We start from the raw sequence: 72,089 nt of genomic DNA on the forward strand, positions 1-72,089 counted from the left end.
CCCAGGAGGTTCTTTCTAATTCAATATTCTCCTTACCAACATCTGAATGTGTATGTGGTGGGGGGGGATGGGACACATGCTGGACTTGAGGGCCATTCACAACCTTTGAGATCTGCCTCATGACCATGGAAGGCTGGAGGCTCAATGTAGTCATAAATATTAAGCAAAGGCTTTATTAGTATAAGCTCATGGGTTCTTTGTCAATGTAACTCTCTCAATAACTTAGTAGGAATCTAATCCATTTGCCCTCAGCCAATTCCATGTGCTATAACTACTATAAAAATTCTCTCTAAACTAGTTCCCAGTGTGCTGGTGACTACCTTGAGGGTATATGAAACCATGAGAGGTTTCACAGCCTCAATGTGATCTTCTCTGGGGTTGGGGGTGTAGCTCAGTTGGTAGAGTGCTTGCCTTGCATGCACAAGGCCCTGAGTTCAATTCTCAGCACCAGTGGGGGGAAAAAAAAAGTGTGGTCTTCTCTGATAACTTGCTTTAGTCAAGATGCTTCTCTGAAACTTTGTCATTCAAAGCCTCTTCAAAAAATCTCTACAAGGAGTAGATTTCATTGAGTTTTCAAGGACCTGAATCTCTGGATGCTCTTTATCTTTTCATGTCTGCTTGCAAGCTAGATAATTCTTCCCTGGACTCATTTCTTTCTTCTAATACCTTGCCAATTTGATTAGCTGTTGAAAAGTACATACTCTTACAGTTCTGTTCTCCAGCCTCTTCCCCTAGAGCTGAGAGAGCACAAAGTCTGTCTTCAAGTCATGGGAGATGACAGTACTTTTTAATATTCTACAGAACAGAGGCCACTATCTTTCAGCCTCCTCTGTCAGTCTCTTCAGTGCTTATCATCCAACTGAAAAGGGGCAAATATTTCACATCATTGTTGGAACAGCACTTTGCTCCCAGGGGCAAGTAAGTTAGTAGTCAGAATTTGATCAAGTTCACAGAAACATTTATAGAATTGCAGGAAGGAACAGTTTTAATATGGCATTAGAAATCTGAGGAAATGAAGATTAGGAGGTCACTTACAGCAAATCCTTAAAGCACCAAGGAACAGTCACTAACTGTGAAAGGAACGTTGACAGGCCTGAGCTGGAACCACCCCAGGATCTGACTGTGCCCGTGATGTGCTCTCAGCTGGGGCATCCATCCCTTCCTGCAGTGCCCTCATTGAGGGTCACAGGTGGCTCCTCATCTCGTCCACAAGTTCTTGTTAGTGCTGGCATGGCTGCTTAACACGGCAGCTAAGTCATTTTCTTTCTTAAATTTCATTATGGTACAAACCAAATATGAGATCTACTTTCTGTACAAAATTTTAAGTTCACAACATGGTGTTATTGACTGCAGGTATGATTCTCTAGAGCATATGTCTGGAACTTTCTCATTGCTTAACTGAAACTTTATGCACATTGATTAGCAACACCCACTTCCCCTTTCCCCAGTTCCTGGCAACTATCAATCAATGATTTGATTCTATGCATCTGACTATTTTAAGATGCTTTCTGTAAGTGGATCATAGTATTTGTCTTTCTGTGGCTGTCTTAATATCCTCAAGGTTCATCCATGTCACATTGCAAACTTCCCTGAAATTTTCAAGCCCAATAATACTCTATTGTACACATTGTAATGGTAGGTGGGAGAGGCAGTGCTGGAATGTCTGATGAGTCATTGTTAGGGCCTTGGCTCAATGAAGCAGACAGAAAGGTGAGTAAATAATGGATGTATGTATGTCCTGTTGTTGGATTGTTCCCACATCACGGCAATGAATAGAGCTTCAATAAACATGGGAGTACAGATAGCTCTTTGAGATCTTGACTTCAATTCTTCTGGATAAATACCCCAAAATGAGATTGCTTAGTACTTGGATGGGAGTGCAGCTCTTTCTTTTAATCTCTCTCTGTGTCTAATCTCAGCTGCACTTACTCTAGAGAGTTGACATTAATCTGAACTAGCAGCTTCCTGTTTGAAGAACGAGCAGCACACATAAGCAGCACAGTAGCACATCCTCTCTCTAGGTAACAGCAGGAGGGCCCCTGGCAAATAGTCAGTGTTACATGGGTTACAACTTCAGAAATGGGTAGATGAGAGAGAATAAAAGAAAATTGTGACTTTAATGAAATTAACTGTTTTCTTCATATTCAATATGATTTCTGTTATATTTGGGCTGTTTAGGAGTTCACAGCAATACTATCTCTAGAAAGATTAGCATCTTCTAGGGATGAGGAATTCTAATAGACTAGAGAAAATCTGGGGACCTAGTTGTATCTCTGCTGTGGACTCTTGGAATACTTTATGGAGAATTCTGCCAAAGCAAAATATGATTTTCTTATAAAAACCATTTTTTAAAAAAATTCCAGACAGTAGTATTCCACCAAGGAATGGTGCACAATCTTTGCCTCCCCAAATTTTCAGAAAGTAACAAATTATCTAGTCTTCAATCTGTTGTTCACCATGATGGAAATTTGGTTTGGCTGAAATTTAGTTGTTTCTCAATACAAGTCCTCCTTGTCCATCTCTTATTCTACAAAGCTAAAGCTGTAGATCCTTCTATCCCTGAGGGGGAAAAGGAGCACCATAATCATTTTCTACATGGCCAGAATTTTACTAGGGAAATAAAAGATATGAAATGAATAATGAAACATTGCTGAAAGACCCCTAATGATACTTGACAGCCTTCCAGAAGACAGAAGAACATTATCCAAAACAGAAATGAAAACCAGCAAAAAAGCATGCTGCTCTACCATAATAGCAGTCCAAGTCTCCCAGAAATAAATCTAAATTAACACAAAATTTTTGTTTTCTGATAAGTGTTTTTTTTTTTTTTTCAGAAACAAACAGAAGAAAGAGCTTTTGTTGTTACATTTCACTTTTTAAAAACATGATAATAATTGTCCCTCTTCAAAATGCAAACCAACAAACTTTTAAGCATGAAAATTAGAAAGGGAAGGAGTCTGTACAAGGGATTCCAAAGAATGAAGAGCAGAGTGAAAAAAAGTGAGTTTTTCCCTCTTACCCTATTCCATAATATGAGAGCAGAGCGATACTCAATGAAATTAGTAGGCAGTAAATTTAGATCTAATAATAGGTAATACTTCATTAGCTAGGTTATGGGATTCTCTGCAGCAAGAGGTCATGGGACAAGTCCAGTGACTGGATTTTTAAAAGGACTGAATCATTTTGTGCCCATTAATAACTTCCTGAGTTTGGCAAGCAAAGATAATGAGAAAGGTAATGTGATCACTGGCTTCAGACTACAAACCAGTGACTTCAGTCAGCACCAGAAGGAACTGCTCCCCCTTTATAAAAGACCTAACAATTGAATGAATGTGTCATACACATAAATCTTTCTCTGAATCATGGAGGTTTAAGCCATTACTGGGGAGAAAATTCTAGGTCCAATGTGTCAATATTCAAATGCTTGGAGCATATTATGGGAGTCCACAAACTTGGGACTCACTTATAAATGATATAAAAAATACATTTATTAAACTGTCCAAAAATCAATGGAAATCTCCTTTTCGTTCATCATCTTGCTTCCACAGTAGTGAAAAGAGCAATGGAGTAATAGCTGGAAGTTTTATACAAGTCACTCAGCCAAAAGCTCAGAGATACAATTAGGGTCTTCTATATGAATCAGCATTACCAAGAAACAAATGGGGGACAACAACTGCCTTTTTAGAAATATTTTATGTAAATGCAGATCAGGTAGGCAGCTAAAAGTATTTTGTGAATGTCTACCACATGCAGGACATGGATCATGGGGTGGGAAAGCAGCTGGAGCAAACAGTAGCATAGGCCCTGACCTCAGAAAACAAGAGTAAAGGAGAAGAAACACATTTTTACACACCCCAAAGGGTGTTGGTGTTATTGTTGTTGTTTAGTGTAGTTGTATTAGTGTAGCTGTGGAGAAGCGATTGAACAGTTCCAATTTGCTGCTCACCTTTCCTCTCTGTGGCAGTGACAGGGATGACCATCCTTGTCACCCTGTCTGCAGAACCTGAATTCATCCTGTTAAGCATCAAGACTATACCACCCTCAGGTTGATTCCAAGGTTTGACTGTTGTGAAAACTTCTGAATCCACTCAGAAGCAGGATTGCTGAATCATATAAATAGATAAAGAAATGGGTGTATCTATACAATAGGGTATTATTCAGCCATAAAAAGAGGAAATCCTGCCACTTAACAACATGGATGACTTTCGAGGACATTATGTTGGTAGAAATAATTAGACACTGAAGGACAAACACTACATGATCCCATTTACATGTGGAATCTAAAATAGTCAAACTCAGAGCAGCAGAGAGCAGAACTGTGTTTGTCAAGGACGGGCGAGTGGAGGAAATAGGAAATGTTTGTCAGTGGGTATGAACCTCTGGCTTTAAGATGAAGAAGTTCTGGGGATCTAATGAGCAGCATGATGGCCATAGTTGATGATACTGATACTGTCTGTGTACTTGACATTTGCCAGTACAGCAGATCTTAGGTGTACTCACCCCCCCCCCCCCACAAAACACACACACACACGCACACAGTGGTAACTATATGAGGGGATGAATGTGTTCATCATTTGAGGTAATCATTTCATAAAGTATGTGTTTAATTATTATAGTACACACCCTAAATGTATACAACTTTTATTTCTCAATTAGACCTCCATAAAGCTGGAAGAGAAAAATAACACTATCTTCTGGCTATAAAAGAAATAGGTTTGTTAGAAAGCCAGGTATTCCAAATGCTTCCAGAAGTGGGCATGTACTTGTGTTGATAATCACGTGCCATCTTGTCTCACTGTATATGCAAAAAACAATGAAATAGTGTGCTTTACATCAAAAGTCATTCTTTTTTCACTCATTAAATAGACGAACATTTACGCTGCAGTAAAGCGAACACCTGGGTAGGAGAAGAGGCAGGTTGCAAAAACACAATTGAGACGGACACATTGCTGAAGGCTTTCTATGCCAAGCTGCAGGTTTGGAATTTATCCTATAGGCAAAAGGCGCCAAGGAAGGTTTACAACTGGATGATGCCACTGTTAAATTTAAGTTCTCAAAATATCACTCTGGAGGGGAGGCAGAAAGATTTGTTTAAAGTCTATTTCAGTATCTACAATAACAATGAGGATATGAAATACAGCAGTGTCAGGGAGAGAATAAACAGAAGGTAATGCCTTCAGAAGACTTGAGGAATGGCATCCGCACAATGTTGTGACTCACTGAATATATGAGGGGTCAAAAGAAGAAATTCTTAGAGTAACTCCAAAGGAGCAGATAATACCACGATGTGAGACATGAGAAGATTCTCTAACCTGTTTGTACATCAAAATACCTGAAGAGTTTTATAAAAATACAGATTCTCCTGAACCCACTTTGGAATAGGATGAAATAGCAAAACTGGAGAGAAAGCCAGACCCTCATTTTTCTCGCAAGGCTCCTGGGGAGGTAGCTGTGGACCCAGGACTAAGAAACACTGAGATAGGGAATAGAGGAGAATTTCCTCTTTTGACTAGTTTCCTTTTGAACAGAACACAATGTGCTGCTTGGGGAAGGGAAAGCTCCTAGGAGGAATCAGGCCTCTTCCCTGTTAAGTAACCAGCCCAGGGCATGGCATTACCAGCATCACATGAAAGTGTTTGCTTAACAAAACTCTTAAGGTGCAAGAAATAAAGCCAAGAATCAATAAGTGAGACAGCAACAAATTAAAAAGCTTCTGCAAAGCAAAAAAAAAAAAAAAAAAAAAAGAAAGAAAGAAAGAAAGAAAGAAAAAATTAAAAGCGTGAAGAGAGAGCCTATAGAATGGGAGATCTTTGCCACCTGCTTCTCAGGGGATTAATATCCAGAATACATAAAGAACTCACAAACTTATCACCAAAAACAACCCAATTAATGAATAAACAAAAGAACTGTCACTTCTGAACAGAAGAGCTACAAATGGCCTACAAATATATGAAAAAATGTTCAACATCTCTAGCAATCAGGGAAATGCAAATCAAAACTACAGTCAGATTGGCAATGATCAAGAATACAAATAAATGCTGGAAAGAATGTGGGGGAGAGGTACACTCATACATTGTTGGTGGGACTGTAGACTAGTATAACCACTCTGGAAAGCACTATGGAGATTCCTCAAAATACTAGAAATTGAACCAATAATCTATTACTCAGCTATCCCACTCCTTAGTATTTATCCTGAAGAACTAAAATCAGCATGATATAGCAATACAACCACATCAATATTTATAGTAGCACAATTCACAATAGCCAAGTTATGGAACCAGCCCAGATGCCCTTCAACAGATGAATGGATAAAGAAAATGTGGCATATATACATAATGGGGTTTTAATCATGAAGAATGAAATTATGGCATTTGCTGGTAAATGGATGGAACTGGAGAATATCATGCTAAATGAAATAAGACCCAGAAAGTCAAGGGTTGAATTTTATTTGTCATATATGAAAACTAAACCAATATAATTAAGGGGGGAGGGTCCTATGAATATAGGAGAGAGATCAGTGGAGTAGGGAAAGAAAATCAAGGGAGAGGAAGAATGGAAAAAAGGAGGAACAATAAAAAGAAACTGACCAAAGTACCTTTGTACAGACATGAATATACAGTGAATTTCACCTTTATGTATGTATAATGCAGTGATTTTCAAAAATCTGTACATAAATAGAAGAAATGTTAGTAGAGTAGAGGAAAGGGAACTAGAGAAGCAAGGAGAGAAGGGAAAGAGAAAGTACTGAGGACTGAATTGGAGCAAGTTATAATCCATGTTTGCATAAAAATGTCAGAATGAACCCCAATATTATGTATAACTCTAATGCACTAATAAAAATATATTTGCTTAACTAAAGAATTGAACTGATCAGCAAAGGGCAATCAAAAATTCAGGAGTAGATTTTAGAGTAGAGCATAAACTGAGCCATAACATGTCCTGAAGGGAAGAGGATGGACTTTGTGAACAGCAGGAGATGATCTCAAATTTCAGTTCTATTAGGTACCCACTATGTGTGTTAGAGCAAGTTAGTCTCAGTGAGATTCAGTTTCTTCAACTGTGTAGTGAAAAGAATATCATTGCATATTGAACACTCTTAAAAGAACTAAATTTACGTGTGTGTACGTGTGTGTGTGGGTGTGTATGTGTGACAGCAACTAATAATGCCTATCACCCAGGATTAAGTGGTGAACTCAATAAATAAGAATTGTTCATATACTACTGATATACTGTATCAATAATTTGGTAAATTATTAAAATATTGTAAATATTGATATATTAATCATTATTCTTAAGGATTTGGAAGTAGGTGAGATCTTCTAGGAAAGAGCTATAAGTCAAAGAAGAACGACAATAACAAAACCTTGAAGTTCATGACTAAGTAAAGGGCAGAAAGGAAAAATAACAAATAAAAAAGGTAATGAGAGGAGAACCCAGATAAGAGTTTCAAGAAAAGAGTTACCAAAAATGTAAATGTAATGGAGAAGCCAGTGGGCAGGGCCTGTAAAATGACCTTGAATTTGGCATCTAGTTGGTCATTGGTGACTTTAGCAATGAGGGTAACCTAAGAGTCTTGGACAAAAGACAAGGAAGGAAAAAAGTTGGAAGCAGTTCTGGTTTCACCTTTTACCATTGGTTTGGATTGGTTTTTGCTTCTAAGGTATTTATCTGCCAGGGACCTTGGCCTAAGAATAAGGGCATATCCCCAATATGAGCTTTTTATGGATAAAATAATAAAACAAAACAATAATTGAAATTCAAAAACAAACAAACAAAAAAACCACATAGAAGCAAGGAAACCCCCTCCGCTTGGCCTCACTTTAGAAGCTGGGTGTGGATCTCCCCATCCTTGTCATCTTGCTATTTCCGCCTGCTCCCCAATAGGTTGATTGCTGGATTTGGGGTCACAGCTCCTGAGGGAAATTGAGAGGTTTCAGACTTACATGTTCACAGTTAGTAATACTAAAGCCTCACTAATTACATCCAAAAGAACACATCTCACATCTCCAGTACTGTCACTTCAGAGAAAAGCCATTAAGACCACAGGTAACACTAACAGATGCAGAGACTTTGACAGGGGTCTTGTCACAATTCCCTAAACCTGGAAGACTTATCTGTCCTCTGACTACACACAAATATGTTCTGCCTTTGTAGAGATGGGTGGAAGAAACCACCTAAAGATACTTTTACTGTGTGAATAAAATAAACAGAAATTCAGATGAACACACACTCAAAATGTCTGGCACTTGATTCAAACCAGCAATCCCTTTGCTGTAACTAAGGGCTCCTTCCACAATGCCTCCCCCATCCTTCCTGCTCAGAGGTGGACTGCTCTGAAAGTGTCTGCTTCATTGCAATTTGCCTTTTTAATTTCCCATTGGCTCAGGATTTTCCTGTAACTTATACAGCTGATAAATGAATCAATTTATATTTGATAATGATTACTATCAAGTTAATTGGTTAGTTCTTCCAGGGAACATGTTTAAAGTAAATGAGGTTGCTGGTTGCACAGAGGCTTGGGAGAATCTTATCATAGGACTTTCAAGGAATTTACCACATGAGGTACAAAGCCTGGGCAGGAAGACTTGGCATATTACAGAGGCATGGACGGATGGAGTCTCTTGTTGCTATTTAGAGATAAGCACATAAATATTAAGAACACTTTGTTAGAACATTATTAGCATTCTGCCACAAATTTAAGAAATAGAAGATAAAATAAAATTTGACCAGTTCTTACTAATCTGCAAAATCTTTTCATTCCTGAGAGAAAGTAAAGAAAGGATTACTGCAGCAGGGTCTTATCAACTCCCTCATGTTTTCTATTTGTTCTTATCAATCTCATGAGAGAGAAAAAAGGGCAAGAATCTGAAACCAAAGAATGCTGGATATAATTTTGCAAAATATTGAGACATTTCTTCAGCATTTTTAATTTTCTCAGACATCCTTGGAATTTTTTTTTTCCTGGTAGTTGAAACATTTTTAGGGAAAATGCATACAGAAGTAGACAGATACCAGAAATGAAAAGGCAGCATGAAAACCAAAATTCTAAATAATGAATTAAAATGCAAACAACAGAAGACTTTGAAGGGATCACATGACCTGGGTCAAGAATGCTCACAAAATAGCCACAGCCCTGCTAAACTAATTGTGAGATGGTGTTTTGCTTTGTGTTTAATGAAGTCGCCCGATGATGTTAAAACATTAAAATGAGCATTTTAAGATATTCATTTTTAATACAATCAGTGATCCATTTGTGTAGGACCTTCCCCGCCACCAGAGAGCTTTAAAAGTTTAGATGGTGCATCACAGAGCCAACTAGCTAGAAAGGTCACCCTCCTGCTTTCCCAGCCCTCTTTAATATTCACTGCTTGGACTTTTATTTTATTTAGGAACTCATATTTTGCCAAATGATTTATTCCTCAGAAATTTTACCCTAATTACTCTCACAAATTCATTTTCCTGAACCTTCAGGGTTTTTGCAAATAGACATATAGATAGCAGTTTAATATCACAGCAATCTGTTAAAAAGTGAACTTTCCTTTTTTTCTGTATGACACAAAGGAAGCAATTTTATTTTAAGAAAATTGGAAACAATACCTGCATTAGGATACACTCCAAGGACAGGGGATGCACACCTTCCTCCCCACTGTCCTTCATACCAGGCACTGTGTACAGGCTGACAGAGCAAAGCTGGTCAGTGTGGTTAGTCTACTTAAATTGAGGCTGAAATTGTCACCCTACTAATTAATAATCCACTAATTCATGAAGTCATTTTAAAATCAAAAGGAGTTTGGAGGTGAAAAATGTTTTGAAAAGCAAAAAGCTTGCAACAACTAATCCCAAAAGGGCAAGAATATATTTTTAAGAAAAGTAAAATATTTACCAAAGAGCAAGTGATTGCACTCACACTCACACATATAACATGTACCAACTGTGTGTGTGTGTATGTGTGTACATGAGTGTGTATCTATTGCTTTTCCAAATATGGAGATCAACTGTATGTTCCTTAGGCTTCCCTTAAGCGTTTGTCTCTTCAGAAACGCCCAAGGTTGCCAGTGCAGACTAAGTCCAAGAAGGTATTCAGGCCATTCTCCACCAAAATAATTAAGGTAATCAGAAAAGGGAGGAGGTCACCTGAGGGAACACTGAAGTAAGTGCTCAGGGTCATCCACCTCCACTGTAAGTAGGAACAAGATAATGACTTCAATAAGAAGAAGCAGCCAGGCCCCAATCTGAGCTCTCTAAGCACAGAGAATCAAAACTATCCTCAGTCAACCTTCAATGCAAGGTCATCAAAATAAGTGCCCCTGCTTGCTGATCCTATTTCTGGGTGGCCTGGCAGTGTTTAAGGCCATGGCTTCCTTATTTTCTTCTTCCAGTTTAATCTAAAATACACTCTAATTAAGCTGCCCTGCATGTGTGTCCCAGCAGGAGGACACTAGTGGAGGTCAAGGGACATGGGGAACTCACATGGGCTCTAGCCTTTGGCAGACTTGTTTCATATCTCAAATCTAAAGACTGGCTCCATAGCCTTAGGCAAATTGTTTGACTTGTGGTCCTTATTATCTCTTCTTTAAAATGGAAATAACAACAATTGCTCATTGATTAAAGGATTAATCTATACAGCATATATATAAATGGAAGCTATTATTAGAAAATATAGGCAGCCCATGTATCATCTGATGGATGTTTTTACATGTCAGAAAGAAGAAGAATTTTAAAAATCAGGCTAAATCAATGCATTTGCAGTAATAAACATCTTAGTGGCATAAAGGTCTCTAAAGCAATCATCCCAAACATTCTTATTTCTTTTTAAATTGAATCTAGGGAGGAAAGGGGGGGGGGGGTGATAAAACAACACAGCTTAGAACAGAGTTTTGGCCCACAAGTTATTATGGGCCAAATGTAGCCTGCATTTGTTTTGTAAATAAAGTTTTATTGGAATGGCCAAGCCAATTGATTTACATATTACTATGGCTGCCCTGGAGTTAAAATGGCAGAGCTGAGAAGCTGAAATAGAGACCATATGGCCTGCAAAGTTTCTATATTTCATATCTAGCCCTTTACAGGTTTACCATTTCCTGGTTTAGAACAACAGAGCAAAACACTCTATTATTAGAGGTAAAGAAAAGAAAAAGGAAAGGAAAAAGAAAAAGAAAAGCTCCTATTACCTTTTGGTAAATTCATGACATTATTCCAAGCAATAATTCTGCAGTCTGTTATTGGGGTTGATGCCCAGGAAAGGCTCTGTGGGAGGTTGGAAAGTGAAGCTCTCCAGAGGAGTCTAGAAAAAAGACAAAAAAATCTGGCAATAAAAATAATAATGTGGGAGGAAGAGAAAGCAAAAGACAGCTACTATAAATAATAGAAACTGAGTTTTCTTCCCCTGGAAAAATTAATTGCTCCAAATAGGGTCAGGACTTGGGTGAGGAGACTATGACATTCACCTTAACCACGAATTTAAGGAAGCACAGAAACTGAACCAATATAATATTTTATACAATATTTTAAAAAATCAAAATGAATGCAAATATATTCATGATGAACAAAATATTCCAAAATTTCAACAAAGACAAGACCAGTGTTACTGACTTTTCCTTTGCCATTGACACTGAACTTGGTCCTCTTATAATTGAGCCAAAGTCTTTTGAGTCAAGGATCTGAAACAACAAGCAGCAACACATCTGGAGAAATTATGACACAGGTCCTCGGTATTGCAGCACAACTCCTGACACAATCAAAACACAAATTTATTTTTATCTCCCACCCTCCTTGTCAACTATAGTCAGTGGGGGTAACTTGCAGCTTCCCCAGGATGTCAGGACCATCTCCTTCTTAGGTAAGAGGCATCCCAAAGATCCACTGCAAACATAATCCCATTCAGAGGTCAGAATGTGCAGTTTCATTTAGAAAAAAATAAAATTAAGGGCAAAAACCATGCTTGGAGCTTTGTCCCTGCTGCAGGCCGGAAGCATGCAGTGTAAAGAATTACCCTTGTTCTTGATTTCTCTGCCTTCTGACTTTATAATCACCCTCTCCTCAAATACATCCCAGCTTGCTTGTCTGTTTCTTATCCCCAAGAACAGGTGTAGGAAGGAGTGAAGAGGGCTGGAAAGACCTTACTGATGCCATTAAACCCAGGTTTTGAGAAACACTGGCCTTGTAGGTTTAATGCGGACACTTGTGGCCCCTAAGCCCGCTCTTGGATAATCCCCATTCAGCATCTCTGAAAAAGTCCCTTGACCCACGTGGATGCTGGGAGCCGCTTTGTGACTTCTTCCTCAGATCTGGTGAACTCCTTCCAGCGTTCAGCTCTAGAGTCCTGCTGTTGGGAGCTCTCCGTCCCTCCAGCTGGCACCATTCTTCTAGAACCAAGGCAACCCCACCATTTCCCTCTTTTCTTCATCCATTTGGTCTGTGAACAGCACCTCTTCATTCCTTTCCTTGACAGACTCCAGGAAAGCAGGAGACCCACAACAGCCATGTCTTTTCTGCAGGTATAGGACTGACATGGAGAATACAGTCAAAGAGCTGTCAAGTATTTCCATGGGAGGCCCCTCCTTGAGTTTGCGGAGTAAGGACTAGAGCTGACCTACACAAAGAAATATGTGTCTAAATCCCTTCCTTTTTCCACTCTAACTTCCTTTTGTATTCTGGATCTGATTGAGTGATCTGAGAATCAGAGGGCAAGTTCTCCATGAATTCATTTGTAAGTTCCCTATCAGGAGGGTGTCTGGTACCCACTTTGGCAGGCATTGGCACTGCAGTAAACTAACATCTTATTTTACTGCACCACAAAGAAATCCCAGCCCCTACCCAGGTCTGGCAACTGAAAAATCAAGATTAGAGTCATAAGGAAATGAGATGGTGTTTTTGTAAAACCCAAATAAGTAAAAGTTGTTTACCTTTAATCACATTTATTAATATGACTCTATTAAAAAAAAATCTACCACGAAGCATTTAAAAAATTCCTAAAGGACTCCGTGTGAACAGCACTCAGTGCCCTAGCCATGGTCTCATAGCTCCTGCTGACATCCAGTCTTCTCTAGACACAGGCACCTCTTGAGTTATTTCCACCATCTTCTTGGCACAGTGGTGAATTCATAGCACCATCATAGTCCAGCATGGAGTACAGCACCAAGTGCTTAACAGGTGCTCCAGGAACTTAGTGGAAATCCTACTCATTCTGCAATGGCATGAAAATATAAAAGCTTTATTCCTACTATATGTTGTTATCCTTTCCTTAATTGGACATGTTTCTGATAGACATTTTGTCATTTCTCCCATCTTTATGTTGCTAAAATCAATGAATACAACATGAAAGGCAAAGTCACCAAAAGCTTTGTTTGAGAAAAATATTCTGTTTTTTTTAATGTCTGTGTGATGTTGTTAATTACAGGAGGAATCTTTCTAAAATGTTGTGTGGTTGGTTATCTTCCACCCTTCTATCTCTATTTGTCTACTCAGCAAAAATTACCTCCAGCAATTAGTTAAAAAAAACAAGCAAACAAACAAACAAAAAAAAAAAACCAACTGTCTGAGCTCAAAAGATTCAACAGTGGCTAAGGAAAAATAATATGAAGATGTATTCATGGTCTCTCCCTCAAACTCCAGATTTAGTATCACTAACCTCCTCTTGTGTTAAAAGGTCCTATGAGCACAAATAATATTTACCTATTTCATTTTGTACTACCTATGAACGTAACTCAGTGACTCTACTCAGAAAATTCAAAGTATCTAGAAAAGAAAGAATAATTAGAACGATAACCAATACTTGCAAATATTCAAAGGCCATGCAGATTAGACAGCCAAGGCAAATTCCACCTAGATGCTCTCAAATTATGCAAGCTTACCACTAACCATTGTTTCCAAACACTCATGGACATAATTTTGAGAGATAAAGAAATTCAAAATTTTGATCCTGACATATTCTCTTCCCTTTATTTCCTCATTACTCCTTGGTTAACTAAAACAAGCACACAATATTCCAAAAGGAATTTTTCTTCATATTAGTGTATCATTTATAAAAAGTTTACAGTATAAAAATGATCTTTTGACTGCAGAACTACAAGAAGAGGATTAAATAATCCATTTGGACTTTAGAATTTCACACTCAAAGTTCCCTGACCTAGTTTCTAGTATTTGTCTTTCATGTTCACTTGCATCCTCACATTGATCCCAAACACAGCAAGTCTGTGAAGACAGATTCCTGAGAGAAGCTGGGTGTGTTCTGAGGACTCTGTGGCCTTCCTTGTCAGCATTACAGTTTGGTAAGGGCTGGGTGTGAGAGGTGGAAAATTGCTGTATTCCATCATGCTGTTCACATGGAGGCTTAGTGTTAATCCAGGACTCACTGAAATGTTTCATATACCTCTAGGTGCTAATCTTCTTGATATGGGGGTGCTCCTTCCCCACCAACACCCAGGATGTGTGTGCAGAGCAAGTTCCATACAATTCACGGACTCCTGCTGAAGATTACTTTGTGTGTCAAGTCTGCTAAATTCTAATGCTATAATTCCATAGTTGTGTCCCCCAAACTATTATGTAATCAACCCAAATGCCAGCTGTCCAGGATTTACTAAGGCAGCAGTCTGAAAGGATGCTTTGAGCAAAAAATGGTAGAGTGCACTGATCTCACAAATGACTAAAACTAGCTTCCCAGTGTTATTTTGTATTAGTCTTGTCTTCATTATTTTTGTCGTGGATTTGCTGAAGATGAGAAGCATGGAAAGTGGGATATTCTTCATTTTATGCCTTATGGTTTCACATGAATAAGCTGTTCGGTTGAAGGAATGTAATCACAGTGATAAAGGCAACAGTACAAATAGAGGGACTTGGTTCTCTAGTCAGGGAGAAAAAAAGAAAAAGAAAAACTCATTTGATGATGTCAACCTAAGATTTTTGAGAAATAACAGAGATCTTTATGGATCAGTTGGTGTCAGGAGAGTGAAATCATTCTTATTTTTTTTCTTAATGTAACAGCAATGCTATTTACCTTCTTTCTTTTATGAAATTACAGCAATGACCTTAGGGCAAAAATATCGGAATTCATTGCTGGAGGACGGCTTCAGAGAGCGTGATTGATTAGCACTCCATCACCCTCTATCTCTTCGGAGCACATCTAGCTCTATGCTTCTTCCCTTTCTCCAGCTTTTAATTTTGTTCAGTTTTCATTACTGGCCCTATGGCTGAATGCATTCATTTATTCACTTGATGATTTCTTCTTTTTTTCCCTATCATCTTAACCTGACACTTTTTATTTTTTTAAAAAACAAAGCAACTTTTGGGAGTAATATGACTAAAACACCCAATGGTAATAATGTGATAATCAAGTGATTATAGTCATGTTGCTAAACAGTGAAATTCACTTAGCCACAGTGTAGTTTCTCATGGTTAAGTGCACAGATAATACTTGTCTCTAAGCTTGGAGAAAGGCTTTGCATATTGAACCACATGCAAGAATCCATTCTAAGTGTATTTTGTTGATGACTTCTGTGTGTCAAAGGAACTGATCCTTTAGTCATGATAAGACCACAAGGACAATGTTTATCTTCTTTAGTGCACTTACAACTGCTGAGTTTATTAAAATTGAATACTATCTATTCAACACCCTTTTGAAAACAGTCTCTCCTACACCTCTCCTGACTCCCCATCCCCACTCCCTGCTCGCCACCAGCAGCACATTTTCAACAATATTAATGGAGAGCTCACTGCTAAGGCTCGGGGGCAGTGAAGACAGGAGAGCAGGGGAAGACCTCCCTTCTGGGGTCAGTAACGTATACCCTTATTTTTTTTTTTATTTACCTTTTAATTGTTTACAGAGTGCATTTTGATTCATTGTACACAAATGGGGTACATCATTTCGTTTCTATGGTTGTACACAATGTAGATTTCATACTATTCGTGTAATCATACATGTACATAGGGCAATGATGTCTCACTCCACCATTTTCATACCCCCTCCTTCTCATTTCCCTCTACGTAATTTAAAGTTCCCCCATTCTTCTCTCACTTCCCCCCCCCCCCCCCACATTTTGACCCAGTTATCCCACTCTTCAGTTTATACCCAAAGGACTTAAAATTAGCATACTACAGTAGCACAGTCACATCAATGTTTATAGCAGCTCAGTTCACAATAGCTAGATTGTGGAACCAACCTAGATGCCCTTCAACAGATGAATGGATAAAGAAACTGTGGTATATATACACAATGGAATATTATTCAGCCATAAAGAATAATAATATTATGGCATTTACAAATAAATGTATGGAATTGGAGAATATCATGCTAAGTGAAATAAACCAACCCCAAAAAACCAAAGGCTGAACATTTTCCCTGATAAGTGGAGAATGATAACGTATATCCCTATTGTCCCAAGTTGTAACTCAGACTTAATTTCCCCATAGAAGCAATATTAAGATTGATGAGTGATTGAAATAGCACTTCTAGCATAAAACCTCTGGTGCAAATTTTTATTTTGCAATTTTTATAGTATATTTTCAAGGTATATAACATGGTGTTTTGATATACATTTACCCCATCAAGAACATTATTTGTTTTAGATAGCAAACTAGGTGGTTAGTTTTGAAAAATACCAAAATTAAAACTTTTGGTTGGGACAGGAAGTAACACTTGTTGCATGATTACATTTCAGTCACTGTCCTCACAAAATGCTCTAACAGGTATTATTGTCTTCATTTCATGAACAGGAAAACTGGAACTCAGAATAGTTAAGTATGTTGCCCAATTAGACACAGCTCAAAAATGGATGCTTTTCATACTTCTCTGGCTGATGATTTCAGGATACTATTTGTTCACAGATTGGAAATTGCCAATATTCAATTTTTAAAAGGTGTGATCATGGGTTTATTTTGCCATTTGCAAAAATTAAAATGAAAAGAACCAATCCAAAATCCTGCCAATAGAATTAATCTGTTTTTATTTTTCTGCTTTCCTTTTGGGCTAGGTTGTGTTCAAATTCTGGCTCAGCAACTTAAGGACCACAAGACCTCTGGCAAATGGTCTGATTTCTCAAAAGCTCAATTTCTACATCTGTGTAAATGAGGGCAACAGTAATACTAGTGCTTTCCTCACAGTACGGTGTGAGCGTCCACACAGCTAATGGAGTCAAAGAGCTTGGGATGGTGCCTGGCACCTGAGGCAGACTCAGAGAAAACACTGGATTCACCTGTCCCGGCATGAATCCTCTACAGTGTATCTACCTCCCCTTTCTCAGTTTAACTACATCATTACTCTGTTTTGCTGTTAGCTTGTTACTTCTCCATGTAAGTAACAAGAGGAAAAAATTAAATGTGACGATCATGAGAAGTTTATGCCTGTTTGGGACAAACCATCTCATTAAGTCAGTGTCTTTCTGGTAAATACTCTGAATTTCAGCCTCCCCACTTGTACCTGCAGCATCCCGCTGCTAGCCAAGACAGGGCCTGGGGTGTGGGCATGGCCACGGCATACTGAGGACTTGAAATCCACATGCCCTCTGTATGCCTGTTGGTTGTGCTGAAGGGAGGTTGACCTGGTCTGTGGATTGATTTCCTATTGCTGCTGAAACAAACAACTACAAATTTAGTAGCTTAAAACAATGTGACTATATGAACTCAAAGTCCTGGAGGTCAGAAGTCCTAAAATCAATGTATCAGCAGGGCTGAGCTCCTTCCAGAGGCCATAGGGGAGATGTTGTTTCCCTGATTTTCCTAGATTCTAGAAACTTCTCACAATCCTTGGCTTCCAGTCACATCACTATGACCACTGCTTCCATAATCTCCCCATTCTTCTTGGCTCCCGAAGCTCTTGCCTCACTTTGTCACCTTGTGAGTGCAGCAGGCCCACAGAGTCCAGGATAATCTCCAGCCAAAGACACTTGACTATATCACATTTGCAAAATCCTTTTTGTCATCTAAGATTACGTGTTCACAGGTTTCAGGGATTAGGATATGGGCATCTTGAGCATGGGAAGGGTCAATTTTCTGTCAAATGTCCCTGACATTGGTGCCTACTAAGCAAGCGGTGGTGCATTTGCAATTAGTTATTTTGCCTCATATCAAGGGTGGTAACCTTCCCCGGTTTTTAACACTGACCTTAGTTCTTATTTTCCTGGGTCTGAGGCCCAGTTTTTAAGTAGTTCCTAGTTAAGCTGAATTTCCCCTGGATCTTGTGTCAGGTCTTTCTACCTCCATGCAAACTCTTCAAGAAAGGTTCTTATATTTGTCAGAGTTCTCCACAGAAACAGAACAAATAGGATATACATGTACAAAGCTATTATTATGAGGAATGTCTCACGTAGTTAAGGAGACTAAGTCCCATGATCTAATATTGGCAAAGGAGAGATCCAGGAAAGTCAGTGGTATAATTGAGTCCATGTCTGTAGGTCCAAGAACCAAGAGAGGTGATGGTGTGAATCCCAGTCCCAAGAAAGTCAGAGTCCAGTTAAAGCCCAACTAAGTCCAGTTAAAGCAGGCAGGAAACAAAAGTGGTGAATTTCTGTTCCTCCTGCTTTTGTTCTGATCAGGTCCTGAATAGCCTGTCTGATGCCCACCCTCTGTATACCCTTCGTCATGTTGCCCCTTTCCCTACCACGCCAAATTCCAATAGAGAGCAGGACACAAAAGCCTCTGTGCTTCTGGCTTCTCCATCCTTGTACCACACTCTCAAATATTTCAACTCAGAGGAGAGGCCATGACAAGCACACCTCATTACTGTACTTCCCTTAATCCCTGCTCTGCCTCCATGAGAACAGGAGGACTGGGAATCTGTTTTGTTTTCCTGCCCTCCATATTACTTCCTATTCCTTCCCCTAAAGCCTCTGCCTTGTCTTTAATACTGGAGCAACATGGTGGGTGGGGTACAAAAAGAAAAAGTTACTGATAATGAAAAATCATGAAACATCATCTCTGTTCCAAGGACTACTTTATATTCTGCTTGCATATTTGCTTTATCATAGTAATGATCTTTAGTTGGCTGACTAATCTTTATAGTTATTATTTGTAATGACTGTATCATATTTCTCTACATAAATTTTTTTTGCATTCTAGTTATATAAGAGGTATATACATTGTGCATAGTTATTATTTTCTTTTTGAATTTCTTTTCTTATGATAAATAAACTTATGGAATTAGGCATCAAAAGCAAAAAGGTTTGCAACTCTTTAACCATATTTTCATATTTATTTCCAAAAAGGTTATTCCCATTTATACTGATAGCTAAAATAAGGTCATATGAACAATTTCTGACCATGTTTTTTAGCATGTAGTTGACAGATTGAAAAATGTCGAAGTTATAATAACAACTTAAGCTTAACAATTCTTATTCTGAGCCAAATAATGTTTCAGCACTTTTCATGTACAGTTAATACTTACATAATATATTTTAAAATCTTACACTACACCTGTGTCATATTTTCACCCCATCCCATTTAACAGATGAAAAACCTGAAGGAGGAAGATTAATTAATTTTTTAAGAGTCACATAGCTAGACTCTGAGGTAAAATTTATCAGTGTTATTTCTTTGTAACCAAGTTAGGCATTTTTCCTGTAAGCATAGGAAAACAAATTATATCTCCTGGACTTCTGGAGTTATACACATGTGCAGGCATGTGAGCATGCACACACACACACACACACACACACATATGAATACATATATATATGTTTTTTAACCAAAAAATTTTATATAATATATGCTAACCTTTTGCCTATTATTTTTGTGACAGATATTTTCACAGTCTATTATTAATAAATTTTTATGTTTAGTCTACTTGCCATGCTTAAAATATGATTATTCATATAACCTTTTCCTGGCGCCTTCTTGAAAAGAAGGAATATAGGGAGAAATCTTGTAGACTAGTTTCTTAAAAAAAAAAAAAATAGCCTACTGGGACTTCCTAATACTGAAAATTACACATAATATCTAAAAGGACATTTCATCATATATAACATTAACTTTAATTTATATCACCTGGCATGCAATGAGCCATATTTCTTTCAGCAGCTAAGCTGTTGCCAGGTTCTAAATTAGTCCCCTTATGGAAGCTGCATTAACCCTTTCAGAATAGCAGTGCAGCAGTGAGTAGAGACACTGCATTAGGAATGGCAGGGAAGTTATATTCTCTGACCAGGACAAGACCTCAGCCAAGGGAGGCAAGGGAGCACGACCACTGGACTCCTGCCACCCTGAAAGGTTGCCTGCCTCCTAGGCTGAATGCTGGGGACACTTGGTTTGACTGTGACTGGAGCACAGCTGTCTGACCAGTCGACAACATGGCCATACATACCTGTATTAGGGCTCTCCAGAGAAACAGAACCAGAATCAGAGGACAGTTTCAGGGGGTGTTGTTATGAGGAAATGAGTAACACAAGTACAGACACTGAAAGTCCCATGATCTGCTCTCTGCAAGATGGAGAACCAGGAAACCTGGTGATTATAATTCAGAGTCTAAAAGCTTGAGGACCAAGGACCTATTGGTATAAATCTCAATCTAAGGATCAGAGAAGATGAGATGTCCCAGCTCATAAAACAAAGCAAGGGAAAAGGGAGAGAGAATTCCTCCTTCCTCCTCCTTTTATTCTATTGAGGCTCTCCATGGTTTGGATGATACCCACTAGAGAGAGCAACTTTCTTGACTGAATCCATGGACTCAAATGCTAATCTCATATAGAAACACCCTCAAAGACACCCAGGAATAATATTGAATGTGGATGCCCCATGGCCAATGAAGTTGACACATAAAATTAACTATTGCAATACCTAGGAGCCAAAAGGAGACAGAAAAGGTGACCACGTCGTCATCTGATCTTGACAGGATGATAAAATGTGTAAAGTTTCCAGTAATCACTCCAGTTTCTCTTAATGTTTCACTTTCTCCTTCCTACATCATCAATTTCTTCAGTTCAGCTATCAAACTCCTATTACACAGCTCTCACACCTAACTCATCAAATTCAGTCTCCAGAATTGATTCTAGCATCATTTATTCAATCAAAGCACTTATTAAACATTTATTGTGTGCTAACAGTTGAGTCTACAACAGTGATCAAGATACAGATCCGGTCCTAAAAGAGCTTATAATCAACATCTTAGTGTGAATTCTTTGTGCTGCCTTTCTAAGAGTATTTAGAATTAAGGCTTCCTGATACATGACATTTCAGGTATCAGTAATTAGATGCTGGTGACTGTTTAAGAAATAAAGAGCCTTCCCTGGTGTCCCCTCAAATCTCTCCTCCTCCCTCCTCTCTCTCATCCTATATCCCTAGACACATTCTCAATATGACTTCACAAACCCAGTGTTTTTTAATTTTCTATGGGGGAAAAAGTGAATTGTCAAATTTACCATCCTACTTATCCAATGAAGAAATCAATAATAAAATGCTTTTCCAATGTAAAGTTTGTGTTGCATAAAGATGAAGAATATCAAGAAGAAAATAGAAAGAGCAACAACATTGTGGGAAATATATTTTGAAATTGTACACACACACACTGAATAACTTATGATGGCTACAGACTGTTCTAACCTTTATCTTCAGAAAGGAGCCATTATTCAGAGCCACGTGGTAGATATAAATTACCATTACTCACTTGTGAAAGCAAATGTGTAAATGTCACTGTAGGCACTAATAGCCAGGCAATATCACTCTACTTCTAGTAGAATATTTGTGCTGATATAGTTAGTAAATTTGGATGCATTAAAGAACGTGTTTTATTACAAAGAAAAGATAAAGACGAGAGAAAAGTTTGAAAATAAATGAAAGAGGATGGCAGGGAAGGACAGAAACAGATAAGACTGCTAATGTTTTTACATGAATAAATTCATTTAATGCTTATATTTATACTCACAAAATAACCTCTATGTTAATCAATCTTCTCCAGAAAATAAGCAACTCTGTGTGTATGTGTGTGTGTGTGTGTGTGTGTGTGTGTGTGTGTGTGTACACAGAGACAGAGACGGAAAGACGGAGATTTATTTTAATAAACTGGCTCACACAATGGCGGGGTCTGGCAACTGTGCACTTTTAAGGACAGGCGAACAGGTAGAAATTATGGCGAGAGTTGACGTTGGAGTCTGGAATGTAAAGGTTTCAAAACAGGCAAAATTTCTGGGTTGCTTCTAGACGGAAAATTCTTTCCTTCTTGGAGGCCTTGGTTTTCCTCATACAGCCTCAACAGACTCAGTGAGGCTTACCCACGTTATCATGGGGTATCTTTTTTACCCAAAGCCTACTGGTTGAAATGTGAATCTGATGTTTTAAATGTCTTCAGAGCAACTGCCAGACTGGAATTTGACTAAACAACGGGTCACCACAGCCTAGCCAAGTTGACACGTAAAACTGACCATCGTAGCTCATGAGCAATAGGAAACTTTAGGTTCAGAAACACTAGTAACCTACCCAGGGGCACACAGGCACTGTGGTTCACAGAACAGGGGCAGTGAAGAAATGGAAAAGATTTGAAGAATTCCTACATCCCCACGCCAGCCACACCACTCAGTACCAGCAGTCAGGACTGAGGAATTATCATGCCTATGCTCTAGTTCTTCCACCTAGAAAAGGGAGTACTGAGCATATTTTGGGGGGTTGCCATAAGGATTCAATGAAATGATGTGTTTAGAATGCTGTGTATAGAATATAAACAGGCCTCTGCTTTACCAACTCTCAAAGGGCAGAACCAGACTCAAAATCTAGGTTGGCTAACTTCAAGCTAAGCTGCTGATTCATATGAAACGCCTTTGTCAATGGCAAAAATATAGAACACTAACTTGTTTCACATAGAGGTGTTACATACAGGTATTTGTGCTGCTGTTTTAGCAAACAATGGAGTAGTATCTTTTGAATATCTGAAGCCTTCCATCAGGATCTGAGGTAAGAAAGAGGGCATAATACAAAATTAATCAATCAACAGAACACAGGCATACCCTAAAAAAAGCCTACAGTCTAGTCTGGAAGACAAGACATGAGTCTGCATCACAGAGTCCAGAGCTGAGCAGCTCAAGGAACTCGGGGACCCTGTCACTGTGGTCCATGTCACATTCAAGTACGCTTTCAACAGAATGATGGACACAGATTTCAAAAAGAGTGAGAGATTTGTCACCATTTCCAATATTTTTGAGTAAGCAGGCATATAAAGGCCATCTCTGCAGCATGTAAGGGCCATCTCTGTGAGCAGCAGGTAAGGTAAATGGAAGGCTCACTGTATACAAAACTGTTACTACATGATGTATGTTCATGACATAATACCAACAGCCCAGAGAAATGACAGTGGTTAATGACAAGTTTCCTATAAATTAGTGCCCACTTTTTACTTTGGGATGTTAAATAACAAACATTAACATCCTAGTCGTAACCAGTTATTTTGGGATTATGACTTGACAAAGCCTATCTTTTGGTGTATATATACGTAAGTACAGAGGTACAGTATAGCAATAAGCAATGTATTTTCTTCATTCTTTAGTTTTCAAAAATAGATATAAAAGGAGTGCCTTTCTATTACCCTCTGTACTTGAATGATTACATGAATGGTAGGAATCTACATGGTGCGCTACCATAGAAACAAAAAGTTGTACCCCATTTGTGTACAATGAATCAAAATGCAGTCTGTAAAAATAAAAAAATAAATTTAAAAATCGTGATTTAAAAAAAAAGAAGAAGAAAAAATAAATAAAAGCAATAAATATATAAAGCTTTTCAAAAAATTTTTAAAAAGGACACTTCACTACTTTCTTCTGTCATGAACACCTTCCTACATCTCAAAGACAATCAATGCATTAATTCATAACCATAATTCCTTGATTTCAATATCCAAAGTGGAATTTAATTCACAAACGCCTATGTCTCCCTGAGCATAAAGCTGTAACTTCCTGTACGTAAATGACGTTGGCTGCGGTAACCCCACGGCTCCCCATTCTTACCTTCTCCCTCCCCTCCCCCATCTCTCTATGAACTCGATTGAGAGGTTATTCCATGACTTCCTTCTCTTGTGGAGCTCTTCCAGTCAGCTGCCCCTGTGCCCAGCCAAACAGTAGTGCCAATTTCTCCCCCATGTGAACCCTGTAGATGGTATACTGGGTACAGATCCATAACACAGCAACCATATTTTATAGCACTTTTTTATTACATTGCTGCTTCTGGCTACAGAAGGGACCAGGGACCATATTTCATTCATCTTCTATTTCCAATACCTAGAGTGTACCTGAAATATATTAAATAATTAATAATATTTGATGAATAAATGAATGAAATGGAATGTCAGAGTTGCTCCTAAAAGTGTGTCAACTACCTACAGTTAGGATTTATGCACTGGAGAATTCATCAGAATGAATGTCAGTCTTAAAATCAGAATATTAGAGAGAAAAAAATCTTCAAGAGCCATCCAGAGCCTCATTTACAAATAAAGAAACCACAGACGACCAAGATTTTATTTTTAAGGTGACATAGATCAGAAAGAATGCGTCTCCCGACAGTTTTTCAGATGTCCTTGACCCTCTAATATGCTGCCAGTCTTGAAATGAAGCAAAGTGCATTTCCTTTAAAAGATGTTGAATACTGACGTATTTCTTAATTCACAATTTCCTCTCACTTCTTCATAATTAGGGAGCTTATTATAAATAGCACTGATTTTGTTTTTCCCAAAAGTTGTCACATTTCTTAACAGGACTACTTGAGATACATCTTCTTAAAGGGATTTATTCAAATTTTAGGGTTCTTGATGTTTTACACAAAGATTTAATAGATACATGAGATGAGCAGTTTTTTGTGTAATACATAAAAGATGGGTAAAATAAATGCCTTTTACTAACATAGGGCCTTTTTTGAAAATAGTAGGTACCTATGATGTTCATGCTACAGAGTATAACTTGGGGCCTCCTGTGTTTCTCGCCACTGGATTATCCCCATCGTCAAAGTGACAATTTCAGTGAAGTAAATTTATCTGCATAGATAGATTTTTTCCATGTTTGGCAACTGCATCTTATATGACTTAAAAGTTAAAATTATCCTCTCTGTGTCTTGTAATTTCACTCAGAATTGTGATTTATATGTGCTACAGAGACCTAAAGGTGGCAATCAGGTTCACTGTAGCAAATACAAAGAGCTCAAGATTAGAAATTTAAGAATGCCAACTGAAGGACTCTTTCATTTAAAGTGTTTAATAAACATTTTTGAATCTGAATCACCAATTTCAAAAGAGAACACCTTTATTTTTTATATTTATATTTTTACAGTTTTTGAGGTTTAAAAGATTGTGTCAAGTCAAATTAAAACTGACAAGGAATAGTTGGCCTTCAGATGACAAATTAAAACGTAGGTTTGGAGTTGTTAGGATGTCAGTCACTCTGACTGACAAATTTCACAGCTGAATTAAGCTTTAAATTTTCTATAAATCTGACTACCAGTTGGCATGTTTAATATAGTCTTAAAATCTCTATAAAAATGCTGTTTTAAGTAAAGAATCAAAAAAATGTGTTGGATGGTAATGGTCATGGTCATGGTCATACCTTATACTTTCCTCTGGATCACATGTCTTTTCCTGGAGACATCTGACTAGCCTTTCCCTGACCTCAAAAGAATATTTTCAGTCTGGATAACAACGTGCTAAGAAAGTACCATGTATAAAATTATAGTAACACAGAAGGTGATGAAAGAAGGAACCATAGAAACTATCAAATGCAACCCACACATACCATAAGTAAAAGGAATCCAAAGAGGACCAGTACATGGGTGTCCTCAATCTATATCCTGTGGTCTGTAAACTTATGTTCCTTTTATAGCCACATCTCATACAACAATTCCTTCTTTCAAAAATCTTAGGTGTATCCCTTATTTAATAATTTAGTAGTATCTCTTTTGAGTGAACACAATATCCATATCATGTATCCACACATGGAATTTGGAGAAATGATTCTATGTCATGTTTTGTGAAATATTTTGTTGAAACACTTAGCATTAGTCACGGAAAGCAAAATAAGAATATATTTTTACTGTTGCAAAAATTTGAAGAAATGTATTTGTTTGCCCCTTTACAATGAGGGCATCTATTGAAGTGGCAAACCCTCTGGGATATCTAGAATGCAGGGTAGTGACCATGAAATGAATTTCCATCAAAAACATATCTCGATGATCTAAAAATTAATGTGCATATTTACAAAGCAACAGGAAAATAGCCTGCAAGTATAAACAAGAGAAGAGGCAAACAGGTCATCATCTCTGTCACCTGTATTGTATTTGGAGTTTAAGAAAAACAAAAATTCTCAGGAGAAATGTAGAACCATGTTTACACATATGCAAAAGTAATCTAAAATTATTTTTCTGCAGGAAAGGGCAATCTAATACTTTGCATATATATAAACATCGATGCATACCTTTAGATGACAAAAAAATAAAGATTCTCACCTTCACAAGTAATTAGGCAAAAACTAATTTTTCATCCATCCTACTGCGAGAATGACAAAGATTGAAAATAATTACTATTGAACACTTCATGAGAAATCAGGCATTATTAACATTTGGAGAGGGTGGAATGAAAAGATAGAACTTTTGGGAGAATAATCCAGAATCATTAATCCAAGTTTTAAACTGTGCATGCCCTCTGACCAAGCAATTGCATTTGCAGGAAATCCTCCTTCAGAAATGTTTACATGTGTACAAAGATGTATCTTTAAGAACTGTCATTATAGTATTTTTAAAAAGAAAAATTGTTAAAACACTCTGATTACCAACAAGGAATCCTTCATATTGCATGGTGACATCTTTTGGAAGGGCATCTGGTCAATTTTCAATGTTAAATGTGTATCGCTTTTGACGCAGGGATTTCACTTTTGGGTATTTAACCACAGAAACAAGTTCACAATATTAATGGAAACATTTCTTAATTATAGTGTAAGAATAGAAATAACCTTAATGACTATCAAGGAGATTGGGTAAGTTCCATGAAATAAAGTACTCTGAATACTATTAATCACAAAATCAAATTAAATGAATCTATATTATTGCTATGGAAAAAGCTGCAGAAAATAAGTATGGTGCAATCTCACTATAACAAACAAAGCTAGACAACTGTGCTACAAGCACCATTTTAATGGCATATTAGAGAGGGATCAGTCCAGTAGCAAGCCCAAGCTTGTGTTTCTATTGCTTCTTAACTAACCTAGGATTACTAGGGCAGCCATGCCCACTATTGTAATAACGTCCTGGGTAATCAGTATTTCTTAACCTCCTTTGGGGCCAATGGAGCTATTTTCTGCTGATGAACCTCAGTTGGGACAGCTCAGTTCCTTCCTCTGAGAGGTTCTAATGACATTGATCCAATGACCATTTCAAGGCCATAAAAGGTTCTATTATAGCATTTAACTCAAGGCAATGGGTATAACTGTACATCTGTTATAAAGAGGGGCACTTAATGAACTGTTTCCTAAATATAACAAATACTACTGTTTTACTGTACCACATATTTTAGGAAGGCGGTCTTTCCCCACTGCAACCAAATTGCTCTGAAGGAAGCTGCCAGTCACCATTCATTCCTATGTCTGGTCACAGCAGAACGTATGGGACACAGGCAGGTTAATCACAGGACATAATCTTGCTGGCCAAGTTTATTTGCTGAATATGGACAAATGAATAGGTTGGATTAACAAAAGACACTCTGGATTTTTTTCTGGCTGTGGATGTGAAAAACACAATCATTTCTCCCAGGATCTTTTCTTTATGCAAAAAAACCAAAACAAAACAAAACAAAAAAAAAATAACAAAAAAACAAACAACTACAACAACAACAACAAAAAAACCCCTCCAACCTAGCATAGACAACTGGCCAGTTAACATATGAAAAGGTAATTGCTGCATTGGTCATAAGGGAAAAGAACATCAAAACCACAATGCAGTATCATTTCACATGCAAATAAATGGATAAAATGAAAAATAGGAAAAAATAAATTTGAATGTTGGTAAGGATGTTAATCAACTGGAATGCTCACATGTGATGGTGATAATACAGTAGATTCAACCACCTTGGAAAAGGGTGTTTAACATTGTCTACCAAAGCGGATCATCTGCACATTGTCTGACCTGCATAGAAATGTGTTCTGTTCTATAAAGGTACATTAGAATATTCACAGCATAACCATTGCGATGTCCCCAAACTGTAAGCTATATAGTGTCTATTTGCCAAGTGTATAGCATATAGTGTTCAAAGTAAAATCCGTGACCAAGCTGTAGATTTTACATAGTAATTTTGATGATGACAATAAAAAAGCAAAATTAAAAAGTTATTTTACCCTATGGTCTATAAACATAGCTATGTAGCAGACAGCTTCACTTCAAGAAAATCAGAGCCACATTAATAAGTAATTAACAATGTATGACCGTAGAGGAGAAGGACTATAAAATCATTTCTTTCCATCTTCCATTTTCCATTTATTTTCCTCCTTTTGCAGTTGGTTCTACAGAGTGTGGTATAGCTATTCCAAAAACTTCTTTGTTAGTTAATAAATGATATCATGAATTAGTCAGCAGATGTAGAGTTCTCCTCTCTAAAAGAAATAATATCTATGAAGTTATCAGACCACTTTTTGACATGCAGCAAATACTCACATTAGATGATGTTTTTTCTTTCCTATGCTGATATGGCTTCAAATGATGATTCTTAGGTGATTAGATTTGAAGGTTATACTGGTATCTTATAATCTGCTCCAGTTTCACCAGTCACTGGGAGATACACCTCATCAGGCTGCTTATGCTTTCTACCTCTGGAGGTGTTGTCTCATCCATAGATTCCAGTAACATAAAGCTTTGTGTGATGTTTGCACTACTAAAGGATACTAGAACATTGACCCAATCAGGGAACAGATAGGGAAGTGACTTTCTACAATGTGTACTATGTTGTGACTTGATTCTAAATAAAGCAATCCATTTTATCTTATACTGCATGAGGATAATGACCATCTTTGTTTTACAATAAGAAATGAATATGGCATTAATTATTATAACTAAATCATTTTCGTATACTATAATGTTTCAATAAAAATTGCTATGCTAATCAAAATATTTCCTGTTTCATTAGAACTATGAACTCTTCCTCATGACTGCAAATGAGCAATAAAGTTTGATAGCATGGCACAGTTGAGATTGCCTCTTGGATAAGGGTGATTTTTCTCAAAGTGTGTTATATGGATGCATTAAATATTTGATGCATAATAAAAGCAAAATAACATCCCTTTCCACTCAGCTGCCTCAAATATCAATTACATAAGAAAGATTTGCTAAGCTAATGATTTTCTAAGTAGCCACAAATGCTTCTTTAATTCCTGATGTGTTCTCTTTGTTCCTCTGAATGAATATGTGTTGTTATTTCCAATATTTGGTGGCTTCATTTTACTATTGCAAGGACATACTTAACAAGCCTTGGATTTCATACTGGTGCTTCTAACAATGAGTTATCAGAAAATACTGCCTGGTGACCTTGGTTTTGGATGCAAAACCAAGACATCTTGTGACTCCCCATTCTAATTATGTGATATTTGGTTTGGTTTGTCTTAACCCCATCTGGGGGAAGAACAGCAGTCTGTAAAGGATATAGCTGCTAGTCTATTATTTACTGCAAACATTAGCCTGTTCCCTTAATGACTCACTTTCCCACTGTCCACATCCTTGTGGAATTCCCTCCCTCACTGATTCCAGGATGGGTCCTGTGACTTTTTTTGGCCAAGGGCACATCTGCAAATGTAATGCAAACAGAATGTGGATTAGTGCTTCCACATTAGAACATGGCCTCCTGGAACCCAGCTGCTATGTGGAGAGAGCCCAGCAGGAGGAACTGAGTGCCCTGTGAACAGTTCCAGTCAAATATCAGACACGTGAGTGAGGTCATTCAGAACAAGTCAGTCCTCACCCATCGGCCACATAGCCACAGACATATAACTGAGTCCCACCAACACCACATAAATTAGAGATGAACCATGCCCAAACTGCATAGCCACAGAATTGAGAGCAAATAAATGGTTGCTGTTTTAAGCCACTAAAAATTACTAGGCTTCTACTTTGTATTTTTCTATTCCCCAGACCAAAATAAAGGCATCGTACTAATGAGTAAGTTTCAACTAGGTGGCAGAAGATCACATTGGAGGAAGCTTTCAGTATAGAAACATGGAGTATTTTATCTGGAAAGGATACGTCAAATAGTGGCTGATAGGCATCTCACTCAGGGTCACTGTGGCTGAACAATGGCAACTATACTACTAAACACCTTTTCACTATGACATCAACCAGAAATTAAATATAACTCAATGGTGGATAATACCAAATTGCTTTTATTGTGTTTACATAAGCTGATTAAATGTACATTATATAAATTAGGCTTGGAATTTAAAAGTCATTGTCCTTTCATCTCCAGTTTATAGAATGACATTTGTACAACCAAGTGTTTTTTGTTGCTTTATTTATTTTTTTACTTTATTTATTTACTCATTTATTTAAATATTTATTTAATTTAATTTAATTTTATTAAACCCAGGGCCTCATTCATACTAGTCAACCACTGTACCACTAAGTTATATACCCAGGCCCAACCAGATGTTCTTATAAATCACTGATACGTGTAATTAAAATACCAGTTACTAGAGGACATGTAATTCTTTGTATTCCCCATCACATCAGTATAGCTGATCATTTGCAGTATTGATTGGCCTCAAGAGTGCTCTGCCTTCTGCTTTTACTAACCCACACACTTAGCAATTATTTACTGAGTATCTTAATTCTGAGTGATGAGTTAGTATTGATAGACCAGATAAACAAGATCCTTGTTCTCATGGAACTTCTATTTTACAGAGGGAAAATGGACAAATGACCCCAAAGAACATTTCAGAAATAAGGTAATTAAAATTTATGGTGAATATTCTGAAGGGATGAAATAAAGTGGTATGTAAGAGAGAAAGTGCTCAGACAGAGGCAGAGGGAGGGCTTCTTTAGGTTGGATGGTGTCTACAAATATGTCTCCAAGGACACAATAATTAAGACCTGAGGAGTGAGAGGAAGTCATGTTGCTTTGATCAGAAAGATTCTGAGATAATTAATATGCATCAAATTGGGCTCACTTACGTACACTGTCAGCCAATAGTGACAATAGCTGGAGAAGACAATTCCCTGTTGCTCTTATCAATACAAATGGGTGAAAATATTTGTTACTAAGCAGATCAAATTAATCACTTCCCCCCATTTTACATCTAATTGTAATGAATTCTCATAGAGACACAAGGATATCTTTGTCACTATGGAGTCACACAGCTATCTATTTTTAAATGATACTTAAGATAAAACCAGACTCAATTCCTAAACCAATACATTTGCATAAATTATTTGACTTGATAAAATATAGATAGTATTGAACCATTTTCATGGATTATTCCAATAAGTTTGACTTGATAAAAAAGAAGGGCTTGTAGTAAACCATTTTTAGGTCCAAAAATGAATTAAGCTGTGAGATGCTTATTCCAGAATGAGGATTGTGATTGACACAGTTTTGTTTTGAAAATAGAGTCTAGGGCTCTTGATGTCTAATATTCAGTTCATTGATCAATCTTTTCCCCTTACTCCTCTAAAAAGTGTTAGTTTCACCCCAGAGAATAATATTAAATTTATATTTTGGACATGAGGGAGAATTCTTATAGAAAATTTTGGCTGAATTAGGTTCATAGAAAAGACATATCCCAAGTATAAAAATAGAGTGTGGCAGTAGAAGCAAGCCGTGTATAGTAATAGCTATTTCACACTTTCAGAAAGTTGATTCCAGCATGGTTTGCAATTACAAGAGCAGAGAGACAAAAGCTAATTAGTTATTGAGTCCCTATGTTCTTCTTTAAAGAAAATCATCGATCTTTATCCTCAGAAAGTCATTTTTATATAGTCATATGTGCAAACTAGTGGGCGACAGACTACCTGTGGGGTCCTCCTTTGAGCTTTGGTCTTTGAAATGAAAATAATCCAACCTTTATTTACAGGGAGTTTTGAGTCTTCCAAATAGTTAAGAATATGACTACAGTCACCAAGTGAACCATATTTAATTACCTATGGCTAATGACTGTGGAGCACTCGAATGTATTGAATATTAAGGTTTCAAAGATACGTGGGAGGTCTTTTAACTATGTCCCTTTAAATCTTGCTAGCAAGAGCCCTGTGGTTAGAGTTATGTGTATTATTGCCTCTAAAATGCTGATGAGAGAAAAAAAATCCGACAAGAAGGTTTAAAAAGAAATATATTGGCTACTGTAAGTTTAATAGCAGATTGTATCTACTTTAAAATTGAAAGTGCTTTTGTTCTAATGTAGCTAATTTGGAACCTTGTATGTTTCTAGTCCAATGATTATCTTTTTTAAAAAAACCAAGAAATATTAACATATTTATACACCATGCAATCTGCAATTAAATAAAATGTAATTTTTCTCATCCAGAATGTTTTAATGCATATAGATTTTTAATCTCTTATTCTATTGCATTACTGGAACTTGTGACTAATATTAAAGGCATAGCAATAGTTCATTAGGGGTTTATGGAAGTAAAGTTAGGGTTGGATCTAACTATACACCTAGTGATGAAGACAGGATTGTGTGTGAGTGATTCCTTACACTGGTTTCTGGCATTAAGAAGAGATGTGGAGATAAATCACCCTAAGCAACTGACCAAAACCCCCTTTCCCTGACTCTTAAATTTTCTGCCTGCTGAGTTCCCCAGGATGAGTGTAGCTCCTTCCAGGACAAAGACTCCCAGCTCGTTTTGCCATATCATATGCATGGAATTTCAACGGAGGTGTATCACCAAAAAGGCATTTTATACTGATGCCAAGGATTGTACCATCTTTGCTATTCCCATAAAAAGCTGCACTCATTTGTGTTATAGCCCAGATTTGATTCTTCCATGTCTTACTAGAGACACAATAAAAGAGGTCTTGAGCTCTCCTCCTACAATTCACACTGTGCCTTTGACACTCCTCTGTAATTATGCACTTCTTATTCAGCTGAATGGGCTTAAAAGATAAGCTAGCGGTCTCTCCATTCTCTTATAGAGGGAGATGAGTTACCAAATTATAAAAATCTTCTTACCATCCTTCAAGCTTGCATTGCTATTCTATTACCCCCACTATTCTTAGGACCCACAAAGTGGACAGTGTGATCCACAGATCTTCAGAAACATTTCATTTTAAAATTTTTATCATTTGTTCTAATTTGTTGTACATGACAGTAGAATGCATTTAAACATTCTGATAGATCATACATAAATGAAATGTAATTTCTCATTTTTCTGTTTTATACATATTATAAGGTCACATTAGTCATGCAGTCATATATGTACATGAGGTAATAATGTCTGCAAAGCATTCCTTTAAAGAAAAATTTTAACGTTTCTTGGGATCTCCCTAATTTCCAGGTTTCAAAATCAACTTCCTCTGTTTCTTTGATTAATTTTTACCAAAATCAGGTTTATTAAGCAAGTTTATAGTACAGCTGAGAGTTAATTCCATAATTTGAGAGACGACATCATCTAAATAAATATGTCAACGTTTAGAATAGCTCAACTCCTCCCCCTTTTTCTAGCATTGCTCTTGTTCCCACAACAAAATGAAGTGTCAACAAAATAAATCTTTGCCCTATTTTTTACAAGTAAGTGTCAGAATTAGGCAAAAGCATCTAACATATCACATTCTTATAACTTAGTTTTTGATCTTCCTCATATTCCAAACCTGCTACATACACATCCTTCCCCACCCAGGTAGGTGGCCATTCCATCTTTCCTGATGATCACATGAAAACGCTTTACTGTCATCTTTCTTTCACACTCAACATCAATCCGTCCTATCACTCCTCCTTCACGACAATCCCAAATCCAGCCACTTCTATCCCCACCGCTGCTTCATAAGGCACAGCCTCCACCCCCTACTCTTGCTCCCCTACTGTCTATTTTTCACAGAAACTCATAATCCTTCTTAAGCATGTCAAATCATATCATTCCTTCATTCAAATCCCTCCTCTATATTCCCATTTTATTACTGTAAAACTCAAAAATCCTTATTGTTGCTTACAATATTCGGTAATACCTCTCAGATCCGTTCCCTGCTACTCTCTCCCTCTCTCACTCTGGTCTGCCACAGTGGTCTCTCATAGCTATCTAACACCCTCTAACACCCCACATACCTCTGTCTGGAAGGCTCACCCTGCACAAGACCTGCTGCAGAAGGCCGAGGTCATCACACCAATGCCATCTTCTACTTGAAGCCTACCCTTAGTATCCTGTTGAACACGGCAAACTGCCCCTGGTCCTCACCCTGGAGTCCTAATCCCTACTCTTTCTTTTCTCCACAACACACATTTCTCTTTACTATATTTATTGTATGCTGTTTGTCACATCCCACTAGAACATAAGCTCCAGGGTACAAGGATCCTGGCTGTCAGAACATAAAACAGTGCACAACATAAAGCAGGTACCCTCCACATACCAGCTGAATAAATTTTCTCACTCTGTGGCTCAGTTTCAGCTTGAAGGGTCTCACCCCAGTTCCTGGCTCTCTTCTCAAGCAACTGCAGCCTGAGGTGATTGCAGCCTTGAACGCTTCCATTTGAAGTTATGACGGACTCCTCCAAATTGAGCACAATCTGTTCAGAGTTCCTGGGAGCTGTCAAAATACATATAAATAACACCCATAAGATTTGGAAACACAACCAAATCTCAGCACTAAACATAATCAGTTTAGCAGCCTGTAACTTGAGCATAGTTCTATTATCTCTAAGTCGAGACCAAGATAGCTCTATTTCCTGACTGGTATCAGTGCTCATGAGACCATAGTTTCGTATACAGAATGCGTTCACTTGTGCCTGGGACACATTTCTTTACCCATTCACCCTACTCCAGTAATTATTTCCCCTCTGGTCCTGAATTTAATTTGGAATGGACAGAAGTCTCTGTTCTGAAATCTCCACTCTCCTGTGCAAATAGACCAATCTTATATCACGTGATCCTTAAAGTACATCTCCTTATATGCACTGTGATCCCAATCTTTAGTTTTTCCAGTGCTTCTCCACCAGAAGACCAGGTCAGACCAATTCTGCCATTCCCATAACCATGACACTTGCTCCGATTCATTTTCAGATTGAAGTTCCCAATTACTGAGAGAGAGTATTCCTGTTATTTCCACCTTTGGGAGGAATTGCACCCCAGAGGTGTCAGAACTTGGCATTCCATTCTTCCTTCTTTCCAAGCCTGCTTCCCAAGGGACCATGAGAAAATTCTGATGCCCCGACTCCCCTCCCAAACTGCTCTCCTCAGTTCTGAGATTTACTGGAACCTGAACAAACATTTCCTATTTTGATGGTAACAGGCACTTTCCTAATTTAACTTCTTTTCCAGCTGCAGTAAGTCCCTGATTCCTTTGAGGTCCTAGTTCTTTCTGATGTTTTCTTACCACTTCATTTGGGCTTTGTAAACTCCAAATCACTCAAGTTAGAGTAGCAAGAGCCCCACTTTTGGAATCTGAAAGTCTCCTGACTCTCTGCTTTTGCTTTCCCAGTTTCTGTACTGACTTCAAAAATTTATTTTAATTGATCCTATTTCTTCCCAAATTCCCAGAATTCTCCTTTCAAAATCCAAACAACTTTCTGTTCACAACCAACCATGCTTGGTGGTCAAGAGGGTCTATACAGATGCTTTATTTTTTCCCCACTTTGGTACTGGGGATCGAACCCAGGGGTGCTTAACTACTGAGCTATATCCCCAACCCTTTTTATATTTTATTCAGAGACAGGGTCTCCCTAAGTTGTTTACAGTCTTGCTAAATAGCTGAGGCTGGCTTCAAACTCACCATTCTCCTGTCTTAGCCTCTGAAGCAGCTGGGATTACAGGCGTGCACCACCACACCCAGCCCTATACAGATCACTCTTGCTGGAGGAACTGGTCTTGGCAGCAAAGAATTCCAAACATTGATTCTCTAAAAGTCCACTTTGGGCTGTGAGTTGTAATGAATAAATTGGTGATAAATAAGTCAAGAAAATCCTCTTTGTAACAAGAGCCCTCTGTGGTTGACACTCTGAATTTCCAAATTTGGACTTCCGTACAAAATGCTGAAACACATGCCTACCTCTCATCACTGGCTAAAAGTGAGGAGCACAGAAAAGATAATCCAGGATAATGAAGTCCATGCCAATGAGAAGATCCAAATAAATGTGCAATGGAAGCTTTCTAGTTTGGGTATGAGCTCTCTTTGGCCATTTAAACAAATATTCATTCCTCCCAAGAGGAGATTCTTCTTGCTCCATGTTGGAGACAACCAGCATACCTGCAGCTGCTCTTGCAGAGTCTGTTCCGGCACCAGGGTGAATTCTCATCCCTGCCGACAGAAATTTCTACCCATTCCCTCTCTGGTACAAGAGCTATACTCCCTCCATGTGAAACATCATGCATGAAATTTACACCTGTTCCTAAAGTTTCAGGGTCACAAAGAGTCTGCTCACCAAATTCCAGTCCTCTGCATGTCTTCACCTTTTCTTCACATCACTGAAAATGTCAATCCTCACTCTCCTAGCAACTGTCCTGTAGCAAATTTCCATGAGGGCTGTGTAGAAGGCACACAGGCATATTAGTTCTACTTCTTCTCATTCATGCCTTTGATCCCAAACACCAATGTATCAGCAAGTTAAATCAAACAAGAACATCTTGACACAACAAGTTTAAAGCCTAGGTGAGAACCAGGCCAAGCAATTACTTTGAACCTCTCCCTAGATCTCACAGGACAGTGTTCTTAGCTTCCTGGATCCACTACTCTGACAATGAGAGAAAAACATGGATACACAAGGGCAAACAGTAACTTTATCATAAATAAATCAAATCAGGTAGTTACTTGGAGACTCAGCTATGTGAGAGTAAAGGCAGATCTTACACCAAAAGTAAGATAACTACAAACATTCCCAAGACTGCAGGTTGTTGTCTTGAAACCATTTGCATTCCACTCTTCAAGTATGATTTATGTTATCTATGCAATAAGTACTTGTACTTATCTTGCAGCCTTGAGGGTACATGTGTTTGTGACTTTACCAAATATTATGTTCAAGTAAAAAATACTCTATGTATCATGAACATTCTATATAAAATATGAAATATGCATATTAATGTGAGAAAAGTCACTTAAAACTTACACTTTTGAAAGGTTGACTACTGACTGATATTCAGCCCAAATGAACCCTGTTGTGGTTTGAAATCACATTTTTATTATAATTAGCAGAAAATTCAGGTAGTGGTCACTTGGGCAGAAATGAACTTACTGGTCTCACAGGACAATATGTGAAAAAGGAAGAGCTCCAACACGTGTGAAGCTCTTGTGGGATGTTCTAACTGCACATTCCATTCCTCTTGGGCTTGGCCAACATCCTGACTTTCACTCCCTGGTGACAAAGCACTAATGAATTCCTTGCTAGAGTAGCTATGTTCCGTGATGAGGAGGGAGATGGGCAGAGGGTCTGTGTACAGAGGGACAGACCAGCAGGGTCTGATATTTACCCCAAGCAACACTCAGAAATCTCATAATATCTCATCAGAATGGGGGTGACTTGTTGCTTTTAGCTGCAAGAGACTTTCAGTATGTCTACCTTTCCTGTAATTAGTAGAGGAAAACACAGGGCCAGAGGATTATGAACAGGTTCAGGCAACTTGCAAACTCCAATTACTGAGAGTTCAGCAATTCACGGACCAAGCTCATGCTCCTCTCCCTTACAAACACACACACACACACACACACACACACACACACACACACACACACAAGAATTCAATAACCAAGATTTTCTAGAAAAGTATAAAAAGTGAATTATTGTTGGCTGGCACATAATAAAGATGGTGACCTATTAGAAAGAGTAAGCATGACAGAAAATTCTAGTCATCTTGCACAGAAAGAACAAAGCCTTAGGACAAATGCAGTTGGATTCCTTGTAAATCTAGTGACTGAGTAGGTCTAGTACCTTTACTGACTCCTGTGGTTTGTAAAAGGAATTTTCCAAACACTGGGGTTGAATGGTTCTAGTAATCTTCAAAAAATAAGCTTAGAAACCACTACAGGATTTCTATCTACTTATTTAACCAAGAAAGGACATACTACTTACTACCACTATAATTTTATAAAGGAATGGTAATTTTTATTGACATTTTTTCCTATATTTCACAAGACTGGAAAAATGTGCGAATGACTTGCCTAGAATCTAACTGTCTTAAGTTTCTCTCCCATGGTCTCTGTTCTGCCTTCTTTCTCAAAGACACCAAAGCTGGTACCCACTAGTTTTTCAAGGGTTCAAGGTTTTATTTTCCAGGTGAACTGTTTTACCAGACAAGCTTCTCAAGAGCTTCAAAGGAAAAAAATGATTTATTCGAGGTACTTCTTGTCAAAAAATTTTAACCTGCAGCTCTGCCCCTGCAGGTTTTATTCCTAGTTTTATCCTTGATTCACCTCTATCTCTTTGCATCGAGAACGGAGTAGAGTGGCCTAAGCCATGGTCTATATGGTCTTGGTCAACAAAAAGAATCTGGAAATAGGTGTAATTCAAATTAGTGCTCTTAGAGAGCAGTGCTTTATTCAAATTGTTCTGCAGTGTTCCATGGGTCCACAGAGGTTCTTCAAAGACCTCCTGTGCCAAGGAGAATGGAGTTAATGTTTAGTAGCAGGTTCTGCCCTCCAATATCTCCACCAGGTTAGTTCTGCTCTGTCTCCTCCATCAATTGACATTCTTCATAAATTTTTATTTGAACAGATGATTTTACTCTTGGGATATAACAATAATACTTTTGAAAACCAGTAATATAAAGTACCTCTACCATTGATACTTCTCCTAAGCTAAACTGCATTTGAATATGCATGTCATTTTTAAATGTAGACTCACAACACCACATTTTGAAAAACATGCAAAATAAAAATATACAACATCTTTATAGTATAAATGGGTTAGTAATACTTATTGCACAAATGTAGGATTTTTCCAATAAAAACATTTTAGAAACTCATAACTTGTTTTCTCACAAGAAAATATTATATTTCATGAGTCAAAGGAAAATTTAAAATATGGTACATTTCCTTTGTTTAATACATGAAAGTAAAATGCACTTTGACACAACATACATAAATGGAGTATAACTTCTCATTTGTCTGTTTGTACATGATGTGGAGTTACACAGGTCATGTAATCATATATGAACATAGAGTAATAATGTCTAATTAATTCTACTATCATTCCTACCCCCTCACCCCCTCCCTCACTTCACTCCCCTCTGTCTAGTTCAAAATACCTCTATTCATCTCCCCTCCCATTGTGAATTAGCATCCACATATCAAAGAAAATATTCAGCCTTTGATTACTTGGAATCGGCTTATTTTGCCTAGCATAATATTCTCCAGCTCCATCCATGTACCGGCAAATACCATAATTTCATTCTTCTTTAAGCTGAGTAATATTTTTTCCATTGTGTGTATGTGTGTGTATGTATGTACACACACACACACACACACACACACACACACACCCCACACACTTGATAGATATATGTTTCTTTATCCATTCATCTGTAGAAGGGCACCTAGGTTGTTTCCATAACTTGGTAATTGTGAGTTGAGCTACTATAAACATGGATGTGACTGCATCACTGTAGAATGCTGATTTTAAGTCCTTTGGGTATAAACCTAGGAGTGGAATGACTGTGTCAAATGGTTGTTCCATTCCAAGTTTTCTTAGGAATCTCCATACATCTTTCCATAATGGTTGCACCAATTTGCAGTCCCACTAGCAACATGTGAGTCTACTTTTCCTCCACATCCTTGCCAACATTCATTGTTGCTTGTGTTCTTGATGATTGCCATTCTGACTGGAGTGAGATGGAATTTCAGTATAGTTTTAATTTGTATTTCTCTAATTGCTTGAGATTTTTGATATTTTTTCATATATTTATCGATTGATTATATTTCTTCTTCTGTGAAGTGTCTGTTCAGTTCCTCAGCCCATTTATTGATTAGGTTATTGAATTTTTTGGTGTTAAATTTTTTAAAATTCTTTATATATCCTGAAGATTAATGCTCTATCTGAAGTGCATGGGACAGATTTTTTTTTTCCCATTCTGCGGGTTCTTTTCACTTTATTGTTTCCTTTGCTGCGAAGAAGTTAGTTTGTAAAATCTGATGTATTTCTAAGGTTCAATAAAATATGTGAGTTGACATATCTGATATAATATTAACCCATTATGTACCATTGTTCTATGTAGAATTGAAAACTTTGGACTTAATGTAGTTACTTAATTAAAAATTTGCCCCATGTAGGGTGAAAACTTACAAACTTAACACCAACAGGAACAGTTAGCAAAATAATTGTTGTGACCATCTTCAGTAGCATGACCATATGTCCTGGAGCTACTGATCCAGTCTACCCTTCCGCATTTCCTCCCTCTCTCTCCAATTGCTTTGATTATTCAAACCCCTAAGTTGTTTGTTTAGTAGTCTTCATCACTTGTCTCCCCGTAACCCAAATGTTAATATCCTGTGTGGTTAATACCATTTTCAGTTGAATCCCTGTGTCTACACTAGAAACATCAAAACCTCAATCTCTTCCATTCATTGGTTTACCAGTTAACTGAAGTTATTTCCTGAGCACTTATGCTAAACGGGGTATACAGAAATGAAAGATAATTCAATATTTACCTTCCACAGACCCACAATCAATTATTATAACACAACTGAGACAAGTTACTATGTGAGCACAAAAGGGCAACTACTTAACTCTTCCAGAAATGGCAAGGAATGTGTCCCTAAGGAGATAACACTTGACTCTCGAGACAGCAGTTCAACCCTATAGTCAAGGAGATACCTGCCATTGTTGATGAGGAAAGACTAAGGCAAGTGCACCCAATCATATCAGAGCATGAGACTGGGGAGAATGCAAATATATCAGTCTGATTTTCACTTGTGTCAGAGCAGTGAGGAGGTGGTAGGGATGAAAAAGGTGGCTAGCAATGGTTTTAGGAACCACAGTAGAGAATTTGAACTGATCTTACGAGATTAAAGAGTTTTTCATAATTTTTTTAGCAATAAAGTGATTGATAAGATGTGCTTTGTAAAAATCAGTCCACAGTATGGAGGAGAGTTGGTAAACACAGAGGCAAGAAGAACAATTAGAGGGATTGTTATGGTTTACATATTAGGTGTCCCCCAAAAGCTCCTGCGTGAGGCAATGCAAGAAGGCTTAAAGGTGAAATAATTGGGTGATGAGAGTCTTAACTTAATCTGAGCATCAGTCCCCTGATAGGGATTAGCTGGATGGTAACTATAGGCAGGTAGGGTGTGGCTGGAGGAGGTGGGTCCCTGGGGGCGTGCCCTTTATATTTTGTCTGAGGGGAGAAGATCTCTCTCTCTCTCCCTCTTTCTCTCTCTCTCCCTCTCCTTCCTGATGCCATGTCCCTAGCTGCTTTCCTCCATACGTATTTCCACCATGATGATCTGCCTTGTCCCTGGCCCTGAGACAAGTCCATCTATGGATTAAGACCTCGAAACCATGAGCCACAAAATAAACTTTTCCTCCTCTAACTGATCTTGTCAGGCCTTTTTGCTCACAGTGGCAAAAAAGCTGAGTAAAACAAGGCTACTAAAGTAATTCAGAGAAAAACAACGAGGACCTGAATTAAAGTAGGGGGAATGGGAAGTCATTCTGAATGACAGAAGCAGCAGTTATCAGGAAGTTTATAACCAACTCTTCTCCAAGAACAATTCACTATAGGGCACTGTAGGAGACAGCAGTTGCCATTAAGCAAAGACTTTAAATTATAAATGAATCTGATGGCCCATTCTCCTCTAGAAGTTCACCAGGGAACTTCTACATTTTCCCACCACCAAATCTACAAATCTTCCTTACTCTGTCAACTTCAACTAATTTCCATCTGGTAATGATGGAGGAACTGCCCCAGCTTCTTACAAGAACAGATCCTTTAATTTGTGCTCTGAATCCCATCTCCTTTGCCTAATCCTGAGCTTCTCTTCCAAAGGGCTATCTCTCACAACTTCATCCTCAGTCTTTCCCCATCTACTGGACCATATTTTTGAGACTTTGATGTGCTGTAAAATCTTCTTTCATAAAATCATCTTCTTCTCCTTCTCCTTCTCCTTCTCCTTTCTCCTTCTTTTCTATATCCCCTTCCAAGCAGGTCAATTGTCTACTTTTCTTCCTCCCAAGTCTTCTTTTAAAAAGTGGTTATACCATTTTCTTTCATTCATCTCTTAAAATTAAAATAACTTCTTAAAATTATAAACTATGTCAACATATAACAACAGTCTTCCACCATTGCTTAACTCCTTAACTCTTGAATCTCACTGCTCTTGTTTGAGCACATCACAGACTCTAAACTCTCCATGATATTTTGTTGTTGTTGTTGTTTTATTTTGCTTTGTTATGTTAGCGTAGGATGCCTTTTCAACCTTCCTTCCCTTCCTATGAAAATATCATTAATCATTCAGAGTGCAGTTTAGAAACCAACTATTCCATAAAGTCTTTCTCAATCATTTCAGACAAATAATTTTCCTTTTCACTCCCCTCTTCTATCTGTTATTATACCCTTATCTATTCTGCTTGGAATCATACTTTACAATCCAAAGCTCAAGATCATCATTCAAAATTTATACTTCAAGGTCATATGTTGACACTCAAAATAAATTACAAGCTTTATAAAAGGAGAATCCTTATCTTCATTACTCCCACTAAAGAAGAATCTAGCACTATACTTGGTTCATAATAAATTCTTGGTTACTTAGTTGGTCAGTTAAGGAGTGAATTAAGAGCTGTTAATTAGTGAGTTAACTGACAATTGAAAAAGATACATAAATTGCTAATTAAAATTGCTTATGCTACTGGATTTAGTAACAGTTTGTGTATATTAAAATTTTATTGTTCAAAATACTCCTTGATATTCAATATTGTCAAATTTTAAAAACCTGATCAAAATTCACCAGGCCCTAAATATCCAGGTAATGATGAATAAAAAAAAAAAAAAAGAGAAGTATAAAATATTCTTCTATAGGGAAAAAGAGAGAAAGACAAACTGACTTCCTACTAATCAATCAATTTCCCATATCCACAGTATAAGTTTATTGACTAAATTCAACCCAGGCAGTAGGGCATGAATATCATAAATAATTCAAACAACTTAATCTTATTTGTTTATGTAAATAAACATAATATTAATTTATCAAGACTGATTTTACTTTACAAGTTTATATAGTATATCGAGTCAGGTTTTAAAGCATGATTAAGCATCCCAAAGCCCAGGGCTTACTTAGCTCATGATTGTTTGGAATGACAATTCGAGCTAGGCTCAGCTGGATGGTTCTTCTGGTTTTGGCCGAGTCCATGCATGTGTTTATAGCCAATGTTCAGGTCAACTGAGGTCTTTCTGGTCTAGGATTGTCTCAGCTGGAAAGATTCACTTCTGATCCTCTGTCATAACTCAGCTTCAGCAAACTAGCCTAACCTTATCATGGAGCAACTGGATAGGGTTTCAGTTGGGAAAGAGACAAAACCTCCTGAGACCTCACACATCACTTCCACTACATTCTGTTGTTCAAAGAAAGTCACAAAATTAGCCTAGCATCAAAATGAGAGGTGATAGCCTCAATCTTTAATGGGAGGCATTGCAAAGGATGTGAATATAGAGAGGATGTGGTCATTTTTATTCAGTTCACCACAAATTAATCAGAACTCCATGAGTATATAGTGAACATTTAATATGAGATTATCCCTAACCTCTAAAATCATATAGTGTAGTGTTCAGATAAATGTGTGCCAGGTAACAGAGTATGATAAGTGGTATACACTATTTCCTCTGCTTGGAATACCCTTCTTCTATTCACATGGTTCTCCCCTTAAGATTCTAAATAAATACCACTTCCTCTGAAAGGCCATGACAAGGAACAATCTTGCTCTAGCTGTTCAAGTTGGCTTTTTGGCTATTTTCCACCTGACAAAATTTTTCATCTGTGTCCATATTGAAACATCACTTAGAAGTCATGATGCAATGAAACACAGGCCATTCTATTATCATAAATTAATTCACAAAAGTAATAACAGCAAGAGAATGAAAACATAAAGAGTTCTTCATTATGTCACACATTATATTATGAGAATTTTTGCAATTGTGCCATTTGGTAACATCTCTGTTAGAGAACAGATGGAAGGCATAGAGGTTTTAAACAGCAGGAGGGGTGATTTAATCAGATTTTTACATTAGAAAAATTGCTTGTCCTGGACTGTAGGCAGAGATCCATGTGGAAGAGAATTCTATAATGAAAGTGAAACGTGATGGAGATATTTGAAGATAGAAGTAGCATAATTTTAGAGCTATGCATAATGCTGTATTCATACAGCACATTTGGTTGATTGGAGGTTGGGAATGACAAATCAGAAAAAGGTGAAGATGACTACCAGATATCTAGTTCAGGACATTGGCCCATTTAAACTCCTCAACAACTGGTAATAAAGGTGTGGGGGTGGGGGGACAGAGATGTAACTGATAAATAATATAATAAATTCTTTCCAAAAGGGTATTTTTCAGATCTGCACACCAAATATGAGCTAATGAACCTATGGACTCGGTAACAATGTGGATAACCATTGCCATTATCCCAATCTTCTACTGGTAATAAGCAGGAACTCATGGACTTTGTCACTAGGAAAAAAGTATGAACCACGCACAGCTTAGTAAAAGTTCACCAGTGCCCTAGACCCTGGGACAACAGATTGGACATTAAGATTCTCTGTTCAAGTAATTAGATGGGTTCACATTAATCCTCTCCCAAGAGAACAAACATGAATGAAGCATAGTTCTTAAAAGAATAAAGGTCAAAAGTGTGAGTGAATTAACCCATTCAACCTAATAGTTTTATCCTCTGATAATATAATTTTTAAAACACTATTAATGTCCAATTTTATGCTTAATTATTTTATAATTGCTTCATTTCTGTTAATACCTTATAGTGACATTTTGAGTCTCAATTTGTTTTGTTTTTTTTAATAAGATTTGTCCACATGCATCTGTAGTAGTGAGTATCCAATTCTTTTTTTTTTTTTTTCTTCTTTGTTTGTATTTATAGCCCACCAGGCTCTTTTCCTCCCTAAAGAAAGGCATTTTTAGAAGTCTGTGGGATGGCCATACAGGTGAAGAAGGTTCTAGCAAACAAGCAAATTCTCTTGAACAACAGTTTTAAGGTAAAAAGTCACTAGGATTCAACTCTACAAAAATTCAGCACCTTATTGACCATATTAATCCTATTGGTTATTATATAAATAAAATAACTGATTTTTACATTCACAATTTAGATTCCAATCAAAACAGAATTACAAAATAATTTAAAATTGTACATCAAAGGTAAAAATAGTCTCTAAAAGAATAAAATTATATGAAATATAACCATACCTTCTAGCAAATAATTCTATTTTTCATACAAGGTCTACAATACCTGGATATGTTGAAGTAGAATTTACTTGAAACAGACGCTGGTAATCACATCATTAAATGGTATCCTAGACAGTGAGGATATGGTTTCTACAGTGCCAAAGACATAAGAGGCAACTCAGTTCAATATTTTCTAGACCAGCTCACAGATGGGGGCTTTAATGATTGAATCAGTGTGTTAGAGGAAGAGCATCCAGTTTTTAAATTATTGCTCTATCCAACACATTTATAATAATTTTCCTTTCCTGTATATATATTACCATGATGACATACCACAATGATTTAGTCAGGACAAAAGAATGTTCATATCCTTCCCTTGTGAATAGCTATGTAAGGAATAATGAAAATATATTCATTTTTGTTTGCATAGTTATTTCATGTTCTGCTGAATGATCTATAAGAGAGTTACTATTTATATTTCTGCTCTTTTTTCTTTTACAAAAGAAATTGCTCATCTATAATTACAGCTATATAGTAAAGGATTTTCTTATTGAATTTTCCTTTTCAATGGAATTGATTTCTTTATTGACTCCAGAAGTGAAAACTAGTATGTAGAATCTGGCATAAAAGGAATATTTGGCCATATGCTTGTATTATTTGCTATAATCGGAACTCAACTAGAATACTAATTGTTTTTGGCTTCTTGTACAGATGGAAAGGCACATTTACCAGTGAAAAAGTTACTGGCTATTTCAAACAGGTATATAAACCCACACTGAGATTCATTTGAATCTTTAACTGGAAAAATTATGCAAAGGAAAAACCAAACAAGAGATACATACTTGGCATAGTTAACAACATTCTGGCTTGAAGAGAATTAGCATATAGTTGCAAGGAACTAGATACAGAACTATCTCATCTGCTTTTGTTGCATGCCTTGGAAATGAAGATGAATACACCGTAGGGCCATGGCCGAGATGTTAGTGGACCAGAAGACAAATCCAGAGAGTCCACACAAGTCTGTTCATTTCTTGACACAAAGATGCCAAGATTTCTAGCTAATAAATATGTTTGGTCAAGAAGGGCTGATTTGGATACTTTCTGTGACTTATTTTATCTCTATAGTCACAATGAGAAAAATAAAGGGTATCACCTATGCAATATGGAATCCGAAGGGTTATTGTCAGGCCAAGGAAAGACGTGTTCAACCTGGTAAGAAGGGACTCGTCTCTGGGCCTGAACTTAGCTTGGTATGCTTGTCTACTTGGCACTATGCACTATTTCCTGAGATGGGTGAAGATAAGCCTATTTGTAATCATGTGAATTCTTTCCTGCATTTTGACAGGTGTGCTTTGAGTTATTTGAGGTGATGAGGGTAATGATTTACCAGTGACATTTCACTGTCTGTTAAAGGAAAAAAATGGCACCATTCTTACATGATCCAGACATGAAAAAGGGTGCAGCCTCTTGAAGGCTGTGACAGAAAAAGGTCTCATAATAAATTAAAAAGTAGGCCATGATGCATTATATTTTGACCGCACATTCAAGTATTAGTATTGTTACAACTGCAGTATTTCTTTGTCTAACTTTGAGACACTTCAACCTGCAATGTCATGTTTTTCTTATAATGACAGTTATTAGCAAATATTGAAAGGTTCATTTAGAGTTTTGACATGAAGCTATAACATATAAATTTTGATTCAAAAGTCTGTTTTTTCAGAAAAACTAAAGCCAGTTTTGATCAACTATGTCTCTGCTTAACTACACAGACAGATTTTTCCTCAAAAAAATAAAAGTAAAAATAAAAACTAGTAAAAGTTCAGAAGAGGAGCAAGTCAGGTAAAAGAAAAATGGAAGAAAATGTGTTTTAGTAAAACACCTTTTTTGTTTGTTGGGTTATATTGAGGGATGTTCTAAATTCACTAACAACCATCCTTGTTGATTTAAATGGTAATTCAGAAAATGGGCAAATATATAACTTAGATTCTTGTTCTTCTAAAAGCATGAGTAAATATTAATAAAAAAAAAAAACATTTCAGATGAAAGCAGTACTTAGAGAATTTACTCCCTCTGAAAAATCTGCTTCCTGTCAACATTAATTCTGGGACCAAAGGAGTATTTTAAAAGGAGCACATTCCTGTGCCCCTTTCTTTTATTTTTATTTATTTATTTTTTTATTGTAAACAAATGGGATACATGTTGTTTCTCTGTACATGGCGTAAAGGCATACCATTTGTGTAATCATAAATTTACATAGAATAATGTTGTTTGATTCATTCTGTTATTTTTTCCCTTCCTCCCACTCCTCCCACCCCTCTTTACCCTCTATACAGTACTTCCTTCCTCCATACTTGCCCCCCTCCCTAACCCTAACTCTAACCCTAACACTAACCCTTCCCTCCCCCCCATTATGTGTCATCCTCCACTTATTAGCGATATCATTCGTCCTTTGGCTTTTTGAGATTGCTGTGCCCCTTTCAAAAGCTATCTCTTCTTGGAATGGGTAGTAGAGTAGGATCCAATCACCCCTACAGTCATGGTCTCTCCCAGCACCAGGTAACACAAAACGAATGCAATAACCTATGTCTGCCAGAAGTTTAGAAGGCATGGAATCCACTTGAGTTTCACTACACCACTAAGTGATGCCTCGGCCAACCTGGAGCATTAAACATTCATGGGATGCAATATTATACTGTGTTCTTAGTTCTCTCTTCAGTCAGTTCCTTCTATGATCTAAACTCTCAGAAAATATAAGGATCATGGAATGAACGTTCTCATGCCACCCTGTTCATATACTTTTTTATATTCCATTACTGTCAATAGTGCTTTAAAGAGCTCAAGCTTTCTATACTTGTGTCTTAGTGAAGTCAAATGAAAAGAAAAGAAAAGATGTCGCAAAAATTTGAAGTTTCTTTTAAGAAATAAATTAGACAGCAAATTGGAAGAATGAGCCAAATGAATATTTTGAGTAGTATGGGCATTCCAGGCTGTTTGATCAAAGCAGAAAATGTCAAGCTATTAGTAAAGTGCAAATGCTGCTATAATTTGGAATCTGAATGTCCCCAAAGATGCCTTTGTTGAGGGGTTAGTTCCCAGTCTGGCACTATTGGTAGGTGGAAAAACTTTTAAGAGGTAGGACCTACTGAGGGGCCTTTAGGTCACTGGAGGTGGCCCTTTAAGAAATTGTGGGAACCCAGCCCCTTTCTCTTTCTCTTTGCTCCCTGGTCAAGAGGAGAATATTTTTCTTTTACTACGTACTTCTGCCGTGATATGCTGCCTTGCCAGAGGCTCAAAGCAATGGAGCCAATTGATCATGGGGCTCAGGCTCCAAATCTGTGAGTCAAAATAAACCATTTCTTTTTATAAGTTGATTTATCTCAGATATTTGTTATAATAACGGAAAGCTGACTAACACAGTTGCTAAGTATTCATATGTTTTTGTCTTTCTAAATTCATACCAATTCATTTTACATATGAAATCTCCTTTGGACTCTGTATTATTAGATCTATACTATTTTATTAATATTCACTTACACTAGTTGTGAATCTAGACCATGCAAGAAGGGAGATGGAGGAAAGAGAAGAAGAGAAGAAAAGAGAAGAGAAGAGAAGAGAAGAGAAGAGAAGAGAAGAGAAGAGAAGAGAAGAGAAGAGAAGAGAAGAGTTGACTCACTGACATTTATCTAGTGTACTGAAAGACCTTAATTTTTTCAGGGGACCTTAGACTAAACAAGGAGAATATAATAGATGATCAGTCCATAAAGATATTCCACTGTAACCCAAAAACCATAGACTCTCAAGAATTGGTAAAAAGCCTGGTATGAGTCCCAGTGCATTCCAGTGATAACCTCTTATTTAATTATTCCCCAAGATGGAAAAGGCATAGATTTGGAATCACACAACTCTATCCTAAAGATCATCCAAATGTTTTGTAATAAAGAAATTATAATAATTGAAAAGCAGTTATATTATCTTAACAAAATATTTTTGAAAACAGCTATTGAACAAAATCACTTAGATCCTAACATTTGCATATAGTTCTCTTCATTCCTGAGACAAATCTGGTAAACAGTATTATAATTTTATTTGCTTACTGAATTTGCCTATTATTAACTGTCCATTTTGTGTACCCCAGATGCTTTGCTTCTCAAGTTACAGAAAGGCTACATCCTGCATTTGCTTTGAGGTTTGCCAGTACAAACCTATAAGGGTTCTTCTGGGATTTTTGTGACTCCATATGCCCTAAACCTTAAGCAGGCCACCTCCTAAGCTTAGGAAATAAGCAGGCACAATCTGTCGGCAGAAATAGTCAGGTTTCAGATATTGGGAAAATCTCTCCTTACCTGGAAAAAATGCAAACAGGAAGGAATTCACAGATGGAATTCTCTGCCTCAACTTGAGCCACTCCAAACTGAAACAATCTGTGTGCTCTATCCCCTAATATGGAATTACTCTGATTTGTACTGTTATCCACTGAATTAAAGTAGCATGCAATACTGCAATGAAGGTCAGAGTCCACAAGTCAAGCAAACTTTTAAAACAACTTTTGATTTTGTCTTTCTTTAAAATTGCATCTCTCTTCTCATCAGTTCTGGATTTTTGAACGTTGCCCTCCAACCTCCTTTCAGACTGCCTCTAGACCTTTCCTGAATGCTCGCCCCCCTTTTTCTTTTTTGACTCCCAACTAAATATTTTCTTCCCCTCTCAAGAAATAAAGGCATTTTCCCTTCTTCACTGCAAAGCTTTTTCTCAGTCTTTATAACCACAACGAGCACACTTCTGCCAGTGCTTACAGTAATTCTGTTTCTTCATCTTTGTGTCATGATACAATAGCTGCATTAATCTTTAAGAAAACTATAGTTCAGAATGGGCTACATCTCTTTTGATATAAAACTTTCTTCCAGGTCACTATGACCTAGAAAAGTCTTGATATAAGGAAAAAGTTAGTCTGGAATCAAGACTTGCATTTAATCAGTTGCAAAGCCCTGCCTTTTGAAAGTTGCCAATAAGTGGTTTCCAGTACTAACTCTTATAAATAATATTATACACAGCCATATCTGCAGATTACCAGAGTTACCATGTCCTCTCGTGGTGGAATACCTAATTAGCAGTTGTTTCCAACAACAGACACAGCAGAGAAACACGCCCATCAAATAGGAATCTGTTATGGCCACTTTAGACAAATAAGGTTAGGACATTTCTACTTTAATTTTCAAAAGAGGTCTTATTTCTACTCCTTAACACCCAAATTTATACACATATATATCATTTTAGACAGTTCTTCAATAGAGCAGTAAGGCTGGTGATGTCTTTTTCCAGTTGATGGCTTCATGGATTAACTTCCTGTCCCAAATGTCTTATTGAAAAGGTTAATATAACCTGCTTCATCATCATGTCCACACATGAGGGTTTTGCACCTGTTTCACTCCATATTCAAGAAAGAAATAACACTATTTTTGTAATTCAATAACTTCAAATATATAGGCTACTCTTTCTTCCTGCCATGGACAATTTTGGGTGATTGCTAAGATTTAGTCACATATGCTACATGAAGTTAAATGTTACCATATATCACAGTCAAGGAACAGTAGGAATCTAAATGTCTATACCTTGAAAGAAGCTACAGAAATCAAGTCTAAACTACTAAACCAAATGACTTGAATGAATCTGGTGTTAGAATTTGTGACTGGCTTAAAAGCATAACAATGATATAGTAAATAAGGAATATATTAAAAGAATTCTACTGCTCTATAATAAGCAGTGTTAAGTAAACATAGTTAAGATGGAGCAAAAAATTTTCATTTTATTTCATGTATTCTCCCTGTTAGTCATAAATTAATGGTGACAACAGGACATATATATTATCATTAACATTTCCAAATTTTTACATGAACTTTTCAAATAATTTATACACATAACTTCTTATATTGTAATACATGGTTTAGAATAAAAAATAGCAAATCCTACCCCATTTCTCCCCTCTATCAATACCCACTCTCCAAAACTCCAAAAACCAACAACTTTCCACTCTTTTAGCTGTTTCTTCCAGAGTGTACATGTACCATTATTTTTAAGTTCTCAGTTGCAGGCATTATCTGGATAGTGGATAAAGAATTATGTCTCTTACATTACCATCACCTCACAACCTACCTATTCAACTACTGCCTCACTGCATTCATGCACATATATTACAGACATATTTTAACATAATTCAATAGCTTCAAATATATAGGCTATTCTTCCTTCTTACCATGGACAATTTATATTTATGGGTGTGTGTTAATATATTAAACAAAATTTTATATATATTATTGTCATTAAATATATAATATATTCTCATAAACCTTAATCTATATTAAATAAAAGCTAGTGATTACAGTTTCATGTCAGGATGTGTGTGATACATGTACAGCTGAGTGATACACACACACACATACACATACATACATTGATAAAGTCTTATGCATTGGTTTGCTTTTTGTCTCTTGTGGTTTTCTTTCCAGAGCCCCTCAATGACTGCTTCTTCAATCTGGACTGGTTGCTGTCTGGCCCTGCTGCTTTGAAGTGGTCCTGGAAATTCCTTTTGTTGACATCTTTAAATGCCCTTTTGTATTGGTCCCTCTTTTCATCAGTCCAATGTCTATAAATTTATTCAATATTTTTCTGAAGTGTATCCAGTGATTTTTTTTTGTGGGGGGGATTACTGGGAATTGAACTCAGGGGCACTTAACTACTGAGCCACATCTCCAGCCCTATTTTGTATTTTACTTAGAGACAGGGTCTCACTGAGTTGCTTAGTGCCTCACCACTGCTGAGGCTGGCTTTGAACTCATGATTCTCCTGCCTCAGTCTCCCAAGTCACTGGGATTACAGGTGTGTGCCATGGGTCCCGGCTACAGTGACTTTTTAAGAAAGTGTGCATAAGGCTGTGTATGGTGGTGTATGCCTGTAATTCCAGCTACTTGTGAAGCTGAGGTAGGAAGATCATAAGTTCAAGATCAACCCAGGACTTAATGAAACTGTCTCAAAATAGAATAAAAAAAGTTGGGGTTGTAACTCAGTGGTAGAGTATCTGCCTAGCATGAGTTCAATTATCAGTACTGGAAAAAAATAAAATGTGCACAAAAGTTCTGTTTTGAATTTTCATGCTTGAGAACACCGTCATTCTATTCTTACCCTGGATGATCAGTGAAAAATAATTTTCACTACGAATATCATCACCATGTTTCCAATTTTGTTGGTAAAAAATCTTGTTCCATTCAGATCTTTTGTATGTGAACTTTATTTTCCCATTCCAGAAGGCTAAAGATCTTCATTTTATGCCTAAGCTACTAAAATTTCATAATAATATAGTATAAAAGAGGCTTCATTCTTTCATTGTGTTAGACTTGTCTTTTAAGATTTACATTCTTGCTGGGGGTGGTGGCATGCACATGTTATCCCAGCAACTTGGTAGGCCGAGGCAGGAGGATTGCAAGTTCAAAACCAGCCTGAGAAACTGTGAGTCCTGAAGCAACTTAGTGAGATCCTGTCTCAAAAATAAATATTAAAAAGGAATGGGGATGCGGTTCAGTGATTAAGCGTCCCTGGGTTCAACTCCTGGTACCAAAAATAAAAAATCTGTGATCTTTGGGCTTTTGTTAATATCTAACCTGATGCACTAATAAGGACAGCAGACACTGAAGGAGTGCAGGAAGGGACTTCACTGTTGTGATTGTAAAACTGAGTTTCTTAATGTTGTTTGTCTTTTCCCACTAGAGAGACATACAAAATACCAGTATCTAATATTCTATTCTAAGGGGTTTGTCTGTTTTCTGGGGACAAAAATTCCCTTTTTCTGCATGTCGACATTATATGGCAGTCTATAAATAGCTGGTAAATAAACACACAATCATTAGTTAACTCTTAAGTTCCACCGTTCTGCATAGGAAACCAACTGTTTTCTCATTGTCTACCTCCCTCTAAATCTGATGGAGTTACTTCCTCCGTTCTGCTAGTTGGATACTACTTCTCCATATGATTTCCATATTAAAAAAGAAGAAGAAATTCCTGTTGGATCCTTGCCTTCTGTTATCTTTCCTCTCATTCTATTGATTCCGTGGACCTGTAATTTTTTATTCATTTCTTGTCATTTAATTAAATGAATACATATGATCCACTAATTGTGGTTATCCAGACACATTAGGTGATTTAAATGTGTTTAAAGTGTTTTGTGATATTCATAGTATTAAAGGCATATTTTAATAAGAATTCCAAGATCTCAGGTGAAAATGGGTGGGAAGAAGGGAGGGAGAAAAAGTGTATTTTAACTTAGAAGTTACAAGTGATTTAGAATTGTTTTTATGTGCCAGGATGAAAAATGAAAATATAAAGAAAGTCTGATGATTTAAAAATATTTAATTTTATATCATACAAAAGCATAACAATTTTGAATTATCATTGTACATTCCTCAAAAAATTAACATAATTAATGTATATAAGATATAGATAGGAGAATGAGCAAAGTTGTTGGTATGGGAATAAAGCTGTGAAAACAGTAACTAATAACAAAATATGTCATATTCATAAAGTGGAATACTATATAGCCTGTACATGATGTAGGTAAAAAAATTTCAAATTTTGCCCTTCTAAAGCAGTATCAAGAAAATAAGAATTCAAGCTACAGAGTGGGAGAAAATATTTGCAAAACACATATATAAGTCGTATAAAAATATAATAATTTTTATAACTCAACCAGAAAATAAATAGCTCTATTAAAAATGAACTATATATTTTCTAGACACTTCACAAAAGAAGATATACAAATGACAAACAGATAAAGATGTCCAACATCAGTAGTCATTAGAGGAAGGCAAATTACAATCTCAAAAATATACCACTAAATACCTGTTAGAATGGACAAATTGCAAAGACTGACAATATTAAGGGTTGGCAAGGATAAGAAACAATTAAAAACTCAAAAACTGCTAGTAGAAATTAAAAACACTATAGGCCCCTTAGAAAATGGTTTGACAATTTCTTATAATGCTAAACATATAATTATTAGAAGATCTAACAATTCCATTCCTACATACTCACCTAAAATAAATGAAAACACATGTCCACAAAAAAACTTGTATTCTAATGTTCACATAAGCTATTCATAGCACCAAAGAATTGAAAACATCCTGAATGTCTTACAATTAGTGAATGAATAGCAAATCATGCTCTATTATAGAATGGAGCATTATGCATCAGTGAAAAGGAACAAACCTTGACATATGCAACACCATGGATTAGTCTCAAGAGCATTGTGAAAAATGAAAGAAGTCAGACACAGAAGACAACATACTGCATGTGGCCCTGTATGAAATTTTAGAAGAAAGATCAGTAGTTGTACAGGGGCACAAAGAAATTTGAGAGTGGGTTTGGAAACATTTTATATCATGAATATGGTACTGATTACATGTATCCATCAAAACGCATCAAACTGTACACTGAAAGGCAGTAAATGTTACTGTATATAAATTGACTGTCAATAAGCTGATGATAATAGGATGTAGGCCTTACAATATAAGTCTGTAGGAAATCATGTATCAAAAGGAGGAGGAGGGGAGGGGAAGGCAGAGAAGGGAAGGGGAATGTGTGTGTGAGTATGTTATCAAAATCTAGGAGCTGGGATCACCCAAGAGGAGTGAGAATAACCACAGGGGCTACCCAGTGAGAACAACACAGTGGGACTTTCTGGAAAGATCTAGAACTTACAAAACTTTACACCAAAAATACAAAGAACCCAATCAATAAACGGGCCAAGGAATTGGACAGACACTTTACAGAAGAAGGGATACAGGCGATTAATAAATATATGAAAAAGTGTTCAACATCTCTAGTAATTAGAGAAATGCAAATTAAAACAACTAAGACTTCATCTTACTCCAATTAGAATGACTATTATCAAGAACACAAACAATAATAGATGTTGGTGTGGATGTGGGGAAAAATGCACACTTGTACATTGCTGGTGGAGTTGCGAATTGGTGCAGCCACTCTGGAAAGCAGTGTGGAGAATCCTCAGAAAACTTGGAATGGACCCACCTTTTGACCCAGTTATCCCAATCCTCGGTTTATAACCAAAGGACTTAAAATCAGCAGTCTACAGTGATGCAGCCACATCAATGTTTATAGCAGCTCAGTTCACAGTAGCTAGATTGTGGAACCAACCTAGATTCCTTCAACAGATGAATGGATAAAGAAACTACGGTATATATACACAATGGAATATCATTCAACCATAAATAAGAATAATATTATGGCATTTGCAAATAAATGGATGGAATCGGAGAATATCATGCTAAGTGAAATAAGCCAATCCCCAAAAAAACCAAAGGCCGAATGTTTTCCCTGAAAAGTGGTTGATGCTATATAATGGGGGTATGGGGAGTGGGGAGTGACAGAAGAATGGAGGAACATTAGATTATGTAGAAGGAAATGAGAGGGAGGGGGGTATGAAAAATGGAGGAATGAGACGGACACCATTACCCTGTGTACATGTATGATTACACGAATGGTGTGAATCTACATCATGTACAACCATAGAAACGAAATGATGTACCCCTTTGTGTACAATAAATCAAAATGCAGTTTGTAAAAATCTAAAAGAAAGAAATACTGAGTTTTTGACAGAGGATGGCAAGAAGGGCTAAATCCTTCACCTGGGCCTTCTGTTGGCTGAAACAATCAGAAGCTATTGGCAAGGGAACCAGGGATTGGTTTCAGAGGCCAGCCTCCTATGATACAGAGTACATTAAGGAAAGTGTGATTTATTCATGCATGAAAAATCCCCATGAAAGTATAGTTGCTTCTATAGTTAATTCTAGTAGACAATTTTGGGGGTTTTAAATCCTTTTCTTCATCTCTCCCAACCTCTATTTCTCTGTCTCCTCTCTGAATATATATACTACTTTCATAATCAATAATGTACAGTTAAAAAATTGAATCAATTAATTGGGAAGAATTCTGTATATTTCGATGGAATCAAAAGGATTGTAACAATGTTCAACATTTTCCACAAATTTTACTTTTTCCTCTTTAAAAACACAGATGAAGCCTCTGGGTTCAGCACAGACCCAACTCTAGTCAGTGAAGGCATCGAGTCTTCAGTCAGCCCTACCTAATGATGTTATATGCAATGTTGTTTTAAAACGTTCCAGCAGAGCTTGGCACATGCTGCTTCCCAGTCAGCCAGCTGGACAGACCACCATTTCAGAACAGAGCCAGAAAAGGCTGCGAGTGTTAGTGGCGGAATCACGCAGGCAACTCACCCAGCGGACAGATGCCTTTTCACAGTTTAACCACAATGCTAGGCAAAGACAACGGATTGTGGGCTGACCAGACCTCACGAGATGTATATGGGTTATTTTTGCATAATTTATGATTAATGCTTTATATTCACAAGCAACGATAGTTGTTCTGAGCATAAAACACATGTTAAATGAGATCTCAGGGCATGAGTAAGGAAATAGATACCTACATAGTCAGTCTTCCTTATCTTTTCTTTATTGTTACTCCCTAGACAATACAGTATAACTACTATGCTCACAACATTCACATTGTTAAGTATCACAAATACTTTAGACATGATTTTATGTATACCAGAGGACATGGGTAAGTTCTATAAAACCACTACACCATTTTGTAATACTCTTGAGCATCCTCAGATTTTGGTGTCCAGGGGAAGGTTCTGGAATCAATTTCCCACAGATACCAAAGGACACCTGCATATATACAGAAGGAGAGACACAGAGAGGGAGATAGGGAGACAGATTTGTCGCAAGGACTTGGCTTACAGGATTTTGGAGGCAAGCTAAGTATTTCAAAGAACTGCAGGACAGGCAGTCAGGAAAAAGCAGACCCAGCAAAGGAAGAATCACTGTACACCCGGCGACCACCAGGGATCACTGTCACCATGAAGAACTAAGGAACTTACGGGCTTCTCTGAAAAAGACGATCTCCACAATGTAAAGTCAACTCAGTAAGGACTTTAATTCCATCTGAAAAATCCCCTCACAGCAGCACCTAGATTAATGCTTGTTTGAACAACTGTGAGAGGTGTGTGTGCCACAAAATGGCTCCTTCGCCTCTCGTCCTCACAGTTTGGCCTAGCTAAGTGGACACACCAGAAAACTACCACACTCGGCAGCCACATATTTGTTTACAATTTTTTGTGGCATGATTCTGCCTTTACACTTTGCTTATGACTGTTTTAAGAATTAAATGTCTCCCAACTATAAGACAGTATCTATCTTCTTCCTAGGTACCAGTGAAGGGCTTGGTAAATCGTGATTGAGTGAATGACATTTTCTTTGATTAGTGCTACAAGGTCAAGATGCATGCTATGGCTGTTAATTTTAGTGTCAGCTTATTTTGAAAACAAAGAAAAAATTAAACTAAACAGCTCTGGAAATAAATAATAATATGAAGAGTGACATTCTGGGCTGGGGAAGAGCACTCAGTGGTAGAACACTTGCTTAGCATGTACAAGACCTGAGGTTTAATCCCAGCACCACCATTAAAAAAAAATTAAAAAAAATAAAAAGTCACAGAAAGAGTGACATTCTCCTAGCCAACAGGAGTGTTTCAGGCCAGTCCTCATCCCTCTCACCTCTGCTTTATCCCCTTCTAGCACAACTGGTGCAGAGCCTATACTCTGTGTGGTCTATAAAGCACTGGCTCAGTTTCACTTAGCCAACCCGTTGACCCATGACCTATGACACATCAAGGAAACTTGGAATTCCTTGGCTTTGTCTTTGCTTCTTCTCATATCAGGAATTAGTTCCTTACACACAGGGTTAAATGCCTCTGCATTTATTCTTGCCATAACTTTTATTTAGCTCCATTATAATTGACCATTCACTGTGTGTCTCATTCTCCTCTATCATCAATTTCTTGTCAATAGCAGCAGTTTTGTGCACATCAGATTTCAAGAGCCAAACACACAGTTCCAGAAACACAGTAGGTATGCAAATATTCATTGAGTGAGTGAGACAATAAACAAAGACTATATTGTGCCCTGGCTAAACTCATGGAGAATCCCACTGTCTTTAAAACACTTCTGAGTAAGCCCTTTCCTTCTCAACCAAGTTCCGTCAGTAATCCTAAAATAAGGAACAAAAATAAAACCCCAGTGTCAGCGGATGGATCATCAGCCAGTAATAGACCTGTTATTTCTCCAAGGATTATGCATATAGCTGGGATTTTTAAAATTTTTTTAAATTAAAAGGTTCTCATCTTGATGAGCTCTGCAGACTCAGTGTGGAGAAGCTCAGTATTGATTAATGGAGGCATTTACCTCTGGGGGAATATGGTCAAATAAAATAAACTCTAGGGAAGACTCAATGAGCAGCTTCGTATATCAAGGACAATCTCCTGAGAACACCAGCGTGGATTATGAGAGGTTTCATGCTTGTCTTTCCTGTCATACACTCAATTTTCTCTCAGGAGAGCAATTGACAAAATAAATAAATAAATAAAACAACTCAGGGATAGAAAAAACAACCTATAATGTCTGTGACATTCAGGCTTCTTAGTGGAAAGTACTAGCTAGAAAGCTTCAAACTAATGCCAGTATAAAGCTAGGGGCTACCTCACATAGCTCGATGCTCACTGCCCTTTCCTCTGCAAATTCTTCTGAGGCTAACCAAGTAGGTATTAGAATTACCAAACAGAATAACTTTTTACCAGTTTATTGTGAGGGATGAAGTTTCCAGTTCCTAGCTTATAAATGAGGTGTACTGTGCTAAATACATTCCTCTGCTCTTCATAAGCATGTAGTATCTCCTACTTGCAGAAGTAGTGAAAGCCAGTGAGGTCACAGGAGGAACCTTTTAAGACACAGACATGTGAATTTCACAGTTAAGTGGACTTTCTCTCTTCTGCTAGTGTTTCCTCTTGTGTTTGCCAGGAGAAACCTGCCCCTCTTCTCAGACCCCTAAAGCTAAGCCCCTCAGTTCCTCTGTCCCCACCTGCAGGACTGCTTCATTCTCTAGCCGCAGTCATTGGAGGTGGAACACTGAAAGCACACAGCTACAACTGACAAAAGGGAGCTTCTAAGATAGTTCCCTTCTTTTGGGAAGCTGTATAGAGACCTGAGTTGGCTCTTTTGCCTCTGCCAAGAATGATTATAAAGGGATCCAGCATAGCATGCAAATAACTCAGAAGGGCAGCTACCAATTCATTCTCAACTGATAACAAGGAATGTGTTAGTTATCTATTGCTGTGTAACAAATTACCATAAACTGGCTTAAAATCACACATATTCATTATCTCAGAGTTTCCATGCATCTGGAACCAGGCAGGGCTTAGCTGGGTCCTCTGTTTCAGGGCCTCTCGAAAGGCTGCTATCAAGATGTAAGCTGGGCCTGCGGCCTCACCTCAGGCTCAAATGGGGAAGCACCCTCTTTCACACTCTCATAGCTGTGGGAACAATTCAGTTCCTCCTGGACTGCTAGAGTCAGGGCCTCAGTTCTCTGCTGGTTGTCAGTCAAAGGCTGCCCTCAGTTTTGCCACATGGGCCTCACCATAAAACAGTGCACATTCTTCCTGCTTGTGTCATTAACACCGTCAAGAGAGAGTCTGCTGGCAAAACAGAAGTTACAATCTTCTGTGACATCCATCATCTTTGCTGTATTCTATGATTTGGAAGCAAGACACAGGTCCCACACACACTTAAGTGGAGATGACTACACAGGGCTTGAGTCCTAGGCCGTAGGCCATAGGGATCTTTGGGGGTCATACTAGAGGGAAGCCCCAGGCACTATTCAAAATAGGGCCTGTAGGGGCTAGAAGAAGGAAAAGGAGAAAAAGTCAACTTTCCTATTTGATTATTCAATAAACAGACTTCTTAAGCAGGCTGGACATGAAGAGGGCTTCATTTCATTGATAAAGGGGATTGGCCAGCTGTTCTTACTCTCAGGTTAATGATGTCCTCCAGGATACTGCAAGGATTTTAAAGACATGGAAACCGAGCCCATTATTCAAGAGCAAATAGACTCAAGAGAACTTCAAACCCTTGACAACATTAGGGGTCATCAATATATAAAGTATGTTGTAAAACATTTGAATTCTTTATGGTTTTTCCTTTTTATTTCTTAGGAGGAACATTATTGCCTGCTTATCTCATTGTGTCCTATTTTCTCTCTTCACATCCTAGTGCTGGGAACTATCTGTAACAGTGATAATTCCTTTTCATTGAGCCATTTGTACCTGCCATCTAAAGTCCATTGCAATTAAGAGTACATGTTGATAAGACGTTTGACCTAAAAACAATAGCCATAAAATCAAGGGAAACCAACTAGTCAATGTAAAGATTGAACTAACTTTCTTAATTAGATCAACACCCTTAAAGACACATCATCACAGCCAATGAATATAAATCATAAATTATAAAAAGAGAGAGGACCCTCAAAGTCTTTCATTCCACCAAAGAACTTTGAATATTATTTATTCTTAATTTAATTTAATTCAAATGCTAAGCATATAGTATTTAAACAATCCTACAGATTGGTTTGTCTGATAATATTCCTAAGAACTCAGTACACAGTAATCGATTTTGAAATTTGGAGCTAGAACAAAGGAAAATCAGACCATAAAGACTGTAGAACCACACTTGGGTCCTGTGGGCCACCTTTAACCACATAATATTCTTTCTTTTCTGGCCCACTCTTTCATTTTCTTTAAAATCTACCTAAGTTACATCTTCTCCATGAAGACTTCCGTGAGTCTAGCATTTGCTACATGTCATCTTGGATTACTATTTAATTGTTTCTCAAAAGTTTATCACTTCCTAAAATTAGGAAGTCATTAGGATAGAATTCATGACATCTAATCCTGTCTCCCCCAAAATCCAAGTAATACAGTGTCTTCCTAGAATGTGGGCTCCACTATAGATACTTAGAAGCCAAAAGCAGATGGCTTGATGTTGTTATTGGAGAGGGGGTTCTGCTGAGAGTGAGGACGAACGATGCCTCCCAGTAAACAGTTGTCAGGGACCAGGCTCAGAAGGCACAGATCTAATTTTGCTTAGAATGGTACAAGACATATATATAGGCACATTATCAATCAGGTTAAGACGCTTGTTAAAACATAACAGAACCAACCTATACGTAAGTTATACGTTGTACTAATGTAAACAAACCAAGTATCCCTAAGTGATTCTGTCTGGCAACAAGTCTGAGACAAAGGACTGGGGGAAGGGCAAGCTCCAGCACACAGCATGAGGCGAGGCAGCCAGGGGAACTCACACCACAGTTTGCCGTGATGCCTGCTGAGCGAGGCTTCCCCTCAGCTCATAGCTCAGCCTCAGTAACTGCAAAGGCCTACAATCCATGGTGAGTCTTTATCATTTCCTTAATTTCTCCGTCCAGACTGTTTGGTTTATTTAGACCATGGTGTCAGCAACTACTGACAAATAAGCTTAAGAAATGTTCCCTACAGCTTGATTTTACTTAGAATCGAGCTGTGCTTAATTTATGAGAAAGTCAATCAAGAATGAAGGGATTTCATAGAGAAAAAAAATTATCAATCAAATTGGGTTTATATGAATCTCTTATTCTACCCATATAATTTCAGTTCAGAAAATGTCAGGTATTAAATGCCATGGTACTGAGACCTCAAAATTTTTTAAAAAATTCTAGGAATAATTTTCTTTGATATTTGAAGGAAGAAACAATTGTCAAGGAATCTGAGGTTCCAGTTTCTAGTTACTAATTTGTTCTGTGTCCGTGTATGAATACCTCAGTTCCTTTACATTTTGTTGTCATCTGAACTGAAATGAAAAAAGCTCACAAAACTTTAAATTCCCAAGCACAGGATTCCTAACCTCACTCACACTTTAGAAACTTGTACAGTGTGGTACATGAATGGCAGCGGGGGTGCTTCATGGGAGACAGGACTCAGACCATTTACGAGGGTCCTACCTCATACTTCCAGTTTCTCTCAGCTCTGTATTTCAGGTGATTGCCCATAGAAGCAATGAGATGTTCTTAATTTGCTTCCTTAGCCCCATAAGGACCACACCAAAATTATGAAAGCATTCCTTGTTTCTCAATAGTCTGTTTTTTCCTCATATCCTAAATTTGTTTGCATAAGCAAATTTTAAATACTTAAATATATATGTCTTAAATAAGCACTAAGTGTACCTTTTCCTTAACTAACAAAATGCAAAAGACAAGAAAATGCCACAAAACAGGGAATTTTTTAAAAGGAATAATTATCAATACAAAATAGAAAAAGAATAGAGACATTATTTACCAGCCCAAATAGCTCCATAACTCCCTGCCTTAAGGAATTTTCCAAAGAGATCTTTATGTCCTTGTTCTTTCCCCTTTTTCCAGTCTTACAGAGATGCATCTGACATTAGATGGTGTCATAAGGTGTCACAATTTGACTGAGAAATGCCTCTGTCAAACAGAACAGTCTTCAACTATCATTGGGAATTGAGAATTTGGGGGAGAAAAGCCTTACTTAGAGATAACCAAATAACTCTGGAGGAGGCATGTGGTGCAGTCAATCCTTAAATTTGAAGTGAAACAGCAAGAAGCATTTTATTATGCCTGTTCACTTTTAAACCCCTGGAGGGAGATTAGCGACAAAGTAAATACACATCAAAAAAATCTTTACTATCTAGTATGCAATTGTTACAGGGGACAAGTTCTTAAAGTTTTGTTATGACATAAAGTAGCTTTGAAGTTGCCTCTGGTTGGCATCAGTTAGCTCTTGGCATAGAAAGCCAAACAGCACTTCTGCTCCTGGCCTGAAGGACAGGAGTATCTATCTGTTGGAGAAACAAATGCTTGATGAGCAAGATGTTGACTCCGTCCTGTTGAAGGCCGCAAGCTCTGTTTATTTATATGAGAGGCTATTTTAGAGCGAGTCATATGGGAGCTAGTTGCAAGGAGGCAGGGTAGAGATGGAAAAGGATAATCTCCCTGAACATCTGTCATGATTACACATAAAACCTTACTACAAAGTCAAATGTGATCTGTCTGGTACTTTGGACTGTCAACCTTGGCTATGTGAGTGAGTGCTTGCATCTCACTTTGTGTTTCTCTCTGTCTTTAAGATCCCTATCACCATAGACCGAGGCAATCAAGGGAGACACAACCAACATCATCAACAGGTAAATAGACAAGATGCATTTGACCATTTAAGTCAGAGAACAAGGCACACATGACCATGGACTCCTGTTCTTTTCCACGAGGAGTCAGGCAGGGAAGCAAACATGCTCCCCATTACAGTCACTGCCAATTGACTCTGCCTCATTCTCAATTGATGAAGCCACAGGCCACCGTCACTCTGAATCTTGTCAGCAAAGATGGCAGTGGAAGAGCAGCAGCTCCACAGCAAAGAATAGAAGGCAATCCTCCCCCAGAGCCAGTGCATGTGGTGATAACTCCATTCCAGCACAGCTCCTCCAGGCTTGGCTGCTTGGCTGCTTACTGCACAGTAGGGTCCTTGGTCATTTATTTAGATGCATATTGACCTTGTTTCCTTGGCACTGTTGTGTGAGAGTATGTTCCTTTGGAGGATCCAGGGAGTGGGGGATGCCCAGCACACTGTCTAGCTTTATCCTCTCCACTGCATTCAGTAGGGCAGAGCCACTGGCCACCTCTTCTGTCCTCATCACAACATCACCATGCATGCTGGAGATGGCCTTTGCAAGCCAGTTTATATCAAAACTTTAAAATGGGAAACTGTAAGCAATGAAATATCTAGACATAATTTATCACCCGTTAGACATAAAAACCAAGTAATGATTTTGTTTTTCATAAAGTATTTGTCAGCCAGGTTTTTCAAAGCAACAAATGTCTCTGACATCAAAATAATTCTCCAGAATCAGAAACTCACAGACGTTTGAACTGAAACACTACAGCCCTTTTCTTCAACAAAGACACCCTGTAACAATGAGTTTTAAACAGGTGTCACTTCCACACATGCAAAGACATCCTTTTGAGGATCACGGCAAAGCCTGCGGTGGCTTTAAAGTCAACATACCAGCCATTTTGGGAGAAAGGATGTCACTGGAAAACAAACAACAAAAATACTTTTTAAAAAGTTACTTTCCTTACAATGTTTTATTCTTCCATTACATTAGGCCTTAGCTTATTACATAAAGGTAGTGTTAATATTCCACTTCCCTCACCCTGAGTTCATAATTATTCAAAATGATATTTATATTTAATCATTTAGATTTAAAGCATGACAATTATTTTACTGCACAAATTCTCAAGGTTTATTTTCATAATACTTTTGGACTAGTATACAAAAGACACACATTGAATTTGTGATTGGCACCAAGATGGGATGAACAGTAAAAATATTATGATGCAATTAAAACAGGTAATCAGAGTTCATCCAGCCTTCCATCATTTCTCCTAGAAGACACAGAAAAATTGTTTGAATAAACTGACCAAAATCACACAATAAGTCTTCTGAATTTGTTCTGGTATTTCCTTTGTAACCTGGAAGTAAGTCCGAACTAAATATATATATCGTGTTTAACTCATAACTAGAAAAATTGAATCATAGCTCATTATTTCCTGTCATCTCCCTTGTCACTCATGAACTTGACACTCTTGCTCTATTTCTTTTTCCTAGCTCTGATTAGGATAGAAAATTCTATTACCTTTGTATTCAGTTGCCTGATCAGTGTCTACCTCCCTCATGGAAACAGAAGTGCGGTGATGGCAGGAATAGTGCCCGCCTTGTTCCCTGTTACAGTTGCAACAACAAGAATGCCTGCACCTTACTGGTGCTCAACAACACTTGAAAAACTAATTCATCCGTTCACAGTCGGAATTCTAAAGGGTAGACTCAAACCTCATTGACGATGGAGATCACACTTACAGCAGCTCTTTAGGAGGAAGCCCAGGCTCAATACCATTATCTGGTGGACTTCCCAAGCTCACTCTTGTCCACAACAACCTGAATTCAAAGCAATCTAACTTTCTGCCCTGTTATGCCACTGAAATCCTGCAATTAAAAGTTTCCCAAATATTCTAACATCCAGCAGTCTCTTTACCTCTTCCTCCTCTGCTCTGTTTCATGGAAGCCGCCACACTTGAACTTGTCTGTGCTGTGGCCTCTCTCCTCCAAGACTGACTCTGCTTTGATTCTCTTGATAGAAGCCTAGTTCTCCTCTGACTGACCACTGGGGCTACTAGTTCTCACTGCCTCACTCTGCCCTCTGTGCTCACTTCTCCCAAACTCAATTTCCAGTTAAGTTCTAGACCTCTGCAAGACATTTTTTTCTCTCATCTACTGATGTTACCTCAATCCAACATGTCTAGAACTGTCTATCAGTGACATTTATTTTTATGGTAACATCTTTCCCCCAAATAGACTGAAGCAATGGTGCAGTATGCTTTTTTGGATACCTCACCAGTGAGCAACCCAGTGCCGTGGGCTTTTCAGGTTTAATAAAAATCTGTTAGACAAATATCAAGTGTGGTGATTGCTAAGAGAGAATTGTGTCCCTTAAAATAAATCTGGGTGCATTAACCCCCAGGACTTCAAAGTGTGAACTTATTTGGAAATAGTGTCATTATAGATATAATAAGTCCATATCATACTGGAGTAGGGTAGCCCTTTCATCCAACATGCCTACCACCTTTAAAGAAGAAGAGAGACAGACAAAAAGAAGAAGAACACTGAAGTTGGAGGCAGAGACTGGAGTGCTGCATTTCAGACCAACAGAGGCCAAGGATGACAGCAATAACTGAGGGAACATGGCCCTCGACCTTGGTCTTCTGTCTCTGCAACTACGAGAAAATACAATTCAGCCATTTTAAGCCACCTAATTTGTGATATGTTTTAGAGCCCTAAGAAACTAACTGAATGAAAGAGTAAAGCTTAAGAACAGATGAAACTGAAGTCAATCCTTATTTCAACATTCAATTACATAAGTTTGGGAAATTGATTCACTTCTCTGTGTCTCAGTTTGCTTATCTGTAAAATGAGGATAATAGTTGTCTCACAGGACTTTCGGAAGAGTTACATTTATAGTGTGCATTACAGACTTTACAGAGAGCCTGGCAGAGTATGCGCTCACAAGTGATAACTTCTTGCACACTGTGGTGCACACCTGTTATCCCAGCAACTTGAGAGGCTGAGGCAGGAGAATGCAAATTTGAGGCTAATCTTGACAACTTAGAGGGAGATTATCTCAAAATAAACAATAAAAAGGGCCAGGATGTAGCTCAGAGGTAGAACACACTTGGGTTCAATCTCCCTACTACAAAATAACAATAGTGATGATGATGATAATAATAATAGTATTTCTTTTCCACTTACGCTTTAACATAAGCCTTTTATTTATACTTATTGCATTCATTCAACAAATATGTAATGAATGTCTTCTTTTGATTATAAACTATCCTAGACATTTGGGATATAGAATAAAGGGACAAATTACCCTTTCTCGGGGCACCTATGGAAGGCTACTTTTTTCTTAATGAATGAATGAATAAACTAAAACTTCCATGACATTTTGTCCTAAGCTCTGCTTCAAAGAATGATGGGTGAATGAAAAGAAATATGTGGATTTGGTCATTAAGCTACAGCAGGTCCTTTTGAAGGTATCACAGCAGTTACTGTGCTCTCATTAGATAATGCAGCTCTCATTACATAATGCCTTGCTTACCGTGACATAAAGCAGCATTAGCTAAGATACTCTTTTCCCTTTAAGTGGTAAGGGAAAAGAAAAACAATTTTTACAACTTTTTTAACTGCAATTCCACATTTTCTTGAGAGGTGGTAAAAAGCCAATTAAATATTGTATAAATAAAAAAATTATTAAATAGTTAAACTGTCATGTGTTAAGATAACTTCCAGTAAATATTCACCACTAAAAAGGAAGAAATATTGCTCTCAGTGTCTTTTTCAATCTTAAAAAGAAACTCTTTATACTGTTATTATCATGTTATCATTTTCTAAAATATGTGTAATGGCAGGCATTGAAGCAATGGGGAAATTGTAAGTAAGTGCTATTGAAAATGTAAAGCAGCAAAAGTTACAAAACAACAAAATAGCTCTTACACTCTAGAATATTAAGAAACAATGAAAAGAGGATCAACATATGTCTCATCTTAAAAAAGAAGAAATTATTTTGTAGGCATTTGACAAATGTATTTATAACAGGAAGGATGTTAGGGGACGTAAACATTTGCCTGCAATGTCTCACGGAGCATCTTCATCTTTCTGAACCCATCTCTAGAATTGTGCCGTCTCATCCATAAACACATGCAGCTGCTAAGTGCTTGAAATGTGACTAATCCAGACAAAGATGTACCATAAATGTCAAATGCATGCGAAGACTGAGGATGGTATGAAAAAAGAAATGTAAACTGTGTCAGTGGTACTATATATTCATTATATTTTGAAATAATAGTTGGTGGCTTAGATAAAATACATTCTAAAAATCAAATTCATCTGTGTCTTTTTACTTTTTTATGTATCTAAATATATCAATTAGAAAATAAAATTCCATCTGAGGTTCACATTTATGGTGTGCACTGGATTTCCATTGGACAATACTATTCAGGTTCCAGAACTCCCAGTTGTGGGAAATGGCAGTCTTACTGTGGTAAAGATCAGGAGTCAAGTGATTAACCCACCCCACTAGCTTACTGTCTTACCTTTGAACAAGGAAAACCATTCAACCTATTGAAGCCACTGTTTATTCCTTGGTATAGTTTAGGAAAAAAAAAAAAACTAATGTGTTAAATTAGATCCTCTCAAAAGCCCAGCTTTTGCGCCTGGTCTTGTAATAGCCTTAGGGACACCATCTGTCTTTACAGAGATTTTTCTTCAACCTCTGAATGATTAGCCCACACGTAAATTAGCCAGGAGTCTTGTGTGCAAGTTGAATAAACAAGAACCAGCCTAGGCAAAAACTGCAAAGATGCTAGAGCATCTCTTCTAGTCATTTGAAAGAATGGAAGTGTAGGAAGGGCAAAGACATGGCTGAGCCTCGGCAACAACTGAAACCAACTGTTCCAATGTCACAGGGCATCCACTTTAACTGAGACTTTCCTGTGTGTCTGCTGCATCTTGACACCACAGAGAACACAGTAACACATTTCCACTCTTACATTTTGTCATACCTGTCACTGCTAAGTAACTAATTTATGCCCTCACTGGTCCCACATACAGGAATTGTAGGAAAGATCTCTGATTGGTCCTGCATAAGTCAGGTGCCCATTGTGAGACCAATTAATGCAGCAACGTGGGTGGGATCTATAGAAAAATGCAGCTCTCATGCAGCTCTCACAGGGTTGGGGAGAGAGAGAATAGTTCCCCTAGGAGGGATGATTATGCTCCTAGCAGAAGTAAAGGCACAAAGGAGGCAATTTGACAGTTATCCAGCATAACATGAGTGTGCTGATAGTGTTTCAGAGACATCATTACGTGGTGTTTCTGCTTGTGAGAGGCACATATTGATGCTCTCACACAGGATCTGTTCCCTTGCAGAACATGACATAGCCTATTTCAGGTTGCTCTAATGAGATTGTCAATCCCAGTTCACACCCCATCCCACCCACTAGACTATCAGGAAGGGTATTTGACTCAGACTAGCCAAACAGTGCCACAGTAATTTCCCTGGGAATGGCACTTACTTCAGAGGTGAGCACATGATAAAAGGAAGGCTAATAGCAGTCCTTCTAGAATTTAATTATACAACTGAAAAGTGAAAGTTTTCTTTTCACTGGGATTAATAAACTGAAAGAAGGGGAGTCTGAGCCTATTAAAGACCAGCTCCCTGGGTGTACAGAGGCTGATCTTTCACGAGAAAGAACAACACAAAGGGGGAAGCCAGGCTGATAGAAAGGGAGAGGGAGAAGAAAGGAAAAAACCTGCATGCGTACCCCCAGAGTTAGCTATGCCTGAAGGCAGAGCAATCTCGGACTCCCAGTTCTCTGAAACAGCATATTTACTAGCTTGCTTGAGCTTCCTTTGAGTATAGGTTTGATATTTTGTATCAGAAGGAGCCCCAGACACCTTCTATTCTGATTGTATTAAGATGAAATGAATTGAACTTTCAACCTGTGTGTCCAGCTAAGCTAATCTACCAATGACAAAAAGCCTAAAATAAGCCAAGAGTCACGATACATAGATAGCATGAGAAACCCAGCTCTCCTCCAGATAAGGTACTGTGCAGAGTCCAGGAGCCCTGCCCGCGTCGCACTCCCACATCTACCCTGTACCACAAACCCGGGGGCATTTGCTTAACCACTGACTTCCAACCTCGTGGGGGCACAGTACACTTTATCCGTGTAGGCTGACTTCCAGGAATCAGGCCAGGTAGGGAATGCAATGCAAGGAGAGAACAAGGAAATGGAGAAGAAAAAAAAAGGTATTTTATGCAATTTTGGAAGGCATATTTGTATTGTGGTTTCACAGATGGTTATAACACAATGGTTAATTTTTACTTAAGTATTAGTTTACAGCATAATATACCAGTAGAGGGAAGATCTAATTCTAAACTAAGAATAATATAAAAAAGAATTATCAAAATACCATCTAACATTTCTTTTTATGGGTTTACTGTGTCCCAGGCACTCTGCTGACTCTGCACTTAGGATGTTGATTTGACACGAAGAAGATAAAGATATTTTAGATTATAGTACTTTGTAGTTTTCAGAATACTTGCACATATATCTTCTTGCTTATAATTCTTTGCCACCCAGGGAAGTATCTCACAATTCGTGTACAAAAACTAAAAAGCTTCAAGAACTTAAAAGACTCTTCTTAAGTAACAATAGTAGTCATTCAGAATAGGAATCCAGATTTCAGGACTCCACAGCACTACTGGCTCCACTATAGAAAGAACATCTAGCATCATTACAAACAAACTGAGAAGAGTCAGCAACTTGGAGAAACTGTCATGTGAATTGGTAACGGGTTCACTGGTGTCCCGTACTTCCCATTTCCCAGGCATTTTCAAGCTTCATTTTCGCAGCAAAATTCCTCTCCTCAAACTCCTGTCTTTCCATTTTTGTCTTAATAATCCATTTACCAGAATGAAACCAAATATCATGACTTATAACTGCTGAAAGGGTTTGCTAGCAAATGGGACGCTATGGACCTTCCCCTAAAAGTCATGCCTGCTTCTTCTTCTAAATAAGAAACAATGAACCATGACAGGGAAACTTCCCTTCCCCCTAATTATAAAAAAAAAAAAAAAATTCTTGATGTTCCTGTCAGAGAAAGATGGCTGTGATTGCAGCAAAGCAATTCCCAGGCTCACTGATTTGTTTGTTTATTTGTTTGTTTGTTTGTTGTACCAGGGATTGAACCCAGGGGCACTTAACCACTAAGTCACATTCCCAGCCTCTTTTATTTTGAGATTTTGAGACAGTATCTCACTACGTTGCTCAGGGCCTTGCTAAGTTGCTGCTAGCTTTGAATTTGTGATCCGCCTGCCTCAGCCTCCTGGGCTGCTAGGATTACAGGTGTGCACCACCACACCTGGCCTCACGAGGGTCTTAGTATCCTCAGTAGGAGAGGCTCTTAGAAAGTAAGAGGGAAAGATTCAGAACCCCCATTACTCCCTCAAATGTCTTTGATTCAGCATGTTTTTAGCAGTATGGTAGACAAGAATCCCATATATATCCACGTCATACACACAAACACACAGAGGCAGGTATTTGGGTAAACAGGAGCATAGAGCCAGGAATGGTGGTGCACGCCTGTGGACGCTCAGGAGACTCAAGCAAGAGGATCAATCACTCGAGTCCACGAGTTTGGAATCAGCCTGGATAATACAGTGAGACTCCATCTCAAAACAAGTAAGAACATAGAATATGTGACTTGCACAGTTAATTTTATGTTGAGAACTAGAATTCTGTAAAATAGTTTGTTGTAACCCATTTTGTGCTTCTCTAACAGGACACCTGAAACTTGAGTAATTTATAAAGAGCAGAGATTTATTTCTTATACTTCTGGAGACTAGGAAGTCAAGATCAAGAAGGCTACAGTCTGGCCAGGGCCTTCTTGCTGCATCATCCCACAGTACAAGGTAGGAAGAAAAGAAGGGGCCAAGGAGGCTGAGTTCAACCTTTCCCAAGAAGGTCGATCCTATTCCTGAAGCAGAGTCCTCATGGCCTGATCGCCTCTTCAAGGCCCACCTCTTAATACTGTTGCAATGACAGTTAAATTTCAACATGAGTTTTGGATAGGATAAGCATTCAAATCATAGCACAGCTGGTTGATTACATTTTTATTACATTTTTCATGATAACTTTTAGAACTTTTATAGAAGTCTAAATATTTCATTCAGAACAGAAAAAAAAGAGAGATGGCAAATCGAGTACTACAATCATTTCATAAGAGCTGTATTCATTTGTTTTTCACAAAACTACAGAAGAGTGGAAATCCCACTTTAGCCTGCCAGGAAAAGAAAACTTCAGAGTAAATTCTGGGAACAAGTATTTTTTAAAATCCTTTTATAAAGAACATTCTAGCTGCTACTGCAGGAATATTAGTTGAGTCTCTATTACATGCCAGGCCTTGTGTTTGGAGCTAGAGTTATGTATGGGGATGCAACATAGCTTTCTGCCCCCGATGTCATTTACTTATTCATTCGAACACATTTATTAAGCATCTTGTTTGCTCCA

The 72,089-nt window shown here is 37.7% G+C and overlaps 1 long non-coding RNA gene across 1 annotated transcript; it reads right to left on the minus strand.

Moving 5' to 3' along the window:
* Positions 1–7,819: 7,819 nt before the first annotated feature.
* LOC306642681 lies at positions 7,820–34,652 on the minus strand. Its single transcript, XR_013758602.1, has 4 exons — positions 34,481–34,652; positions 11,172–11,284; positions 9,598–9,676; positions 7,820–7,913 (listed from the first exon to the last, which is right to left on the minus strand). It is a non-coding gene; the product is annotated as an uncharacterized lncRNA (long non-coding RNA).
* Positions 34,653–72,089: the final 37,437 nt, after the last annotated feature.

The sequence above is a fragment of the Sciurus vulgaris genome (assembly GCF_902686455.1).
Source record: "Sciurus vulgaris genome assembly, chromosome: 13".
Lineage (NCBI taxonomy): Eukaryota > Metazoa > Chordata > Mammalia > Rodentia > Sciuridae > Sciurus > Sciurus vulgaris.